This window comes from Bombus fervidus, chromosome 15 (genome assembly GCF_041682495.2).
Source record: "Bombus fervidus isolate BK054 chromosome 15, iyBomFerv1, whole genome shotgun sequence".
In the NCBI taxonomy this organism is placed as follows: domain Eukaryota; kingdom Metazoa; phylum Arthropoda; class Insecta; order Hymenoptera; family Apidae; genus Bombus; species Bombus fervidus.
In genome coordinates, this window is record NC_091531.1 from 1,493,303 (window position 1) to 1,565,391 (window position 72,089).

The 72,089-nt window shown below is 39.4% G+C and overlaps 1 protein-coding gene and 1 long non-coding RNA gene across 2 annotated transcripts; one reads left to right on the plus strand and one right to left on the minus strand.

Moving 5' to 3' along the window:
* Positions 1-7,702: 7,702 nt before the first annotated feature.
* LOC139995164 (very long chain fatty acid elongase 6-like) lies at positions 7,703-13,200 on the minus strand. The gene is made up of 3 exons (XM_072018402.1): positions 13,085-13,200; positions 8,877-9,282; positions 7,703-8,392 (listed from the first exon to the last, which is right to left on the minus strand). The coding sequence occupies exons 2-3, from the start codon at positions 9,200-9,202 to the stop codon at positions 7,843-7,845; spliced, it is 876 nt and encodes a 291-aa protein (XP_071874503.1). The 5' UTR covers positions 9,203-9,282; positions 13,085-13,200; the 3' UTR covers positions 7,703-7,842.
* Positions 13,201-43,005: 29,805 nt separating this feature from the next.
* On the plus strand, positions 43,006-53,946 carry LOC139995191 (uncharacterized). The gene is made up of 4 exons (XR_011801906.1): positions 43,006-43,303; positions 43,397-43,447; positions 44,977-45,094; positions 53,732-53,946. It is a non-coding gene; the product is annotated as an uncharacterized lncRNA (long non-coding RNA).
* Positions 53,947-72,089: the final 18,143 nt, after the last annotated feature.

Genomic DNA, 72,089 nt, shown 5'->3' on the forward strand with positions numbered 1-72,089 from the left:
TTCATTAACATTGGGAATAACCAATGGGCATCGCGGATCGTTACCTTCACTTTTCTACCGAAAAGTGTGAACTACGAATCCGCGTTCTTAGTTCAACAAGAATACACCCACAATGAGCTTTCTTCCTAAATAGTACGAGACGGGTCAATCACTGCTCTAAGATCCCTTGGACAGTCAAGTCGACTGTTCTACTAGCCCTCAGACAGTCAAGTCCACTGCTCTAAGATCCCTTGGACAGTCAAGTCGACTGTTCTACTAGCCCTCAGACAGTCAAGTCCACTGCTCCAAGATCCCTTGGACAGTCAAGTCCACTGTTCTACTAGTCCTCGGACAGTCAACTTCAAGTTCTAACATGTCAGTCAAGTTCTTGCCTCTCTAACTACCACGTCTAGCAACCTTCGGGTTCATCAACACGCTTTCCAAACACGGTCTGTTCACATCTAGTAGTGTAATCCAGTATAAATAAATATATATATAATATAACTGTGAAGTCCAGTTATATTCCAACCCAATCACCCCTTATTCTTCCATAAGAAATAAGGGGATCGTCCTGTTCGTGGTGTCGATTCGTACAATCGTAGCGGGAATTTACGACTCCCGTAGACGCGCTCTAACGCGAACGTCTCCCCGCGACTGGACGAAAGTACATACAGTATAGTCACATTTTATAATAAATGTGATTAGTAAAAACGCACACCACGCAGTGCGCATACTGTATACGCAAAATACACCCAAGTAACACTTTAACTTAATATTTCCAGTTCTCTGAAAGTTCTTCTTCGACTATTGAAATGATTCTGTTACTCAAAAACTGTTCTAGCCTCTTGCTCGAAAACAGTTAAAATACGGCAATGTGATGATCGAGAGTTCATTTAAAAAGAAAAACTTACGATACTCATTACCAATGCTTTCACCTTCTTTGTATAACTCGAAATTATCTAGCAACAGTCGTAATATTTGAGAAGTTCCTTTGGAAAGCAAGTGTATGGTATTGAAAAAGCGAATAGGCAAGCAATCAGGTGTGTTTAGAAAAAGCGCAAACCTATTTGATATTATCTTCAAACTTTACATAGTTAGAGATTTATTCATATTTCATATTTACCAGATGATCATTGGAAAAGTGGACTTTCTACTTACCAGATGGGTTTCCGAAATATATCATTTTTTCGAGCCTCAAATAATATCCAATAAAACAATAAAAATATTGGAACATGGTTTTTAGTTTTTATGATGTTAACATGAATGCTCTAAGAAAACTCTAACATAGATTAGAAGCACAAATATCGCATTCATTATTTATTTTGAAGCAAACATTTAGACTATATATATTTTTGGAATAATATAAAATATTAATTTGACATTTTATGAATGAATGATGAAAAGTGAATATTTATGGAAAAATTTATAGTCGATTTTTCAACAGTTTCTATAAAATGTCAAATTAATATTTTATATTATTTCACAAATATAATCACAGTGTATATCAAATACGAAACACCAGTCTATGCGTTGAAGCGCTATTAACCCTTTCGCTTCGGCAGTCCAGTCCACCGACGTACCGTCACTGAATGGAAACGTTGCTGTTGTCACGTCGGTTCCAGATTATTTCACGTTCCGCACGTAAGGTGAGAGATTCGTACTCCAATCAATATCAATTGATAGTTGTTTCACAATTTATTATAAAACTGGCAGAGTAACGGTACAAAATGTCACATTAACAGAACAGAAAATAGGAATGGAATGGAATGAAATGTCGAGTGCTGACTTGAGAGGATTTTTATATCAAGGTTTTGGCTCCTGTGGAGGGGTTATCGCTGGATGCCGGCACGCGGATATGCTGTTACTGCTTAATTGTAGTTTTGATGGCTATGGTATGCGAACTGGTATGTAAAATATGATTATTCCAAGATCACCGTGACATCCGCGACCTTTGCTACGCACGCCTTCTTCTCGAACATTCTGCGAAAGGACCGTTGGGATATTGATGGTGCATTAGGCACCTCGCTTCGGCGACATATATTGTCGCCGAGTGCCGCCACATCTTTATTTCTGTCATCAGCTCATCGGTTCCGAAGCGCGACCTGGTCTCTGATGTGGATTGAAATGTAGTTGGCGTCACGGGCTTGATCGAGAAGCGGGTTTGGCTGACGTGCCGGGCCTGGGCGAGCTGAACGGGACGCGGCGTATTTCTCTCGGGGAATCGTCGCGCACCCCGGATCCGAGCTCGGTCTCGTGCCGTGGCCTCCAGCGGATCTTCCTTGGTGCGAGGCTTCCACCGGCGGCGGTTCCACCGTCACGGTTTTCTTCTTCTCTTCGATCGCCATTCAACATTCAACTCAGAACTGGCACGGACTAGGGGAATCCAACTATCTAATTAAAACAAAGCATTGCTAAGGGCCCCAAGGGTGTTGACGCAATCCAAGTGCAATCCGCAAGTCCAGTGCTCTGAATGCCAACGTGAAGAAATTAAAAAAAAAAGAAAAGAAACGCGAGTAAACGGCGGGAGTAATTATGACTCTCTTAGTCTACACTAGAGTGGAGACTTAACTTAAAAGAAGCTATTGAGACGCCAACCGACGTGCCTCCTGTTTTAAGAGAGGTTAACGATCGGTTGAAGGAAATTTGGATGTTAAAGCAAGGGAACGAGGAAGCCCTTACAACCGATTTAGATAATTTCATTTGTACACATCAGTATGGAGTTATTAAGGAAATAAATAATTTTACTGAAAGTAAGGAAAAGGATAATAATAAGAAGCCTCCAAATAAGGGAAACAAAAACAATCGGAACACAAGAAAACGTTTTTCCTATGAACGTTGCCAAGACATTTTTAAAGAATGTCCAAAGAGGTTGGCTGACGTTGTCACTAACAACGATCGTGCATACCTCGAACCAGCCAGGCAACCACCAGCGGCAGCTGATATCAAGAGACTCTACGAGGATTTGTGGAGACAAACAGGACCATCTAACAATTCTAGATAGTAGAGTCTCTGAGCTGCCTTTAAATGAAATTATCACGCCGATAACTGCTGAGGATGTGGCGGAGAAAATTAAGAAGATGAGGAAAAAGGCTGCGGCAGGGCCCGATGGTTTACTAAAAGAACACCTTACGATACCAGGGCTTGCCCGCAATTTTGGCAAAAATTTATAATATCTGTTGTTACAGATCCTATTATCCTTCCGTATGGAAGAAGAATAGGACTACTTTAATACCGAAAGCAAACAAGCCTAGCAGCCATGTCGAGAATTGGAGACCTATCACTATAGGTCCCATTCTCGGCCGGATTTTCTCCTCCATCCTTGACAGGAGAATAAGAAAAGGAATCGTGTTGAGTTTAAGGCAGAAAGGTTTTACATCCGAAAGTGGATGTAAAATCAATGTAGACTTGCTTAATACTGCCTTAAACAATAGCAAAAGGGATAACGGCGAGATATTCACTATAGTGGATATCTCGAAAGCATTCGACACGATCCCTCATTCAGCTTTAACACCTCGCCTGGCTAGGAAGGGTGTGCCGGCCCCCATAATTAAACTTGTTAACGATATGTATCAAGATAATAAAACTACAATAAGAGCTAATGGTAAAATGGGGGTCGAGATCAAGATCCTAAGAGGAGTTAAGCAGGGCGACCCCTTGTCGCCTCTGCTATTTAATTTATGTCTAGAGCCACTGCTGGAAGCGATCGAAGAATCAACCAGTGGCATAAATATAAGCCAGAATCAAAAAATTCCTGTCCTGGCTGTCGCAGACGATTTAGTATTGCTTGGCGCAAATGAGAGGGAGGCGCAACACCAGGTGGACACTCTCCACAAATACCTGAATGGCTTAAAAATGAAGATCTCCAGGGAAAAGAGCCAAGCGTTCCAGGTAGTCTCTAAAAAAGACACCTGGTTCGTTAAAGATCCAAAATTAAGGCTCGATGGCAAAAACATCCCTGCTATAGACCCTGACGAAGCCTTCAGGTATTTAGGTGCCAAAATGGAGCCTTGGAAGGGTGTTTACTGTGGCGTCGTGGTACCCGAGATTCTGAGCGTGGTTAGAAGAGTCAGAAAGCTCCCTTTCAAACCATGTCAGAAGATCGAGTTAATCACAAAATACGTCTTCCCTCGATATATTTACCACCTGCTTATTAGCCCGCCAAGCGATAGTGTTTTGAAACTACTAGATAGCAACGTCAGACAGGAAATAAAGGCCATCCTCCATCTTGTGCTTTCAACTGCCACTGTTTCTTTTATGCCCCTAAGAATGCGGAGGGCTAGGGATACCGAGATTTGAACATATCATCAAACTCGGTACCCTTAAAAGTGCACTAAAAATGAAAAACTCGATCGATCCAGCAGTCTCTAGTCTATTTAACGAAGAAATTTATATAAAATTAAAGAAGTTGGCTAACTCCCTAAGGATCAATTGGCCGGCCACTTTGGAAGATATCGAAAGAGCGAGAAAGAGACTGAGAGGCTCTCACATTCAACAATGGGCTTAGTTGAGAAGTCAAGGGCAAGGGGTACTTGACTTCTCAAAGAACAAGTCTGGCAACGTGTGGCTCGATGAGTACAATCTGCTCAAGCCATCGAGATTCATCGATGCCCTAAGACTCAGGACTAATACCTTTGTACCTTGTACCTCAATACAAAAACCGTATTGGCAATGGCCGACAAGAAAATTGATGTCACCTGTAGAAGATGTCATGCCCAGCCCGAAACCCATGGTCACATATTAGGGCTGTGCCAATACACCAAAGGCCTGAGGATTAAGAGGCACGATGAGGCGAACCTTACCCTCGCCAACACTTTGAGAGAGAGTAATGAGGTGTTTGTTGAACCGACTCTAAAAGTGGGAGGTAATCTGTATAGATAACCGGACCTCGTAATTAAAAACGAGGAACGGATTCTCGTGGTCGACGTAACGGTCCGCTACGAAAATAAAGATTACCTGTCCAAAGCTGAAAAAGAGAAGGTCGACAAATACCTCCCGTGCGTAGAATATCTAAAAAGGAAATTCAAAGTTGGTGGCGGTCAAGTTTTGCCCGTGATCTTGGGCAGTAGAGGGGCAATAACACCCAATACAGAAACAAATCTAAAATTAATGGGCGTACCTAAAAAAAATATAAAGACAATTATAATGAACACTCTAAGAAATTCCATAGAGATATGTAACATATTTTTAGACGGGTGATAGCGACCCATATTTTATTTTATTTTAAAACAATTTAATTTATTTATTTATTTTATTTTACTATTTGACTTCTATCTATTTATTTTATTTAATTGACACGATTAACAATTTACTATTTATTATTTTATATAATGAACATTCGCCTCATCAATTGGAGATCAATTCCTGAGGTGAATCTAAATTTTAAAATCCTTACGAAGACGCTACCTCGGAAGTATGAGCCTCTATTGAAGCTCATAGTTAATGTAAGCAATACGCCGCTATATAACGTTCGTGTTGTGGGTCCCTTGGAGAGTTGGTTGCTCGGGAGCAGGCGAGACCAAAATCTGCCCTGCTCAAGTCGCGCTCCTACCTCCCAGTCGTACCGCCGGGCGCGGCGTCCATGGCCAAACAGAGTGCGGCGCCGAAGGAGCGGAAGACTAAAGATAATTAATTTAATAGTCGGCTTGCCGAATAACGATAATAATCGTAAAAAATGGAACAATAACAACAAGTTGTGAAGCGGAGTGCGGCAGCTGTAGCGTGATAGGTAAATTTGCTGCACTAAAAAAAATATTCAATATCCTTTTCATACTTCCGTATATGGTCTTCATATAGCTTCAACTGCGCTTAAAATTATAATCAAAAATTGTTTGCGAGAAACCGTGACGCCAGAAAAATGTTTGATCGCATCTCTGCAAATTCGTCTCTATAGAACTACGTAGTTAGTTAATTAAAAAAAAATTAAAAACCTTTCTTACAAATATTCAACAAAATCGGAAGATTCATATGATAAAAAATTTTTATACTGATTTGTGCAAAGCCATAGTGACTGCCAATGTTCCACAGTGGTGTTTACATATTGTGGTATTAGTAAATTTTTTGAAGAAAATATACGAATCAAAATATTCCCAACGAATCAATTTTGAGAAAAAATTACTTAGAAGATTCGTATAAAATAATTATTTAAAGTATACGAAATGATATTGGTGACAAAAATATGTATTTCAATTCATAAAACGACAGATAAAATTGACCGCTATGTAGCAAACATGGCACATTATGTGCGAGGACCTTTAATGCTTCAGTTACTCGCCTGTAAAGAGTAGGAAAAGATAGATTACGCTATTGTTGCGTGACTAGTGGATACATTATCGAAAATAATATCGCAGGGCAATCGCAGCTCTGTGTCATTGCTCAGATAAATGTTTTAAAATAAAGGTATTTCTGCCTCCGTTTCATAGTATTGAACAAATGCAGGCGGAAGATGTTCTACATTCATAACAGCTTGCTTAGTCGAAATGCATCCTAACTCAAAACCAAAGTTGCTTTGAGTCTACACAGCAAATAGTGATCAAAAATATTGAAACTTAATCGCACGATTAATCTTATTTAATTTTCCGCCATAAGTAGTGACGCTTATATGTAAATATGTAAATTTTCGTCAATATTGTACCTGAATCCTTGAATATTGGCGTTTAGTATCATCGTCAGTGAGGATGAAAAATGAAATAAGTATATCGGGTACATAAACAAGGATCTGTATCCAAATTATTTGTTTCTCATAGCCCGATGCAACAACGCCTGTTATCTATTATGCGTGGATAATCTTAAAGATGAAAGATATATCAAATAATACACATACAAACATATATGTTTAAAAGGTATATCAGGTAGGGTAGGACAACCGAGTAGGGGATGATTCTATAAGTAAATATAACTTTGTTCTATGAAGTTTTTTTATATAACAATAACGAAGAAGTTTAGGTGATTCCACTTACTTATATTCATTGCTAGTATGTAAGAATAGACAAAAAAAAAATTGTCCAGCAACAAATTATACGAAAAAATTGTTCAAAAATGAACAAAATATATAAATAATTTTGTAAGATTGTTTGCATTTTGGAAATTTGTACGCATCGTGAAAGCAATAATAAAGAGAAGTCGCAAATATAAACCTCCGTTTTCCTTTTATTAATTTTTTTTTTCCTTGCATGGACATGAATCAGGATCACATCACATACATATACACCGTCAGTTCGTTCTTTAGTTAACGAAAGCTTTTTTTACAATGAATATTTCCATTCACCATCATATATTTTCGTAACTAGACATTTCCATGTCCTACATATTGCTGAACAATACAATCAGGATATCTCAAGTGAAATCTTCCATAAAGTCATCTATTATCGATTATCTATTATCATGTTACTGAATATTAAATTGTTTGTCATTAAAATATCTTGAATGATAAACATAAATTTATTACACAATTGAATTCGGCAAACAAGAATACAACTAAAATCACAAATCGAAACGTACATTACAAAAAGTTCTTTTTAGAATTTTTTGTAAATCCTTTTCTCTTATTAACATATTCCTTAAAAATATTTCAAAGATATGCGTAACGAAATTTCACTCTTGATTTTTCATTTATTCTAACTTTTTCACGAGTAACTTTTTTGAAAACCTTCATATCCCATATCTTAACATCAAAAACACTATTATTGTTTTACAATATATTAATTATATATTGTTTTACAATATATAAATATCTTATCACTGGCATTATGTTACAACCAATTTCTATCGTTTTGAACTAATACAGACTTCTGAAACACGTTGTGTTTTCACGAAATGTTATCAGAAAGCGTTTATAGAAAAAGATTTCACAAACTTCGATATACTTTAGCTAGTCTTTGGTTTATAACATTCCTTTCTGCCATTGACGTAAACGTTCTTTCCGACTTTGTTTTTCCCTTTGTCGGAAAGATAAGCCTTAAAGAAGAATTTTCCAAATAGGATTAAATAACTGAAATAGATGGCGAAACCAAATATAAAATTTTTATGCGTAGTGTAGCATTCAAGTTCATAAATTTCTCGATAATGGTAAGCCGCGATAGTTACAATGCAACCAATCGCCATTTGTACCAGCTGCATCGTAGTAATTATTATGGCAAAGCCTTTTGGTAATTTGTATTGCATTGCTTTCAAAGTATAATAAGAATACATCCAGGAATGAACAAAGTAGTTCATTACGACATACCACCTTATGGCTGCTGTAGTCTCCGCATATGTGAGCCAAGAGTAGAGAACAACAGTTAAATGATGGTAAAAATGTAGAAATATCAATGGTTGCTTTCGTAACACAATGAAAATCGTATCGCCAAATTCTGGGATCTTTGATAAGATAAATATCCATGTCCAGAAGCCGGAAACATGATCTTGCAAAAGGTTGCTGAAAAGAAAATAATTCCATTCTTATTGTATATCACAAATTAACATATTTGAAATATCGATTCATTTTGTGAATATGACATGTAAATCAAAGCCATGTATTATGTTCCATACAATGAAACAATAAGAACTTTGTTATTTTGATTTGGAAATATAATCATCCAATGTGTATAGTATAGGTCGATATTTTGCGAATTGGTAGACATAACTGATTATATCAATCGATGGAACTCATTTCAGAAAGAAATTTATACGTGAAATCTTTTTAGAGAATTATTATATGAATAATATCGTAAACAACTATTAAAAATATATTTCCTATTTCACTAACTCTTTCCACATATCAATGTTCTCTAAATACCAAGCATAAGAAATTACTTCATATAACAATTCATTTCATTAATAGTGTTTCATTAATAATTATTTTTTAAAATCGCCATTCACCTGAAAATATATTCAAAGGTAAAATATGAAAGTAGCATTACCTAGGTATGCAAATACTATGGTAAAAGCCATGGTGTCTCAATGTAGAGAACATTTCTGGTCCTGTTCTACAAAATCCAATAATGGAGAACACTGCAAGCAATCCACTCCATAATGCAAGCGGACCCTTCAAATCAAACTTTGGTCTGCTCGACATGTAATACTTCCCGCCAAAAATTAGGATCACGTAAATAATACAGCAGTAGTAGCAGTACTGAAAATTTTTCTGCAGCCATTTTTGAGTGTCTGGATAGAAGTATGTTTTTTCGAAGTTGAAGACATGCGAGTAGGTAGGTTCAATGATCTGCAGAGAATCCTCGTTATTCATCGTAAAATATTTTTTTCACATCCACTGATCGCAAAACAATTAAAGAAAATACACAGTCTTTCGTCCACGTTGTCGATTGACTAAAATGTAAGAAGAAGAACTGTTAACATTTTCTTTTAAAACTATGGAAATTGAAATATTTAATAAATAATGAATTAAAAACAGTGTAAAATGTTCAGAACAAAGTAATAAGACAATACAAACTAATAAATTAATCATTTTTATCTATCGTATTTAATTACAATGTAGTACTAAATATTATTGTAAATTATTCGTATCATTTCAAATTTATGGTGACCAAAACTTATAATTTGAACCATATTAGAAAATAATATTCGAAATATATGTTCTACTGTTTATGAAATAAAAGTTAAAAGTTTTTGTGAAGAGAAGTGACGTAAAACATTTATCTATTTCCTTACAAAATGTTAGAAATATTTAAACACAGCATTAAATGTTTTCTTACAATTATACGATATAGACGTTTATTCTGCTTTCGCAAAGTTGCTTTACTTTTATGAGCATCGTTTTTGATCAGAATTCATTACGTTGTTAATGTTTAATGTTTGTTACATTATTTACACTTATACAACATTATTTATACTTATACACAAATATTTACACTTTTGTTTCATATTCATATATTATGTTGTATTATGTATTTATATGTCGCGTTATCATTGGAGTTAGGGGCGAATAATGAATCTTCACGTGAATTGGCCATCGCTGTTATGTACTATCGATGATAGTTATTGATACAAACGTGATTATTACAGAATTTAACAAGTAATGGCGGCGATTGAATAATCTAGAAGTCGATGACAATGAATTTAAGTTCGATAACGAATCCACGGACAACGGGATGACGAATGCGATGTGATACACGATTCTGGTGTGACTCAACGTACTTGTTCACTGTACAAGTAGAACTTATCGCACTGAATCTTAGTCCAAGTGTAACTGCCCCTATATACCCCTGTCCGTACCTCTCTGTAACCCTCGGGTCAATCTTTATTTTTAAGGAGAGCTATTTGATTAATCTATACCGCTGTTAGGTACACGCCCCTCCCGTGACCGTGGCTACGTTCAGCAACCCATTATGTCACTTAGAGCCTAAGTTCACTGTCATTAATTTCGGAATTAAATCATAAACAACTATTTCTCAGTTTTATTATTTAAATACAGCTATAATAAAATGTCTGGACTAGAGTATTGGGAACCTTCCCAAACATTACAAAAGAAGGGCCCCGATGTCCTTTCATTTCAGACATGTATATACAGGATGCTTAAAAAAGTTGGTACCAAACTTGAGAAGCGCGTACGAGTACTCGCTAAAACCAGCAAAAACGTCTTAATGTACATGGGTCTAAAGAATATTACTTATTAGGGGTGTTTAATGCATAAAAGCACAGTTCATAGTGTACCAGTTGGTTCGTTGAGTGAGCTGATACAATGACTTCCTCTAACATTGAAACTAAAGGTTTTGGATCTATATTTATTAAGAACTTTTTGGTTCTTTTGATAAGTACTATATGCTCGTGAAGTGCGGCATCAACTTTTATTGACATCCTATATATATACGCAAAGACCTCACTCCAGGAGCAAAATGTCGAGCACATACATACTTCGGGCACAATTCTATATATATTTTTTGCGGACAAGACTCAAAGTAGTTATATATTAATAGCACGGATTTCAGTACAGTTTCAAACATATGTATATATATCAAGGCAATAATTTGGACCCATTGCAGGTCTAACACGAAACTAACAGGTGGCGACATTGGTACTAATTTTTGAGTTGTTGAAGTAAATGCGAGAGACGTTCTATTCTGGTTTACTATCTAAACTCGTCAGTAGGGATTACCTAGCACAGAATCAGATTTAGACACCAAACAACGACAAAGGAGCATCGTTTTGGAAGTTGTATGTATAGGAAGTGTTTGGAGGTGTCGTAAACCACTGGTGACAGAGTGGAGAAATTTCGTTTAGATTCTGTAACAATACGAATAACAATATTATTCATGCAAGATAGAAAATCATCAGTACATAAAAAATTTGGACGTTTTTGATTATTGAAATAGAAAAAGATGGAAGCAGATATCTTTTGTATATAAGGTGAGGTATTTAAATGGAAACACCTAAAAATCTCTGTAATTAATGGTCGTATGATAGCGCTCTACAGGATAAAGTTATATTATTTTTCCAAATAATAATAATTTAAAACATAATAATATCCAAGTTCCGTGACACATGCAATATAAAATGTCATATAAAGTTTTCTCTGAGAATCATTTTTTTTGTAAGATTTCAAGATCATCGTAAATTTTTTTTAATGGGTCCATATATTTCTTTGTATATTGAGCGATCCATCTCGGTATTCCCTAAAAAAGTCTTGTTCTATGTATGTCGAAAAACCACTAGTTTATCAAATATCTTAACATCAATTTTTTCAAATTTAATGTATGAAACACTTATTTTACGAACCGTCTCAACCTATACATGAAAACAGACGCACAAGGATTTAAAGCTGAAGTATAAAATATATACGCATATACGTCGCAGAAGAAATGTTTCAACAGTTACTTAAACAGCTCCTTTTTGACCAAATTTTATTTATACTTTTTATTATTCCTACAGTTCAGAGAAACTTATAATGCAACAATATTTTGAAAAATTACAAAACATAAAAACGAAGCGTGTGAAATATCTCTCATATCATTCCGTATAAATAAACGATATAATAACATATAAATAACGTATAAATAACATATTCAACATTTTCAACTAGATATTGATGACTTTGAACCAATTTTTCGACCGCAGCATTGTTTCAATCATACAAGCAATTGCTATAGTAGCTCATTAGGATTCAGAAATGTGATATGGGACACCAGTCGATATTACTTTACTGCATGATATAATGCGCTAAAAGTCAGGATGAACACACTAAAAAAGTCATTAAAACTTTTGTAGCGTTGCTCAAGGAGTTAACTGTTACAAAAACATTGTATAATTTTGAAACGATTTCGAATAAATGAATTCGATTTCTCAGCTTGGACACGTTTGTACGGGGTTTAATTTTTGTACAAATATTTAATTATCAAAGAGCAGGAAAAGTTGAAAGATTAACTATGACAAATTATGAAAATGAGGAGACGTTGGATAAAAATGTCAATCCGGATCTTTTCTAGCATTTGTCCAAAAAATCCAAAGTGTGTCTAAGAATAATAATAAGGACTTCATTCCTGTAACTATTCATGCCAAGTTGGAGAAAACAGAACTCGTCTTACTTGATTCTTTTATGTCTGAATGCATAAAAACAATACTAATATATCGTACGCAATTTGGAGACAAACTTAATGATGAACATGTTTTTAGCACCGTGATTACATATGCACTTAAAAGGCAGGATTTCAGAACCCGTCCGTTAATGCGAAAGTTTGCAGAAGAATACGGAGCAACTATGCCATAATCTCTACGTAAAACTATATCTAACCATATAAAGATTTGTACCGCGGTATTGGAAATTGAAGCAACCGATGTTAGCAAGCAAGCAAATGAGATTCCAACAAAAAGGTAACAAAATCAAAAAGAAAAGGTTTTTGCTTAAAAATGTGCTAGAAACATGTATATACAATACACTTGTGTATATAATGAACAAAATAAAACAAATTGTTTTTCATATGAAACTTGCTTTTCAATCGGTTGAATATTCGAAACATTAAATTAACTATTACAACAAGTTGTTCGTCATCATCATATTTTGCTATGGAAAATTTTGCTTTTCGATTTTAGAGGTTACACTGAACTTTTGAAAATGAAGTATCAATTTTTTTAACAAGGAGAAAAATATTTGCGTGATAGTGTTTATAGTACATACCAAATTTCTTTTTCAAGACGATGATCGACACCGTACTTGTAGATATTATTTCTACACTAGTAACCAAACGATTATGACTATCGGTTAGTGGATAAACATCACCATAAGCAGCTGAGCGTTGAATGTCTAACTGTTTCACTTCTGAACCGAAGTAAAATATACACATGCCGGATATGTAATCACAGCCTGCGTACGCAATTTGCAAGTACAATACGGTCTCGCATACTACTGACACTAATATTGCACTTCGATTAGATCTTGTTTTTACTTTCCTCGTTCGTATCTTTTTGCCGAGAATAAATAAGGTTATAGAACCTGAGGAGAAATTTGTTCCGTCACTAGAAAATTCTACATTATATATTATCTTTATGCATGGATCTTTTATATATTTAACGGACAGCATGCTAACAATGCGAGACGTGTGTTGCAGCAAAACTGTTCGTATCATTAACAATTTATTTTGCTGTTACGATTAATGTGCTGTTCCGGAATCGAAATGACAAGCCGGGTACATTCATGATTTCGTACGCTCCTGTTAATGTACCGCGCATGCGTTGCGTCGCGAGGATCAGAATTATCTATCGATACAGCTGATAATAAATGAACTGACGCGTTGCAGGGAGTATTATGCAGAAGAATATTTAGCATACTTGGACCGTGCAGAAGGACTCGACAACTTGGAAAATTGAGATCGGCGTAACGAGAAAGCACGGCATGTATTTGTGTTTTGTGTGGACAGCATCACTGCTGAGAAAAGATGGAAACAGCCATTAGCATATTTCCTACCGAGAACAGGAGGAATGAGAAGTAATGAAATAATCACATTACTGGAAATATGCTTAACGAAATTAAAAGAAAGCGCAGCGCGCGTATAATTTTTGACGTGCGACCGACGTACAAATAATCAGAAAGTATATAGACATTTAGGTGTGACAGAGAAGGTGTCACATAAAATAAAAAAAAAAGAAATCGAATATGAAAATAAAAGATAAAAATAAAAAAAATAAAAAAGAGAATTTATTTCCTAACACTTATTTTACACTAACTACAATTTATTTCTGAACTCTAGCCGCGACTTTTCAAGATTGAAGCTCTTACAACTTGACTCTCGATGGGATCCGATTCCCTTTTCTTTGTTACTCTTCAATATCCTCACTATCCACGCGTTTGTTAGGCGTCCACGACCTTTGCCACGCACGCCTTCCTCTCGAACATTCGGAGAAAGGACCGTTGGGATATTGATGGCTCATCAGACACTTCGCTTCGGCGATATACATTGTCGCCGAGTGTAGCCACTTCTTTATCTTCGTTATCAGTCCATCGGTTTTGAAGTGTACCAGTCGTGACAAAGGCTAGGGCGCGGTTTCCTACTGACCTCAGGAACTCTCTTATTTGTAAGGTAATGCTATCTCTCACTATGAAGTCAGCCAACAAAACAATCGTGATCGGAATTCCACGGTTTCTAAAGAATCAATTTCTTCGATGCTTCCAAAGGAGAGCTTTCCGTTAAAGCTGGGGAAGATCTACTACGCCCAAGAAGACATCAATAAAGAAGGCCGCAAGTCTCAAGAGCCAAGAGGAAGGGCGAAAAGCAGTTGGGATTTCCTCAACGACAGAAATTTATTTATTTTCTTTGGTTTTTTTTAAATAAATTATTATATTTTGATATTTTGTACTATTTCTAACATTGCTTTATATGTGTCATCGCCCAAAAATGTAGTAAAAAATTAATTCCTCTTTCCTAGTCAACCAACAATTAGTTTCATTATTGCACAATGTTGCCGTTTTTATACTTGTCAATCTCGACTAGAATAGGAAATATGAACTTTTCCGTAGAACCGTACAATGAAATAAGTTCGTGTAGCGTGGAACTCAATATGTTTTTATCTATACTAGTGTGCAAACAAACAAGGCAGATCCCTGACTGGAAGCTTAAATACATAGGTTCCTGTATATGCTAAGTTCCAACCAAACAGCACAAATCCTTAATATTATAAGTTCCTGTAAAAGCTAACTTTAGTTGACCTGAACACTTGACCGCATATTACATATTACAGCATCTGTACCGCGAAACAACTAGAACTACGGGCGTGAACACTCTTATTTCCTCTCTGCTATTAATTAAATCAGTGGAAATTGCTTCAGTAAAAGAGGAATAGCTCCAAACGGTACATTTTAATATTATTAATTTTTTGGTAAGTGGGCGCAAAAAGGCTATGTGATCAACTTCCGGAACATTCAAAGGAATCAATGGAAGAAGAGCGCTCGGTTCCACGTTATTATTAATCAATTGGTTTATCTGAAAATTCAGAAGAGTACCAAGTACGTACCTCGCCTTCATTTACGTGTAGTCGACTCAATTTTAACAATCGATAGCATGAGGCATGAGCACTCAAATCACCGCTGCTTTTCGTTTCACGTTCCGCGTTTGGTTCGTGCGCGGCTCCTGTCGCGATCTGGCGTCACGATTTAACCCTTGTTAAGTACATGCTGATGAGCCGAACTCATAACTGCACTTGGCATATTGTAATCTTACGACTAGATCAAGTTTCGTGCCGTGTATTGTCCATTTGTTGAGTTTTTATTTAAATAAAGTTTAAAATTGTTACGATACGGGTCGCGACTATTGCTACTATGGTTTAAATTCTTTGTTTGGCCTATTGGTGGTGACCCGACAATACGCTTCGAACATTTAATTGAAATTAAACTTAAATAGTTAAGATTGCGGTCTGAAAACGTTGTAGTAATAATTTTGCAAACTATTTTGTTAGTGATAATAGAAAAGTGTCTTGACAGAACCAACACATCGAGCATAGTGCTAACGAAGAATTGTATTAATATAATAATAATTGATATTGTGTCTAAAATGAACAAAATATACATATAGAATGTATGGATGTGTTCGTATATATCGCAGCAAACTATGTCTTTTATAAAAATAGTAAAATATACGTAGCTTTATTTATTTTCCTAATGAACGCGTACAATAAACAAAATTAAAAGGAAAAGGGGCTATTAAAATTTTACCACTTTCGCTGCATGTAAACATTTTCACGTTGTTCTACAATTCTTGCGACTGACTTCCTCGTTCGCACCTGTTCCTTGCTGGCATTTGCGTCACGCCTCCCGCTTTTATTCCCCGACTGGCCAGAATTTGTTTTCCCTAATCTACAATATACTAACACGATCTCTTTCTATGGCGTCGTTCAAATCGCTCGAAATTTAAATGCCAGATACGAAAATAATAATTTGTATACAGTGTACTTCCTAGTATACTAACGATTGTATCCTAAATTAGTTACAAATGTGATATATGAATATATTATTCCATTAATCTGTACACTGTACAGTATTAATACATTCAGCGTAATTTGTTTCAATACGGATACAAGCGACGTTTTTCAATTTGGCCACTAATAAAACGTGGTTTTGATGATTTTGTATTATAGTATGTTGCAATTTAATGCAATTAAGTACATATTTGTTGGAATTTCAATAAGATAAGTATAAACGAGTTGAAATTTTATGGTTTAAGCGCTTAAGTATTACTATAAAATATTTTACAGTACTTTGCGCCGCCTTTGGAAAGATTTCATATATTTAATATGTTGTTTAGTAACTAGTCAGTATATAAATAAGTAATGTTAACCGTTGTTGCATATTTGTGTAAGTAAAGCATAAATAAAATAGAAATTATTTCATATGTTTTAGTGGACCTAATTTCTATAAATACAATGAAAATTATTTTTCACTTCTCAGCACATTTCAAAGTTGGTAATATTTGTTGGAGAAAAATTGTTTATTCTAAATCGAACTATATACGCATGTACATACTTCCTTCAGATTGTTTGATAGTGCTTCTCAAAACGAATTCATTAACATTCTATCTATACGACCAATTTCAATGAGTTATTAAGGTATCCAGTTTACAAGTTTACTGATTTTTACGAAAGGAACTACGCTGGAATAGTATGGGTCGTGTTCGCACGGTATGTGAAATTTATTTTTTAACAAATAAATTGAAATAAATTAAATATTAATGTAAGTAACTGTATATTATAGAGCTTTAATTGCAATGTTTTATGATGTGATCGTTTGGGACAGAGGCTTTTGAATAGCGGTACAGACCGAGAATGACTCAATAAGTAAATTAATTGTAAGTTGTCTAAGAAAGAAAAATTAATTTTCTGCCATATTCTTGTTAGATAGGAAAAGAGAATATTCCTTTTCAAACGATTATGGATTTGTTAATACATTTTCTATACACCATTTAGATTTAACATTAACCCTTGGCATTTGGCATGTTAGTTGTATTGGCATGAATATTTTTTTTATTGTAGCTAGGAACTACATATTTTTTTTCCTTAGCACGTACTATGGCATTTGTTAAGACGAATTCAACGACCTTGCATATGAAGACATTTACTGTTGTAAAATGTTTGTAATTCGTCACTTCCTAAGGAATCAAGCGAGCCAAAGTCTCTAACTATCGACTATTAAGTTACTGTCAACGCTGGAAACAAATATCGAATTTCTTATCTCCAATAATGCTTCTCAAATTCCCAAACATTATTAAATCGTGAGAATTCACTTTAGCCAACATACTTTAGTTGAATCGAAGAAATTATAGATGTTAAAAATGTTTTTTTTTTTATTGACTATTTGTTTAAATTTTTACAATTTGCCCAGAAGGACATTTGGTAAAATATTATAGCTTAAAGAATACAAATATAGCATGTGGATGGTTACCCCCAGCGGGGTTCCATCTTCTAGGTTGCCTATTGCATCTCTATTGCGAGGTCTGCGGGATGCTTCCTCTTCAGTCTTCTTTCTATTTTGGTTTTATTTGTTTCAGCAACCAGCTGGTTGGGGTGTGCTGCAAGTCTTTCTTTGTACCATTTTGCGTATCTAGCGATTTCCTCTTTGACTGTTGGAATTTTTAGATCTTTTCGTAGGTCTTCATTTCTGACGTACCATGGAGCGTTAACTATTGTCCTTAAAATTTTTGCTTGCTCTATTTCTATTTTGCTTATGTGACTCATTGCTGCAGTCCCCCATAATGGGACTCCGTATGTCCAGATTGGTTTGATTATTGTTTTGTATATATTTAGTTTATTCATTGTGCTTAATTTCAATTTTCTATTGATTAACCAGTACATCTGCTTCCTTTTTGCACTTATTCTGTTTATTATTGATTTTATATGGTGCTTCCATGTAAGGCGTGTGTCTAAATTTATTCCTAGATATTTGACTTGCTTTGTTTGTGCTATGTGGGCGCCGTTCAGTTGAATATCTGGCGTTTTTCCTTTTCTAAGTGTAAATGTTATGTGGTTGCACTTGCTGGTGTTCGCTTTTATTTGTTTGTTTTGCAGCCATTTTTCTATTTTTGTAGTGTGTTCTTGTAGTAGTGCGGCGGCCGTTTCTAGATTTGCATGCCTCACTAGTATGGCCGTATCGTCCGCAAACGTCACTGTTTTGCTGTTAACAGTTGTTGGTATGTCTGCCGTGTATAGTGTGTATAATATTGGTCCTAAGACTCTTCCTTGCGGTACTCCTGCCCTGATATCCTTAATTTCAGAGTATGCATCATTTATTTCTACTACAAAGGTTCTGTTGTTTAAGTAAGATTTGAGAAGTTTGTAGATTTGTTCTGGAAATTGCTTTTTGATTGTTTGAAGAAGTTTTTCATGGTTAACTTTGTCGAATGCTTTTTCGATATCCATAAAGAGTGCTGTGCAGTATTGTTTTGTTTCAAGCGACTGTAAGATTTCATTGACGAGTCTATGCATTTGTTCTATTGTGGAGTGTTTATTCCTGAATCTAAATTGATGGTTCGGTATTAGTTTTTCTTTTTCTATTGTTGGTTTTAAGCGGTTATATATTATTTTCTCTAATAATTTGGAATACGCAGGTAGTAATGATATCGGCCTGTAGGATGCAGTTAGATGTGGGTTTTTGTTTGGTTTGGGTAACATCACTATCTGTGCTATTTTTCATAGTGTAGGAAAGTACTGTATTCTCAGAATTGCGTTAAATATTATCGTTGTTAGTCTTATTGCCTTTGGGGGAAGGTTTTTTAAGATTTTCCCATTGATCAAGTTAAATCCTGGTGCTTTACTTGTCTTTGTTGCCTCAATTAAGTTTGTAACTTCTTGCGCTGTTGTGCAGGGTATGGTGCAGCGTTTATCAGTTGTGTTGCTGGCATTTTCCACTTCTTCATTTGTTTGCCATCCAGGGATGCTGTTATTAATTTCGTAGGGCGAAAATATATTTTGTAGGTGCTTTGAGAATTCTTCTGCCTGCTCTTCGTTGGTTCTGGCCCATGTTTTGTCCATTTTTCTGATTGCTGGGATTGTTTTTATTGTTTTCTTAATTTTGTTAGTGACTCTCCATAGGGAGTAGTTGGTATTCTCATGCGCGGATAGTGATTCGATGAATTTTGAGAATTCGTTATTATGATGTTCCCTTATTTTATTCTTTAGTTCCTTTGCAAGTTTATTTAGGTTTTTCTTGTTTTCTCGTGTTCTCTGTTTTTGCCATTTTGTTTTCTCTTATCTTTTTTCCCTGATTTTGTCTAGGATGTCCTGCGGAATAATTTTTGATTGCCTGCTATTTGTTTCATAGGTGGTGGTTGCTCACGCTGCTTCCTGTATTATTTCTGTCAAAGTTGCTACTGCCTGCTCAATGTGTTCAGTTGTTTTCAACGGGATATTGCAGTTGATTTTGTTTTCGATTAGCTCTTTGAAAGTTTGCCAATTGGTGGTTTTATTGCAAAGCAACTCTGACTTGTTATAAAGTAGTGGTTTGCTTGTATATTCTATTATAATTGGTGTATGGTCGGGGTGAAGCTCGAGGCTGGTTGTTATTTTTAATTTGCTTACATTTAGCCCTTTTGTTACTGCAAAATCCAACAGGTCAGGTATTTTATTGGGGTCTGTCGGCCAGTACGTTGGTTTTCCTGTAGATAGTACGTTGAGGTTGCTGCTTCTAATGTATTTTTCTAATGTTCTACCTCTCGGCGTGTTAATTCTCGAACCCCATAATGTGTGCTTTGCATTAAAGTCTCCTGCCGCTATATATTTGTCGCCTAAGGATTGGAAGTACTCTTCCCATTTTTTTAGTGTCATTTTGTGTCTCGGAGGTACATATACTGATGACATCTGGAAGTAATTGTCATTGGTTTGTATTGTGACAGTGGTTGCTTGTAGGTGTTCTTGATTTGTTTGACTAATGATTTGTTTGCGGATCTATTATTTGGGTCTCAACAAATATTGGCGGTGGTTTTGATATGTAAGTTGATTCAGTTGTGGTTTTGCTTGTCGGGTCATTGTCTATTTCTTCCGTTAATGAGCTGAAGGAGTTTCTTAAAGGTAATTCTTGCAGCCATCGCTGCTTTTCTGTATCTGGGTTTCCTGCAGCATTTGTGCCTGGAATTATTTTACGTTTTTTTCTTTTTTTTTTTTTTTTGCTAGTCTTTGCTAGCTTCCAGTTTTCGTCCTGGTAACTTTTTTCGTTATCGTGTCTGCACTCCTCCTGTCTCCACTGCTCTTCCATTTCTTCTGTTTCCATATCATTTTGGTTGTTATTATTTTGCTGTTGTTGCTGTAAGCCTGGTAAATCTGACGACCCTTTTATATAATATTTTTCTCCTTTGGTTGCAATCCTGATTGTTGATATCTGCTGCTGCATTGTATGTCACTATCACTTTTCGTAGCACTTCTCTGAATCACTTGACTGATGTAAAAAATGTGTATCAGGTGTCTTTGCAAAAAGCTTCCTAACATCTTAGGTACGATGCGCCACTATAGTGGCTACCGCGAATGTCATCTTATATTATGACGCGACATTGTAGTGGCTCATTCTACTGACTCATTCGCTCACGGTTTGAACTAAATGATCTTAATTTCTAAATAATAAAATAGATTCTAAATAATATAGTCTTTGTTTTTGATAAGCCAGTGTCAGGTATCAATTGCTGCTTTTCGTTAAAATAAATATATCATTATTAGATATCCTTTTTAACATGTCGATCCATATCCTTATAATTTTTTAGAATCTTCAACTTCAAAATGTCGCTTCAAAATAGAAAACTAAGAGCAATTTGACAGTCACAATCGCGCTATGAATGTGAAAATTGTGACGTGGGTTTATGTATCGTACCCTGCTTTAAAATATATCACACTCAATTGCATTATTAATTATTAAAGTTAAAGTATATGCATCATATTTTTAAGAAAAATTATATTTCAGTTATCGAAAACTTCATTTCAATGTGCTTGCATAGAGATCAGCATTATTCGTCGCACATTACAGTGGTGTATCGTTTACGCGTAATTCGCATAACTCTGCTGTACAGAGCAACAACCCCGTGCAAGATTCATGCGCTCCTTCTTTTTTTTTTCCGTGGAGGAAATCCGCAAGGACACCCTCCGCTTCTAGGGTGTCAGACTCCAACCGACCAACACCTCCACGATGACCGTTCCTCTTGCGATCGAGGGGTGCTCGGAAACCGCATAGGCGACACAAAGCCCCCCCCCCCCCGTTCACAACACTCTGTCCGTTAATGGAGCGGTGTGCTGCCATGTCACGTCGCGTCCCCACCCCAGGGGCTGTCCGGATCACCAACCAGACTGCTTGGTGGCTCCCGGGTGCTGGAGAGTCCAGCACATAATTTCAACCCCCATCGGAGGTCGCTCGGGGCCAAGACTAAGGCGACCTCCTTCCACAAGCGGATCCGAACTCCGTCGGGATCCGGGGCCTCCCGCGCTCCGATCCTCTCGACAGCCCCGGCCAACTCCTCCTCCGTGACCGGCGATTCCGGGCTTCAGTTTCCCGCGGTGTCCCGTGGCTCCTCCGTCGGTAGCTGCAGCTCCCGCTCTTCGTTTGTCCCGCCTTCCTCCTCATTCACCGCTCCAGGAAACAGGGCCCCGACGACTTCCTCCAGGAGCTGAGGGTCCATGCTCTTTGTCGTGGGGGGCGCCCAAGGACGGAGTTTGTTCAACACTAATCTGTAAGGGCGTCCCCAGGGATCGGAGTCGAGTGTGGCCAGAAGCTCATCCCAGGCTCGTCTCTTCGCCTCTTTGATAGCTTGCTGCAGAGGACTCCGCGCTTCGCGGTAGGCGTTGTACAAATAAGCCACCGTGGCTTCATCCCCCCGTCGCCCACGCCGGGATCTGGTGTTCGGTATCGGGCCCGGATGCACACCTCACGGAGATGAGCGATCTCCTCAGACCAACAGTACACCGCACCGGCGCGGAGTGGAGCTCCAGACGTATCGTGCCGTTCCACCGTCTCCTGGAGACGACTAACCTTACTCTCCAGAGAACGCACCCTCTCCCGTAGATACGAGCCGTCCGCGTGTTCTTGGCCGTTATTCGGTTTTACGTCCTTATCGATAGTTTCGGTTCTCACGGATTCAACCATCCGCATGTCGTCGTCGCCAACGCCATCGTCACGGATACGGAGGGGGCAGAGATCGGCCACTGTCGAGGCGACAGCGGAGGTGGCTACTGTACGCTGTTGGGGCTCAGCGCTTGACGCTCTCACCCTCCCTGAGGCCAACCTCAACCGCCTCTCGAGTGCGCCCTTCATGTTACTGCAGACGGAGGCGATCCTTGCGACCTCTTCCATCTCCCTCATAATCTCCGCCCCGAGATCAGCGATCGTGAAGCCCATCCTCGTCCGCAACAGCTCAGCCACCGTCTCCAGCGGCCGAAGATCGGCAGCGCAGGCGGCGGCGGCCGCCGTGGCCCCTGTGCCGGTGTTAATATCTGTGTCCGTCCCGCATCCCTCGTCTTCCTCTTATCGGGAGCAGGCAACAACGCAGAGTCCGAATCCCCCGCGGTCGCGCTACCCTGTGGCTTTTTACGTCCGGCGCCCCCGAGGCGGTGTGGTTTGTTTGCCCGGCAATCTTCCTGTATGTCCGCTTACCGAGCGCGCTCGCAACTGCCGAAGAGGAAGAACACGACGACATTTCGTCGTCGGACTTCACCCCCCGGCCGCCGCGGCGCCGCAACGGCAGCCCATCACAAGAAGATCCCGGGTTGTTAATGGTTGCCTTGTGACCCTCTGGCCTTCCCCGTGACCTCGCCCGTTGCACCTCTTCTTCACCAACGCCTGAACGCGTCCGGGGGTCTGGTGGTCCACCCCCGGACGACCACGATTGCTCGATGACGACGCAACGGGGCCCGCTTTACAACCCGCGGCTGCGCCGGTACTGGGGTATCCCTCCCCTGCACCGTAAACGTTATTTGTTACTTTCTTTAACATGACCATCTTATTGTTATGTATGTTTGCCTAGTCGTCAACGGAAGTTCCATTCCCGGCGCCACTCACTCTTTCACACACCACGTCGGACCAAGTCGGCGCGGGGTGACAGGGAGCCCCACAAAAATGTGAGGTGAGTGGTATTGACAGGTATGGGCTCACCAACTTCTCCGAAACTCTCCGCGCCGGATCGGCAAACTGATGGGCGCCAAGGCACCAACCAGCCACCGCGTAGCTATAGGAGAATGTCAGAGCCATCGGGGTTTCCCAGGGCGTGGTCCTACACCCTGATAACCCACACCTGCCTCGTGCTCCCCAGATTCATGCGCTCCTAAGAGGTTAATAACTAAAAAGGAGTCTTCGTTACACACTCGTGGTCCGCACCAAGGAAGGAAGAGTTCCTATTATCCTTTTCTTTGTTCGACGCATTTAAAATCTCAGTTTCGTGAAATAGGATTTATTTGCATAAGGCGATTTAAGGATATGGGTCTTTGATTTTAGCATAGTTTTGAAAGATATTTTATATAAAAGCAATTTTAGTGTTTCAACGTTTTCCTAATCAGGCTCTGATTTTCGAGATAACAGTTATTTTAGAATAAGGCTGATGTAAAACATAAACACTTTGTTAATATCGATATGGGTATATCGATAAGAACTAATATCTGGAATATATCTCAATATCGCAAAAAGACTTTTTGATTAAAAAGTAAAGTACAATTTAGAAGTTTTTAATTGCAAGGTCAAACAAGTTTATATTTCAATTTATTCCGAAGTTTCTTTTTGTTATTTATTATATTTATTTTAATTGTACGATAGAAGGTAATGAAAAGAAACGTTCATAAATATGTAATATTGTTTGGATCTCACAAAGACAATCTTTAAGTTTGTATTTTTAATTTCTAATCTAAGAAATTCCCTGGCACATTTACTTTCCAAAGCATTAAATACTCATATCATTATTGTTTATCATCGAAACATCTATTTATCTGCATTATCTTTATCATAAAATAACTGTTATTTTGGGGCTTAGGTCCACTCAAACTTACATAAAACTGTAAATTATAAAATCATATCATGGTATCGTAACTGCCGAAAAGATGGAAGGACATGATATACAATACCAAACATAATAGTTATAAAACGATGTCTTTCTAAGCATGAAAACCGCAACTGCACTGTATGTGTGTCAATGCAAGATAGCGGTATCGCGATGAATGCGCCGCGCCGATTCGTGTATGTTTTAAATACCGGAAAAGGAAGGTACCGCGAAATGGAGACTATTCCTTTAGATCGTCAATTGGCATCTAAACTATAAAACCAAAAGATCGTTGGAAATTAGCAGTTTATGGATCCGTTCAAGTTTGTATAATAAGATTGCGATATTAGTTGTGTCATTAAGCATGTTCAGTAATTACTTTTCTTAAAAAAATGCAAATAGATACGAATTTGTACAGTATGCAGCAATAAAAGAAATTTCCACTTTTCCCTTCTGCTTCTCGATTCACTTAATACATGCAACTTTATGCAATAAGATTCCGTTACTAGTTTTTATTGCATATTTTATAATTCTACGATGTGTTAACGTTTTGCTATCTATGTCGTTACGCAACGTGTCAAAGTCTTTTAAGAGCGATCGAGCTGTTTATATTCGCAGATTTGAAGACAAGTTCTAAATATAGTGGATGTATAATTTAATACGCATTATAGTTTCGAAGTACGCAGAATGCACGTGTAGCCGATGATTTGACGTAATGGTGCTCCTCGGCGCGTGTAGAGTGATAAAGTTAGGTAACTTAGGTGACTTGAGAGTAAAACTATTGTGCATTGCTCTTGAGAGTATTTTTCGCAAGTGTAAGATTCTCATGGCGTTCAGATTATCTGTCTGAGAAATACGAGCGAGTAATATAAACTTCGTATACGAATACGAGTTTCGTACGTGAGGGTAGCTTTTGCGAGGGAAAGTCCAGAATATGGTCAGGAAAGGAAAGGTCAAAGATTAAGACGTTTAATTTAATGCAAGTTTATGAGAAACAATCAGTATGGGATACGAAGAACGTCAATTACCAAATTCTGGAGAAAAAAATGAGAATATTGAAAAATGGTGAATATTAAATAACATTACTACAAATGCTACCTCATCTCCAATTTCGTTAGTTTTGAAATATGTTGTAGAAATCGATATTTTGAACAACTCCTTTAATATAACCGGCGGTGTGAGAAAATATTAAAAGCGAATTCAAGGCAGTCATATTTACAGTACATTCTGTAGATCATTTTTTAATGTTTTTATTTATATTGTTTATTTTTAATAACTGATATCTTGAGTTCTGCTTACCTGATATTTAATTACAATGTATTTTTTTTGCTTCAAATTGCATTAAATTGCCAGAGTTATTAGCGAATTACAATGAAATGTATATATTCTTACAAAAATCGAAGCCCCCTTTCTATTTCATTCGCTACTTTTCGTTTTTAACGTATTAATTAATTTTTTATTGCTTTGCTGTGAATACGTCGGCTATCAGAATAAGGAACAAGGAAAGCAATTGAGATACAGCCAGACATTTCGCAGAATTCGTACTTAGACAGATCAGTTTAAAAAGATAGAAATTAATTTAACCTTCGTACTGTAATGGCAGGATCTGTTCAGATCAGCCGACAGACGGCGAAAGTTGTTTATGTTAGAACGATCAGAAGCTGAAAGTATTTCTAAACATCAGTATTCCACAACTTATAGACGACTTGCAACATTTAATTACAATACTAACCATACATATTACGCTGTTGGCATTTTCTACGTACTCGTGAGTGTGGGTTCCGAGTTACGTAGATAACCCTGTATATATGTCTATAGAGGATGCTTATAAAAATTGGTGCCAAATTTGAAAAGCCCGTATGAGTACTCAATAAAACCAGCAAAAACGTCTTAGTATACATGGGTCTAAAGAATAATAGTTATTAGAGTTATTAGTATTTAATGTATAAAAACACAAATCATAGTAAACCAGTTGGTTCTTTAAGTGAGTTGATATAATGACTTCTTGTGGCATTGGCATTTTAGAAAGGCATCGTTTTATAACTATTATGTTTGGTATTGTATTTCATGTCCTTCCATCTTTTCGGCAGTTAAGATACTATGATATGATTTTATAATTTACAGTTTTATGTAACTTTGAATGGGCCTAAGCCCAAAAATAACAGCTACTTTAGGATAAAGATAACGCAGATACATAGATGTTTCGATGATAAACGATAGCAATATGAGTATTTAATGCTTTGGAAAGTAAATGCGAATTTCTTAGATTAGGAATTAAAAGTACAATCTTAAAGATTGTCTTTGTGAGATTCAAACAGTATTACATGTTTAGGGACATTTCTTTTCATTACCTTCTATCGTACAATTAAAATAAATATAATAAATAATAAAAAGAAACTTCGGAATAAACTGAAATATAAACTTGTTTGACCTTGCAATTCAAAGCTTCTAAATTGTACTTTACTTGTTAATCTAGAAGGCTTTTTGGGATATTCAAATATATCCCAGATATTAGTTCTTATCAATATACCCATATCGCAATTAACAACAAAGTGTTTATGTTTTACATCATCCTTGTTCTAAAATAACTGTTATCTCGAAAATTAGAGCCTGCTCAGAAAAACGTTGGAACACTTTAAAATTGCTTTTATATAAAATATCTTTCAAAGCTATGCTAAAATCAAAGACCCATATCCTTAAATCGCCTTATGCAAATCAACATTAATCATTGACAGATTAAGTAGCGATTTCTATTATTTATTTCATACTTATATTCCAATATTCCAATATTTTATATTATACAAATATGTTGTATTTATTAAGTAGTTTATTAATGTAATACTTAAAGCTTATAAAACAAAATCTCGTTGCAAATGTTTTTCTCGTTACATTTTTATATGTATGTTCGTACTTAAAAAACCTTTTTTAGTAGTTTGAAATATGATAAGCCGTATAAAATCTTAGTCCCTCCTTAATGTCTTGTCTTATCTCAACTGCTTCCCTTGTCTCTTATTCTTACGTTCGATATATTCACAACACAGAGATACAAAATCGAATAATACCGGTACAATTTTTGGAAAGTGACCAGTAACAAATTTTAAAGTACGTCGTAGAAGAAAATGTTTAATATAAAAATGAAAATTACCTAATGATAGGAAAAAGGCCCCGATGTTTGTAAGAATATATACATTTCATCGTAATTCGCTAATAACTGTGGTAGTTTAATGCAATTTTAAACAAAAAAAAAAACAAAAAACAAAAAAAAAGAAAATACATTGTAGTTAAATGTCAGGTAGGTAGAATTCAAGATATGAATTATTAAAAAAAACAATTACGTGTGAGAACAAAACTGGATGCGTTTGTTTGTATCACGCTCAAGAAGACCACCCGCATAGTAATCAGGTAAACGAAACATTCTGCATACCACAACTATCGAAACAATAACCAGACAGTAACGAAATAGCTGCCTCTGATACACACCCGACGATAACCCCACCAAAGGCACTAAAACCTCAATATAAAAACCCTCCTAAATTAGCGCTTGACACATTATTCTGTTGTAACACTTTGAACCGTCACTCTGTTGGATTTATATAATAAAATCCATTATCATATACGAAGTTCAATTTCTTATTCGTGAAACGTTCGAACTGTGACGCGAGGAGATTATCGGCGATCTATCGATTTCGTGATTTCTTGTGTCTCCGACGTGACACTTGCTTCGAAGATTCAGAAACGCGCACAGACATGAAATCGTCGGGCGAAAACGCGTGGCTCGCTTTTTCAAAGGTCGTCTTCTCCTTATTGTGTTATACTTTTAGCAACATTTCATAAATGACACGCTACATATAGTCGTATTAGTAAGTGTACATATTATGCTATTGTCATTCGAATATGTCCTCACGAGCACAATAACCCTACATATGCATATTGTAGTACGTGATTTAGATTTTCCGCAAACCTGTAACTAATTTTACTCACTCGTTTAATAGTATCATGTTTGTTTGCGATTTTGTATCTGGCCAGAGTGTGGGAGTTAGTTGCAATAAATTTTAAGTTATCAGCAGGATCTTAATGCTTCAACATTTCTTGGTTTGATCTAATACACACTATGTTCTGTTCCTTAAGAGATTCGCGAATATAGAAATAAATCAGACATTCGCTGTGTTGTACGGATTTAATGATTCAATTAATCTAAATAAAATCATTTAATAAACATTTAATAAAAAAGAATAAAGTCATATACATACCTCTTGGATAGAATATGGTATTAATACGATACTACTCAGTTGTCAAGGTCATATTCTGAACGCCAATCAGTTAAATATGCATATGAAAAATGAATGCATATGTAATATCAAATATGTAAAAAGGAGAGTAATAAAAATGCTATGAATTTCCATTATATAACAAATTTTATGTTTCATTAAAAAGATCTTGAAGCTGAATATTTATAGTAGAGACTTTATTATGTTTCATACGTATTAACAAAACATCTGCGAATGCAATAACATTCTTATTTGCGACCGTGTTGAGGTCAAATGAACGCAGCACGTCGCTGCAGTAAACATTAAATGACTAAGAAAAGATTATTTTTGAATGATGTTATGCTACGAGGCTTGCCATAGGCCGTATTTCTAGGGGAGCATGAGGCGGGCATGGGTTTTCGGGCCGCAGGACCACGTTCCGGGAAACCCCGATGGATCTGATGCTCTCTTACAGTCGGGTGGCAGCTGGTCGGTGCCTCTGGCGCCCGTCAATTTTGCCGATCCGATGCGGAGAGTTTCGGAGAAGTTGGTGGGCCCATGCCTGTCAAGACCACTCACCTCACCTTCTTGTGGGGCTCCCCGACACCCTGCACCGGCTTTGACCGGGGCAGGGTGCGAAAGAGTGAGTCGCACCAGGACGGACTTTGTTGATAACCGCGGCGACAACAAAATATATATTACTATGGATTGCGACCACAAAAGAAAAATGGTTTACGGTGCAGGGGAGGGATACCCCAGTACCGGCGCAACGGTGGGTAGTCAAGTGGGCTCACCTGCGTCGTCATCTCACGACCACGGCCGTTCGGGGGTGGACCGCCAAGCCCCCGGATGTGTTTTCACGTCTGGCGAGGCGGGATGCAGTAGTACGGAGATTCGCAAGGAACCTCCGAGAAGAGTGACAAGAGCATCGCGGAGAACCGCGGGCGGAACGGACGGCGTCTTCCTCGCACCGGCCGCGGTAACGGGCCTCGTGCCGGTAAGGGCGCTATGAACGCGGATGAGGTCCGATGACGAGGATTCGGTCGCCTCTTTCGCGTCGCGATCATCCCTGGGATCGACTGTCTCCGGGGGGAACAGAAGGCGCATTATGACGCTGACCCCGGAAATCTCTGTGGATTTGGCACTGGATATACGGATGAGCTCGGCGGCCGACGTGAGTGTCGAGTTCACCAGGCAGGTGTCAAAGAACTTGCGGGTGGCGGCGGTATCGTCGAACCTGAAGGGAGCAAGCATTAAGGACCTAAAGGACGCGGCGACCTACGTCGCCGCCGCATGGAGGTAGCTGAACCTGCAGAGGACCGAGGTGGTCCACAGCGGTAGCTCCACGGCCGCCAGACTCGCGGAAGCAAGGCTGACCGCGTTGGAGGAGGAAAACGCGGCCTTGCGTAAAGAAATAACGAGGCTGGCCGCTCGCATCCACGAGTGCCCGCGGTGCAACGGTTGGGCTATTGAGTCCGGCCACCCTCCGCGGGAGGGGAAACAAGAAGGCGCGCGTCTGGACGCCCTAGAGAAAAAGATGGACGAACTCGGTCCCTCCATCATGAGGGCCATCGAGGAACGGTTCGGGGGCCGAAGACCGCGCAGCCCCGAACCCCGGCGCAAGGCGGACCAACCCGCTGCCCCACGCGTCACCCAAGACACAATGCTCCCCAGGGAGCAGGAGGGTGGCGAATGGAGGATGGTGGAAAGAAGACCGCGGAAGAAAAGGGCCGCAAGGAAGGAGGAGAAAAAAGAGGACGGCGGAGTTGAGGGTGGCCGGGAAAGACATCTCGGTCGCTAAGGAGGAGCTGCGGCAGGCGCTGGCCTCAGCGGCAGGATGCGGCAGCGCAGAGGTGCGAGTCGGAGAGATCCGTACCACCAGATACGGCCTCGGGACTGCATGAGTAAGGTGCCCGGTGGCCGGAGCCCGGAAATTAGCCCGGGGCGGGAAAGTAGCTCTGAGCTGGTCCACGGCGAGGGTCACGGCTATTCCGAAGAGACCCTTGCAGTGTTTTAAGTGCCTGGAGCTGCGGCACGTGCGGGTAACCTGCACGTCCAACGTGGATCGCGGGCATCTGTTCTACAGGTGTGGCGGTTGCGGGCATCGTGCCAGGGGGTGTCCCGCCTCCGCGCCCAAGTGCCCGTTGTGCGAGTCGCTGGGGGCGCCAGCCAACCACAGGATGTGCGGGGAGGCATGTGCTCCGCCGAGAGCTAAGAGGAAGCCACCGATCCGCGAACCGACCGCGGAGGTAATGCAAGAGGGGAGCACCGTCGAACATCCAGCGGTGGAAGGCCGGGAGGAGGCCATGGAGGTGATTGAGTGATTTTAACCGTCTCCTCCAATGCAACTTGGGCAGATCGAGAAGGGCGCATGACCTGCTTCTCCAGACCATCCGGGAGAGAGAGGTCGCCCTCGCGACAGTGGCCGAGCCGTATCGCGTCCCTGACGCTCCCAACTGGATCGGGGATTTGGACAGATTGACGGCCGTAACTTGGACGCCGACCCTGGGCGCCTTTGGCGCCCTGCTTGACCGTGGCAGCGGCTACGTCGCGGTCGAATGGGCATGAATAGCGGTGGTGGCGGTCTACGTCTCCCCCAACAGCGGTCTGGCCGCATTTGGGGACTTTCTGGACGATGTCGATGAATGTGTCGAAAGGTGCTTTCCCCGCCAGGTGCTGGTCCTCGGGGACTTCAATGCCCACTTAACGCAGTGGGGTAACTCCGCGACGAACACCAGAGGAAGATGGCTGACAGACTGGGCTGCGGGAATCGGACTCCTGCTGGTAATCAAGGGTACGGCGAGCACCTGCGTGGCGTGGAGGGGGTCCTCCGTGGTCGCCATCACGTGGGCCACCTCGGAGCTGTACCCGAAGATCCGTGACTGGAGAGTGGCCGAGGGAGTCGAGACCCTGTCCGATCACCTCTACATATTTATGGAGGTGGTCTCGGAGGACGTGGACGGAAATAACAACCAAGTCGCCCGAGGTGGTGCGAGCCGCTCCGGCCCATCACAACCACTCAGATGGCGCCTGAAGGAGCGGGACAGGGAGATGTTGCGGGCGGCAGCCATCGTCTCGGCGTGGAGCTGGGACGCCCAAGGGACGACCAGTCTGGGAAGCGTCGACGAGGAGGCGGAGATCCTCCAAGGATACATGAGCGCGGCGTGCGACGCCTCGATGCCGCGCTCCGTCCCGGGCGGTGGACGCAACCGCTGCGTTCACTGGTGGACGCCGGAGATCGCGGAGTTGCGAGCGAGCTGCGTGCGGGCACGCAGAAGATTTCTGAGGGCCCGTCGCCGTAGAAGGACGCGCGACAAGGAGGAGATCTCCCGCTGCTACGGGGTCTACAGGGAGGCGAGACGGACTCTGCAGCGGGAGATCAAGATCGCGAAGGCTCGGTCTTGGAAGGAACTGATCGAGGCGGTTGAGTCAGACCCGTGGGGGCGGCCGTACAAGGTGGTAACGAGGAAGTTACGACCCGCCCTCCCCCCGCTGACCGACAACGTGGATCCGGTACTGCTGGCCAAGGTCATCGGGACGCTGTTTCCGCGTCAGGACAGCGACGCGGGGCGGTCGGGATCGTCCCTCTCCTTCGGCAGGGGCGAGACGTCGTCAACAGCAACGGCGGCGACGACGTCGACGGAGCGGAGCGAGGAGCTGCAGGTCACTCAGGAGGAGTTTCTCGCGGCGACTAAGAAGATGGCGTCCCGTGATGTGGCACCGGGTCCGGACGGAGTTCCGGGCCGAGTCTGGGCGGAGACGATGGAGGTGGTGGCCCCCCGCGTGCGGCATCTGTTTACCCGATTCCTGAGGGAGGGCATCTACCCACGGATGTGGCGGACGGCGAGATTCGTCCTGCTGCGAAAGGAGGGTCGTCCGCCGGACTCGCCGTCGGCGTACAGGCCGATATGCCTGCTGGACGAGATCGGGAAACTCTTCGAGAGGGTGATCGCCGCCCGTCTGGAGGCCCATATATCGGGGCGGGTTCCCGGATGGCACGACAGTCAGTACGGCTTTCGTCGGGGTCGCTCCACGGTGGATGCTGTGAAGCGGGTGAGGAGCATGGCGGAGGACATGGTTTCCCGCTACGGAACGGCGGTAGCTGTCTCCCTGGACGTCAGCAACGCCTTCAACTCTATCCCCTGGGCGAGGATAATGGAGGCTCTGCGACACATCGAGGTGCCGGCGTACCTGGTTGAGGTCATCGGAGCCTACCTGAACGATAGATGGATCACCTTCACTGGGAGGAACGGGGAAGAGAGAAGACGTGTGGAGCGCGGCGTCCTGCAGGGTTCGGTGCTAGGACAGATCTTGTGGATCACGGCCTACGACTCCGTCCTTCGATGCCCGATGCCCCCGGGCACGGGCTTGGTTTGTTACGCCGACGATACCTTGGTGCTAGCCGGGGGACGGTGGTGGAGCGAGACCGTGATTCTCACAGAAGACGCTGTGGCATGCGCGGTGCACGCTATTCAGCGACTGGGATGGAGCGTGTCGCCGGCCAAGTCGGAGGCCCTGTGGTTCTTCGACCGCCGCCGCAGGGAGTCCCCTCCCGATGGTTTGTCCGTGGCCATAAATGGCGAAGCGGTGCCGGTGAAGTGTCGTATGAGGTACCTGGGCCTCACCATCGACAGTCGGTGGACGTTCGGACCACATTTCGAGCTCCTGGTCCCGAGGGTGACGGCCGCAGCCACCGCCTTGTGCGGCCTTCTTCCGAATATTGGCGGAGCAGGGTTGGGAGCCCGCCGACTCTACGAGGGAGTGATCCGGTCCCGGGTCCTCTATGGGGCACCGGTGTGGGCCCAAGACCTGATGGCCAACCGTCGCAGTCGTTCCCTGGTGAGGAGACTGCAGAGGACGACCGCTATCCGAATAGCCAGAGGAGATAGCAAAGCTGGAGATCTGGGAGCGATGGCGCTCCCAGCTGATGGAGGAGGACGCCAGGTGGCCACACCGAGCAGTCCGCGCCGTGCTTCCCAATTGGGAGGCTTGGAGAGATCAAGGCGGGGTTCCGCTCACCTTCAGGACGACACAGATGCTCACCGGACACGGGGTCTTCGGTGAGTACCTGCTGAAGATCTGGCGGGAGGTGACGTCCACCTGTCACCACTGCGGGGAAGAGGAGGACACGGCGCAGCACACGCTGGAGTTCTGTCCAGCGTGGGCGGAACCGCGGCGCGTCCTGCAGCTCGACATCGGCGAGAGGTTGGCTCCGGAAGCGGTCGTTGAGGCCATGCTACGAGGGCCCCAGGAGTTTAACGCTGTCCGCACCTACTGCGAGGAGGTTATGCAGAGAAAGAGACCGGGAGAGAAGAGCCGATCCCAGTAGATCGTCGCATCAACGTCGCAGGGGCTCCGTACGACGCAGGGGCGCGGCGCCACCGTCGCTGCCCCGGGTGCGTCTGACTAGGGGACGTGGCGCTAGGGGGAGTGGTTCCCCCTAGCTTTCCAACTCAAGCCGGGACGCCTCCCTAGACAACTACAACGGCAGGGAGATAGACGACGAGGTTGCACTCGGTAGTGATTCGCAAGAGACCCCGGGTGTACCTCTGAACGTCGGGATGACCACCGTGGGGTTTTAGTCGGTAAGAGTCCGACACTACACGGTCGTTGCTACGCAGCGCCGAGTGTCCATGAAGATTTCCCCACGTTAAAAAAAAAAAAAATAAAAAAAAAAAGGCCGTATTTCTTACCGTCGCTCGCGGTACTACAACGTCGCAGACAGATCGCCTTATAGGACCGACGAGATGTATACAATGTAGCGACAAGCACATATTTATCATCAAGCGTCGAGTTCTAGAAACGTCGATTTCGATCCGCTATTTTATCCACACAAAGAAGGTGGCATACGTGGTCATAGGCGCGAATGGTGGCGTGACCTCGAAGATCGAAGGGCAATCAGTTTCATTTGAAGATTCAAACAACATGCATCGAGAGGTTTTGACGAATAAAATTAAAGTCGCTTAGTCTAACGAATTCGTCGAGAGATATCGTAAAGTCGGGTCGAATTTCTGTAACACATTAGTTGTATTCATCGCTAAATAATTCGTGACGTTTTTATTATTATATTAATTATTGTTAAATATACAAGTTTATATTAACCCTGTTAATTCAGTGTTAAACTAATTTCAACTACCTCTGTTATATTGACCGAAACAGGGGAACGACTAAATCGCGGCGTCGATTTTCCGAATCGTAGCGAGAATTTACGCCTCGCTGACGTGTTTCCCTCGCGAACGCGTCTCTCCACGAACGGTCGTAACAAGTCAAATGAGAAATTTTTTCTCATATGTTATATTTCGTGAGAGATGATTTAGGCGTATACGAAAATTCTTGTTGTAAAGTTAGTGAAAACATTCTTCTAACTGTATTGGATTGGAAACTTTTTCGATATCGATTAATAGCGCTCCAACGCATAGACTCGCCTTTCGTAGTAGATTTACATTGTGATTATATTCGTGAAATAATATAAAATATTAATTTGATATTTTATAGAAACTGTTGAAGAAACGTCTATAAATTTTTTGATAATTATTCACTTTTCATCACAAAATGTCAAATTAATATTTTATATTGTTACGTCGCGTGAGTCAGTACCTGCGACGCCCCTCATGGTCAGGCCTCCGAGGCCCGCACATCGTCACACTGACCTGCAATAAACCCAAGGAACCACCATAGCCCACATCCGTCTGCAATAATATTGTATTCTTTATACATATTCGGTTTATGAGTGGTCCCTAAAAAGGATCCTTAGGTTTATTGCATGCTCACACTCATTACGGAGAAAGCGGAGGTTTGCCCAGCGAGATAGTGGGTTTTTCCCAAGGACAGAAACACCCGTGAGTCACATTTGCGGAGTACTGTCCCCTCGTATTTAATTTATTAACATTGGTAATATCCAATGGGCATCGCGGATCGTTACCCTCACTTTTCTACCGAAAAGTGTAAACAACGAATCCGCGTTCGTAGTTCAGAAGGGCATACCCTCACCGAGCTTTCCTCCGTAAGTGACATGCGAGACAAACCAGTCAAGTTCTTGCCTCTCTAACTACCACGTCTAGCAACCTTCGGGTTCATCACCACGCTTTCCAAACACGGTCTGTAATCCAGTGTAAATAAATACATATATAATATAACTGTGAAGTCCAGTTATATTCCAACCCAATCGCCCTTTATTCTCCCACAAGAAATAAGGGGATCGTCCTGTTCGTGGTGTCGATTCGTGCAATCGTAGCGAGAATTTACGACTCCCGTTGACGCGCTATAACGCGACCGTCTCCCCGCGACTGGACGAAAATACATATATTATTCCACAAATATATGTAGTCAAAATGTTTGCTACAAAATAAATAATGAATGCGATAATTGTGCTTCTAAACTATGTTAGAGCTATCTTTGAGTATCACGTTACCATTACAAAAACTAAAAAACATATCCCAATATTTTTATTGTTTTATTGGCTATTATTTAAGGCTCGAAGAAGTGATATATTTCGGAAACCCACCTGGTAAGTAGAAAGTCCACTTTTCCAATAATCATCTGGTAAATATGAAATATGAATAAATCTCTCACTATGTAAAGTTTGAAGATTATACCAAATAGGTTTGCGCTTTTTTTAAACACACCTGGTTGCTTGCCTATTCGCTTTCTCAATACCATACACTTGCTTTCCAAAGGAACTTCTCAAATATTACGACTGTTGCTAGATAATTTCGAGTTATACAAAGAAGGTGAAAGCATTGGTAACGAGTATCGTAAATTTTTCTTTTTAAATGAACTCTCGATCACCACATTGCCGTATTTTAACTGTTTTCAAGCAAGAGGCTGGAACAGTTTTTGAGTAACATCAGAATCATTCCAACAGTCGAAGAAGAACTTTCAGAGAACTGGAAATATTAAATTAAAATGTTACTTGGGTATATTTTGTGTGTACAGTACGTGTACTGCGTGTAATGTGCGCGGTTTTATTAGCTACATTTATTATAAAATGTATACATTTGCAGAACTTTCAGACATGTACTTTTGCTATGGTACAGTGGTCAACAATAGCGCAATAACGCAAAGTTTATGCACCGAAAAATATCCCGATAGGATTATACCCATCGCAAAGGTATTTTACAAAATAGACCAACGATTGCGGGATACCGATACGTTAAAATTTGCGAAACGCATGCAAGAAAATTTAAGAAGAAAAAATCTTTGCAAATGGACGAGTTGGAAAAATTCAACGCACCATCACGTTCTACCAATGTAATATAATGCACTTGACCTGTTGAGCTGTTTCGGAAACAGATGGACCGGTCGAAGAGAACCTGTGCTTTAGCCTGCTCGGTCCCCAGATTTAAATCCTCTCGACTTTTACTACCAGAGACAGATAAAGACACAATACAGCAAAATTTTAAAAGGAGACTCAGGCTCTGTTTACAAGAAAACAGGGACATATAGAACACCTTATTTTACTTTATTATCTCACGATTGGGACAATCGCGGTGCGTGTGTGATTTTGCTGTGGATACTCGCAGAGGAAAAGGATTACAGGAATACAGGAAACTTTAATCTTCTCTATTCCGACATTCCATAGGGCGGTTCTCGATATGCTCTTATTAGTTTATTTAGTATTATCAACTTGGTTTATCAACCAAGTACAACTATTACGCATTTTAAATGTATATATTATATTTTGCATAGACATATAGTGTCTCTCGAAAGTATTTGCAAGCTCGCCATTGAAACATTAAAGAATAAAAATATATGGGATAGATTCTATATTTCAAGGCAATATGATAACTGCATTAGGATATAGGTATCAGGTTTGCGTGTGTAGAATTTGAATTGGATAATATTTGTAGAAGTTAGAGGATGCTCGTTACAGAAACACGCAAAAAGAGAATCATAACATAAGGGGACGCTTAGAGGTAAGCTATATTTACATTGAATTTACGCAGTAAATATTAATACTAACGAACTTAATTTGTGCTAAGGCGTCATTTACTGAGTTTAATGTTATAATCAGTTACGATTAATAGAGTGTAGACATGAACTCGAAAAGATCTGAAACACAGAAGTCCGAGCGTGAAGTAATAATAAAATTGCATAAAGATGGAAATCTTACAGAGAGGTAGCCGATTTCTTTAAGAGAAGTAAATCGAATATAATACAATCCATTATATTATAAAAAAATGGAATAATGCTGAAAATGCTAAAAATACATAATCTTCACTTTCGACAAGATATAGATCCGAAACATTGAGCCTGAGTTGTGAAAGAATGGATACTGTATAATACACGTCATCACAGAGCCAATATATAAATCCAGTATGATATTTATGGGATGGAATAGATAGAAGATTAAATAATTGTAAAATAAATAAAGAAACGATATGAAAACAGACAATTACTTAAATATGGAATAATATTGACAGAAATGTCACACAAAAATTAGAACACAATATGAAAAACCATCCTAGAGATGTTATTCCAGGCAAAAGTGACCGAAATAAATAATAATATGAGGTAAGACATAGAAATAATGTGATAAGAAATAGAAATATAGAAACTTTTATAACTGATTTTGCGTGTTTCTGTAGTAAGTGTTCACTAACTTCTACAAATATTATCCAATTCAAATTTTACACGCATAATCTTGATATCTGTATCTTACTGTAGTTATTTTTTTTTTTTTTTTTTTTTTTTATTTGTTTTATTAAATTTTTACAATTTGTCCAGAAGGACATTTGGTAAAATGTTATAGCTTAGAGAATAAAAGAATAAAAAATAAAAATAAAAATAAATAGAAATAAATAAAATATAGCATGTGGATGGTTACCCCCAGCGGGGTTCCATCTTCTAGGTTTCCTATTGCATCTCTATTTCGAGGTCTGCGGGATGCTTCCTCTTCAGTCTTCTTTCTATTTTGGTTTTATTTGTTTCAGCAGCCAGCTGGTTTGGGTGTGCTGCAAGTCTTTCTTTGTACTTTTTTGCGTATCTAGCGATTTCCTCTTTGACTGTTGGAATTTTTAGATCTTTTCGTAGGTCTTCATTTCTGACGTACCATGGAGCGTTAACTATTGTCCTTAAGATTTTTGCTTGCTCTATTTCTATTTTGCTTATGTGACTCATTGCTGCCGTCCCCCATAATGGGACTCCGTATGTCCAGATTGGTTTGATTATTGTTTTGTATATATTTAGTTTATTCATTGTGCTTAATTTAGATTTTCTATTGATTAACCAGTACATCTGCTTCCTTTTTGCACTTATTCTGTTTATTATTGATTTTATATGGTGCTTCCATGTAAGGCGTGTGTCTAAATTTATTCCCAGATATTTGACTTGCTTTGATTGTGCTATGTGGGCGCCGTTCAGTTGAATGTCTGGTGTTTTTCCTTTTCTAAGTGTGAATGTTATGTGGTTGCACTTGCTGGTGTTCACTTTTATTTGTTTGTTTTGCAGCCATTTTTCTATTTTTGTAGTGTGTTCTTGTAGTAGTGCGGCGGCCGTTTCTAGATTTGCATGCCTCACTAGTATGGCCGTATCGTCCGCAAACGTCAGTGTTTTACTGTTGACAGTTGTTGGTATATCTGCCGTGTATAGTGTGTATAATATTGGTCCTAAGACACTTCCTTGCGGTACTCCTGCCTTGATGTCCTTAATTTCAGAGTATGCATCATTTATTTTTACTACAAAGGTTCTGTTGTTTAAGTAGGATTTGAGTAGTTTGTAGATTTGTTCTGGAAATTGCTTTTTGATTGTTTGAAGAAGTTTTTCATGGTTAACTTTGTCGAATGCTTTTTCGATATCCATAAAGAGTGCTGTGCAGTATTGTTTTGTTTCAAGCGACTGTAAGATTTCATTGACGAGTCTATGCATTTGTTCTATTGTGGAGTGTTTATTTCTGAATCCAAATTGATGGTTCGGTATTAGTTTTTCTTTTTCTATTGTTGGTTTTAAGCGGTTATATATTATTTTCTCTAGTATTTTGGAAAACGCAGGTAGTAATGATATCGGCCTGTAGGATGCAGTTAAATGTGGGTTTTTGTTTGGTTTGGGTAACATCACTATCTGTGCTATTTTCCATAGTGTAGGAAAGTACTGTATTCTTAGAATTGCGTTAAATATTATCGTTGTTAGTCTTATTGCCTTTGGGGGAAGGTTTTTTAAGATTTTCCCATTGATCAAGTCAAATCCTGGTGCTTTACTTGTCTTTGTTGCCTCAATTAAGTTTGTAACTTCTTGCGCTGTTGTGCTGAGTATGGTGCAGCGTTTATCAGTTGTGTTGCTGGCATTTTCCACTTCTTCATTTGTTTGCCATCCAGGGATGCTGTTATCAATTTCATACGGCGAAAATATATTTTGTAGGTGCTTTGAGAATTCTTCTGCCTGTTCTTCGTTGGTTCTAGCCCATGTGTTGTCCATTTTTCTGATTGCTGGGATTGTTTTTACTGTTTTCTTAATTTTGTTAGTGACTTTCCATAGGGAGTAGTCGGTATTCTCATGCGCGGATAGTGATTCGATGAATTTTGAGAATTCGTTATTATGATGTTCCCTTATTTTATTCTTTAGTTCCTTTGCAAGTTTATTTAGGTTTTTCTTGTTTTCTCGTGTTCTCTGTTTTTGCCATTTTGCTTTCGCTTTTCTTTTTTCCCTGATTTTGTCTAGGATGTCCTGCGGAATAATTTTTGATTGCCTGCTATTTGTTTCATAGGTGGTGGTTGCCCACGCTGCTTCCTGTATTATTTCTGTCAAAGTTGCTACTGCCTGCTCAATGTGTTCAGGTGTTTTCAACGGGATATTGCAGTTGATTTTGTTTTCGATCAGTTCTTTGAAAGTTTGCCAGTTGGTGGTTTTATTGCAAAGCGACTCTGACTTGTTATAAAGTAGTGGTTTGCTTGTATATTCTATTATAATTGGTGTATGGTCGGAGTTAAGCTCGAGGCTGGTTGTTATTTTTAATTTGCTTACATTTAGCCCTTTTGTTACTGCAAAATCCAACAGGTCAGGTATTTTATTGGGGTCTGTCGGCCAGTACGTTGGTTTTCCTGTAGATAGTACGTTGAGGTTGCTGCTTCTAATGTATTTTTCCAATGTTCTACCTCTCGGTGTGCTAATTCTCGAACCCCATAATGTGTGCTTTGCATTAAAGTCTCCTGCCGCTATATATTTGTCGCCTAAGGATTGGAAGTACTCTTCCCATTTTTTAAGTGTCATTTTGTGTCTCGGAGGTGCATATACTGCTGACATCTGGAAGTAATTGTCATTGGTTTGTATTGTGACAGTGGTTGCTTGTAGGTGTTCTTGATTTGTTTGACTATGTAAGTGATGCTTGATGTCATTTTTTATTATTACTGCAGTTCCTCCATGTGCTTTACCTGAGGGATGTTTGGTATCGTATATGGTGTAGTACGGTATTTTCATGTAGTTTTTTAGGGTGAAATGTGTTTCTGAGACAAGTAGTATATCAATATTATTTTTATACAAAAATATTTTAGTTTCGTGGGCTCGCTGTTGCAAGCCATTGGAGTTCCAGACTGCTATTTTCAAAATGTCCATCTCTATTTTTTACTTAGCAAGTTAGTGAGTAGTTGTAACATGATTGTTGTTTGTTGTGCTTGTTGTCTTAGTATTGTGTTTAGATCACTTACCATTTTTCCTAACATTTCCATACCTTTAATGGATTGTTTGAGCATTTCTTTGATGTCTGTAACGTCTTCGATGTTATTGTTTTCATTCTGATTGATTGCAAGCGTTGGTTTGCTAATGTTTTTAGTTACTTGTGCGTAGCTTCGTTTACCTTGGGGATCTATGTTTCTGCTTATAGCGTTTAGTTCCTGTTGTGCTTTCAATGTTGTTTCGTTATCCGTTATACTTTGTTGCGGTTGGTGGTTATTGTATGATCTGTTGCGAAGTGGAGGAAACAGTTTACGTTGTATTTGTTTCCTTATTTCACATCCTTTGTAGCTGGCTGGGTGGTTTCCGTTACAGTTATAGCATTTAACTTCTTCTATTTTTCCTGTGTATGGGCAGTGTATTGTTAGGTGATTTTTTGCACATTTAACACATGCCGGGCTTCTGTTGCAATAATTTTTTGTGTGTCCGTATTGTTGACACCGCATGCATTGTGGTATATCTTTTTTGTAGCGTGGTGGTTCCACTGTTACAATTGTATTTAGTATTTTTTTGATTTCATAGATTTCCTTGTTATTGGTTCTGGGTTCCAGTTCTATTAAGAATAGTGGCAATGGTTGCTTCGTATCGTATCTTATCATATCTTGTAATGTTTATTGCTCTTGTTTCATGGCCAATTTTTCCTAATTCTTCACTTAATTTTTTTGTGTTAGTTTTTGGATGTAAACCTCTTATAACTATTTTATAGCTCCTTTCTGTTTTGAGTTGGTACGTGTGGTATATAGCATTTTTTTCCTTTAGTTCATTTATCACTTTCCTATAAACTTCTGGGGTGTTTGTTTGAATTTTTACTTGTTCTAATTTTGTTTGTTTTATTGTGTAGTTATCCTTCCCGACTACATTGTTTAGTCGATCAATAAGCGGGTCTATTATTTGGGCCTCAACAAATATTGGTGGTGGTTTTGATATGTAAGGTGTTTTAGTTGTGGTTTTGCTTGTCGGGTCATTGTCTATTTCTTCCGTTAGTGAGCTGAAGGAGTTTCTTAAAGGTAATTCTTGCAGCCATCGCTGCTTTTCTGTATCTGGGTTTCCTGCAGCATTTGTGCCTGGAATTATTTTACGTTTTTTGCTAGTCTTTGCTAGCTTCCAGTTTTCGTCCTGGTAACTTATTTCGTTGTCGTGTCTGCACTCCTCCTGTCTCCGCTGCTCTTCCATTTCTTCTATTTCCATATCATTTTGGTTGTTATTATTTTGCTGTTGTTGCTGTAAGCCTGGTAAATCTGATGACCCTTTTATGTAATATTTTTCTCCATTGGTTGCAATCTTGATCGTTGATATCTGCTGTTGCATTGTTTGTCACTAACACTATTCGTAGCACTTCTCTGAATCACTTGACTGGAGCACACGTTTGCCTACGCACATCTGTTCGCCTCGGTTGCCCGAGCGAGACTGAGACTGTAGTTATGAGAATACTTTGAAATATCAAGAGCATCAGACACACACACAAATATATATCTTTAATGTTTCAGCGAGCATTCGAATACTTTCGTGAGCCTTGTACATAACACATACATGTATTTCATATATTTTACTATACTATAACCATATACAAAATTCGGAGTATAATAATCGTTATTTCCGGTGTTAAAGTCGTTATTAAACATTTATTTAATTAATCTTCAAATTGAAGTACAACTATGGAAAATTATTATTATTGAAGTACAACAAAAGAATCACATCTAGAATTTACAAGTATGCCACAAGGTAACTTCTGCGCAATGATCGTGTACATGTTCCACCTGTAGTTCTAAAGCGTGGCCAATCAGCAAGCAGCACCACTCCTTTGTCTTCACTGTTATTATAGAAATCGGTGCTGTTCAATCATCTTTCGTATTCGAGTCAAGGTAGAGTGTACATCGTATAAAAATTTACTGAACGTTATAATTATTTAATTTACCAAGCATTGCTTGGTAATGAGTATTAAGTGGAGAATTAAATTTGATTAGAAACTTGATGTGCAAAGTTTCTATATAAAGAGATTTAGCGAAGGTAAATATTTTATACATACAATTTTATAAAATGAAAAGATTCGTATACATTTTGGTTTTGTACAAATAATTTTAACTTAAAAATTTGTACTAGAATGGATGGGGTAGTACAGTAATCGGAATGGAAATTATTCTACATGTAAAAGTAAGTCGTAATAACAAATACAATTTTCTTCTTTTATGTTTTTTGTGTTTTCATTACATTTTTGATTTTCATATACATAACCGTTTTTCATTTAAAGAAGAATTTACTTTCTCAAGGACTTTTCGTACAAATTTGAATAATAACTGCTATTTTTGATGTCTTATTTTGACCTTTGTCCCTGTTTGTTTGGGCTAGTGTATCGCTTATTTCCTTTTATTGTTTTCGCGCTGTACTAATTTTGTGTGAATAATCTAGAAATATATGAGGTTTGGCAAATGAAATGATTTGATGTAGAAAACTCTAAATTTTCATGAAATAATTCTGAACTGCCATGACTGAGTGGAAACAAAGAAGCTCGGAAATGAAATATAAAATAAACCGCTTCGCAAATGTACGTTGAGGGACTAAATTACACGTTTCATCCAATATTAGTTGCTTTTTGTATTGCATTGTATTTGTAAATAATTTAACGTCATAACGATTTAGGTGGTACACATTTTTGTTTATTTCATTGCATACAGTGTTTAGCGTATCATAATATTGCTTTAAGAGGGTTATATTAGTATACTGAAGACGGTTATATTAGTAATGTTTATATAGGCAAAGTTCAATGTACACTATCAGAAGTATTTTTATTAATATCTCGGAAATTACTTTCAAAGACTTCCACTTCACCGATTTCGATGATTTTTGAATATGCTATTGAAATTAACTTGTTTTATAACTTTTGCTTATATATATAATTGCCGTTCGGCCATAGTTTCCCAAATATTCGCAAAAAGTTGTCGATACCACTACAGTGTATTTTGCCTATAATTGTACGTCTGTGACAACGTATGCGTCAGTATTAGTTGCCGGCAGCCTTATAGTGACAGGTATAATGACCCAAATGAAATCTAACTCTCATCTTTTGTTTATAGTATAATTCTCTACACACACACATGCACGACACACGCACACACACACAAAAGTAGTTCATACATACCAAACCGTTTAAGAGAAATAATTAAAAATAAAGAGTATCTAACGAAATATTAAAGCGTTATACTGTAGGTATTACTTTCACTTTATAACAAAGTAATAAAATACCTCAATATTTTGTGATATAAAATCAATTGTTTTGGGATTCATAGATTTTCTGTATTATACTCTAACATACTTCAATACATTTTTCTATATAATTGCACTCTTACTCAAAATATAGAGCTTAAAAGACAAAATTATGCTGGTGCCCAAACATTTTTGTAATCGACTGAATAGATATCATCTTCACATAAAATTAAGAGGAAAGAGAGACATTTAATAGACACCACAGTTCAAACAGAAAAAATTGGATGAAAATCCTCATATTTTTGTGCTCCTGACATAAAGGGGACGATATTTTTTTTCTCATTTTTAATTATATTATCAACTAATTTGATTTTTGTACATGAACACTACCGCATCCCCGCGCATACAAACCTTCCCTTATTCCTGTTTCTTTTAATATTATACTTCAACAATTACTTCATTTTTCTATAATGTTTTAGGAAATTATTTGAGGAGTCTACATTGCCAGAAATATATGGTAAACGCATTTTGCGATATATAAGGAAACTGATTTCTGAGCAAGTCAACACTTCATAAATTCTTTGCTATGCTGCCACGGTAAGTCCGTTTCTTTTATCCGCCCTTAATTGTAGGATACGCTATTCCATTTAAAAAAGATGAATTCCATTTATTCATTATCTTTCCTAATCATTATTTATAAATTACAAATGAAAAAGACAAGTTTCATTCTTGTTTAGTTTCATATATAAATACTTTAGTATTTATGTTAATTAACTAGATTCTATTGCGTTCAGTATTGGGCATGATGTTAATACAATACCAAGTCTCATAAGAACAAAATTATCTAAAATCTCTCAATTTTTTTATATTGCTATATATTTCTATACGTCAACGTGATATGGAGCAAGGTATACTATGTTTGAAATCATATTAAGAAACAGTTTATCCTTTCTTCTTCAAAAAGAATAAATGATATTCATTATAGGAAAGAAAAGCAGTAGAAATCCAGTTTATTTTTAATTCCTATAGTAGCGTAACAATATTTTATTATACACACAAAAATTTAACTCAGGATGGAATAAAGAGAAATTGTAACGCCAACTTTTAAGATAATAATTATAACAAATTAAATAGACTGCGGAAGTTTATGCAGTAAATATGGTGCATGTGAGGTTGCGCCGAACGGGGTCTAACAAGCATTTAGGGATATCTTTGCGTCGGAGAGCGCTCAAAGAATTGTTGCAAGTTGTTACCACGATGATTTTACAATAAACATCTCTTTGAGATGTGTAATGTTGTATTATTAAGTGTATATATTGGCATAAGTCATTCCTCTCTTACAGCGAGTACTACAGTTTCCCAACGTAATCTAATTAACGTTTAGTTCTCTTCTTTTTCTTCTTATTTTTGCTTATATATACATATAAATATATACCTATATATACATATAAATGTAATATATATGATATTCGACTACAGGTATAACAAAATGTGAGGATCGACTGTTAAGGGGAACAAATTAAAAATAGAAATATTGTATTTTCAGCTTTGCTTTCTTTGGAAGTAGTTATTGACAACTAAAAATCGGATGAGATCACTGTACACGAGCACGTCTCCTTAGATTGATTTACACAAAGTAAAGTTAGGGTAAAGAAGCTATGACATTCGGAAACGTAAACGATTCCAACGTCTTTCGAACTTTTATTCGTTCTTCTAACTAGTATTAGTCGACTTTCGTCAAACTTTTTGTTCTAATACATTTCCAGTTCCCCTGAACTTTTGTAAGATTTCTTTTACTCGATTTACGAAATACTTCCTTGAAGAGGAGCTAATAGTTGCTACTTGACATTAAAAATGCTTCCATCAGGAAAGTTCTCTCTTTAATCGGAAACGCGACGATGCTTAAAGTGTAGAAGCATAGAAAGGTGATTTGATGTATGAATTTCAAAAAAGCCTCATTGAAGTCTGGGGTACATGCAACGAATTCTAACTAAGAATTTAACTAGAAACTCAATTGTTACTTTTTTATTGTTGCATAACTATAGCACCATTACAAATAACGAAAATAATAATAACACATTTGGAATATAGCAAAAGATCCTAATAATCTGTATGACCACATTTTTTTCTAATTATTTTAACAATGCAGATTTACCATACGCTCGATTAGTTCTTGGAGAATTTCTGTTATTCCAAGCAGAAATTATTGCATCATTTTAATTATGAAGTAATTTCCCATATTTTAGATCAGAATTATTGATTTTCAACATAACTGTTACGGCCGTTCGCGGAGAGACGCGATCGCGAGAAGGCACGTCAACGGAAGTCGTAAATTCCAGTTACGATTAAACAATCGACGCCACGAACTGATCGATCCCCTTATTTCTGTTACGATAATAAGGGTGATTAGGTTGAGTTTACACGGTGTTAATGTCAAACAGCAATCCAAGACTTTGCCAACATAATTCGAACTCTCCCGAACATTCCCCACGGATAAGCATTCACCATTTCAAAACACACCTCCTGCACAGCATTGAGTCTCGCCCCCCTACGGATTAATTCAATTAATGGTATACTTTGTGTTTATATATTCTCCAATAGTAATTTAATGATATAAATGGTAATTACTTTGAATTACATACAACGGCGAATGGCGCTTAAGTTATGCACCCCATTGTACTAGTTAGATATGTTGAATGTCATAAAGCAACGTATCATGTGTTCGGTTAAACCAGATTCATACAACGGTCAAGCACAGTCGCTATCCTTTAGAATCAGGTGTTTAACGCCCTGATCATCTGTGTGCCACTCAGATGGCACTGAAATAGTTTAACAAATCTGCAGTAGCACATACTTTTAACTTCTACCCAGGGCATTTCCCTACGTCAACAACCGATGGTGGTAAATCCTGTCATAAACCTAGGAGACAATCAAACGGTCATGCCGGCAGTAATCCAATTCTTTCGTAACATAGTTGGGTCTCTCTCGAACATTCCCCATGAGTATGCGTTTCACCATCTCAAAGCACACCTCTCGCACAGCATTGAGTCTCTATCCCTCTTTGAATTGCTTCAGTTACAGGTGTATTTTATGTTTACGTATTCGTTTATGATAATTTAATAATACTAATAATAAAAATATTTTGGGGTCAGAAGTTTGGTCCGCTCGACAGATTTAAGCAGTTGCTCCTGAGCTTGATTATTGTACAATGTGTGTCGTCTAACGTCTGAAGAACCGCCCAGTTTTGGCGTATTAGACAATGTTATTTTGTGGAATATTCTAAGTGTTCCTCCTGAATGAGACAGCCTGAATTAAACTTAGTGAGACAGAAATATTTGGTGAACTATTGATAAATTGCCTGAACTGAGTGAGTTTGGTGTTTGGTTTTTTGCTTTTGGCTCTAATTTTTAAAATTGAATCTGTCTTCCTGGTCTCACCTACCTCTTCCAAGAATCCCCCTCCGATATCCTTTGGAATCATAAATTTGTGGGACTCTTACGTATGGTCAGAACTCAAGTGACCTTCTAGGCGTTGAGTGTGTCTTCGTGCAGTTATCCAGATACTCTAAACAAGACCACAGCCGTGACAAAAACTGCATTAGCGGTGATTGTTAATGACATAATACATTAACGTAATATATGTTACTAAAGAGTTATTCTTAATATTAAAAGATACCAACTTATTTTATTCTAAATTACTACTTGAATCACTATCAGTGGGAATGCTCGTTTCATTTGATGTTTGATTGGAAGTATTTATCAGGAGACAAGAAATATCGTTCGATATTGTAGATGTTAGGTTAAGTTTGTGTTTGAAAATGTTCTAAAACTTGAAACAGATGAGATAATTGCGAAGAATGTAAATTTTTGTATATATTCTAGATATTTTGAGAAAGAGTTCTTTCCGAATCTCTTGAATTCTTTATGACGAGATTCTTGGATATCTTTGAATAACCGATCGATCGCAATTGGAAATTTAACTTATGAACAAAATTAAACCTATTATTATAATTAAAAAATTAAACTTATAATTCTGTAGTTTCGCCAGCATATGTTTCAAATGTTAAAGAGTTAAGCTGCAGTCCGACTGATAATGTCCTAAATATTATAGAAAATCTTTCTACAATATTTACATCAATACCAGTTAGATCTGATGTTAGGGTGGCATTGTGGAAAAACTTACGGACAATACTTTCTCATCGTTCATGTTTCTGCCATATATATCACTTGCTTAGGTACATCAGTCAACAATCCAATTTCCGATCGAAACCTCCTAATAATGATTTCCTTCTTCTTGGTTACAATCTTCTTTTCCTCGATATTTCGGGCTTGCCACTTTTTAATATCTAACTTGTAAGAAATATGTAGGAGACATTTCAAAAATTTGATACACCCCGGTAAGCGCACTATAAGTGTAACCCCTTTTTTAACTTTTGAAACAATTTTGCGTAGCTTTTGTCGTCTATAGTGTTTAATAAGACCAGCAAATTATTTCAATGCGCTGAAATACATTTATTATGCAAAGAAGAAGTTTTATTATACAATATATACGGAAAAACGAAAGATTTAGAAAATAAAATATCTTAAAAATAAGAATATGTTTATAAAAATATTATTTCAATATTTTATAACTCCGCCTTTTGCTTCTATAACTGCCAGTAAACGTTTTCGTATAGATTTCGTATAGATCTAAATAATTTTTTATCAAATTTCCGACTTAATGATGTCCAGTTTCGTTCGATGTATCATTTTAATTCCTGAATGATGTGGAATTGTTTTCCGCTTACATATGATTTACGCATACACTGGTCTGGTTAACTGTGCTCAGAAAGGTTCGATGATGGCATCAACGAACGCCTCTACCTTGCCCCACACCTGCTCCAAATGAGGAGAATATCTCTTAGCGTTGTCCAATAATACACCCAAATATTTTACTGTACTTTTAGTTTATATTTCTGTGCCTCCAATATCAATATTAAATATTTTCGATACGCTCTTCCCCGTCAACAATATAATTTCTATCTTTTCTTGGGCCAGATGAAGTCCCGTGTCCGCACACCATTCCGTGACGACCTTCATGGTTTCCCGAACCCTATCGCCGATGTTTCGTAGCTTTCTCATCGCGATGCCCAGGTACTATAACTAACCTAACGCCACGGTGTTTATATCGTCGTAATTTAACCCGGCAGTGTAATAACAAATGTCCTGCTTTTCGAGCTGTTATCAAAAAAACTGCACAATTGATTTCAATGTATACTGTCGTCAGTTGAATTGGATGCTGAAATTAAACAGAAGCGGCCAAAATTAGAATATTGGAAAGAATTATTTAAATAATTGGAATGCTGTCATCCTAATTAATTTCTAATCTAAAAACCACGAATAAAAATATTTTTGTGTATTTCACATGCAATTTAATTTGACAGAGCTTTGCTGTTTTCTTAGAGGAAAGAAAATTAAACTTCTGTATGGGACGGAATTCTTTTAGATCTAGGTGTAACCGCTGCGTAAGTGGCTTATTTCTGTTTACGAAAGTATATAACATATTTTCCTTTATTCACCTTTTTTTTACGAGGAGTGAAAAATGCACTTATGCATACCCGATAACCAAAGCTGTTGGATTATGTAGGGTTCGGCAAGATGTTGAGCGTTTCCACTTACTAAAAACCCCTTCTCTATCCTCTTAATAGACAGGCACATGAGGCCTAACACCACAACCGGGGGATTTTGATTATACGTGACTGTTAAATCAGAGTGCATTACGTTTTAAATAAGTGTACTGACTTGTTGATGGTGCATATCCTCATAAGCAGAAATCTAACCTCAATCTTACAATTGTCTCAGTATTTGAAGTACTCCATGCAGCCACATATTCACCTGTTTTATCCCCACTCGCATTGCAGAGAAAAACTATGATGGGGTGTGCCTAAGGGCACGAAATCATCGGATTCGTCGAGGAAAGCCTCCGCTCGGTGGGTGAGGGAATTGGACGTTGCTATTAATTGGTTAATTTCTATGTTGACGGTTAGAAAAGAATGCTAGCCGTCCTTAAGAGAGAGTTCCTAGCGGGAAGCGTCGTACGTGAGGAAAGCAGATCTCCCGTATCTTGCCGCAATAGGTGACAGATATACGGGCTGATAGAATAAAGACTGTTTGTCAATCTGAAGGACTTTAGTTAACTAAATCCTAAGATTTGTAGCGGGTCCTCAGGCTAGCTGAACATATACTGTGAATGATGCATCGATATCTGGCGATCATCTTGCCCGAAGAATGGGGTCTGTGTTTGGTGAGCCATGAGGCCGTTGGAATATTTACTGTTAAGTGTCGGTACGGCTAACTCTTTAAAGAAGAACTATGGAATTTTATACTTCTGTTAAGTGAAACGTTCATCCCGTGACCGCGAATACGTTAGGCGACTAGTTGTCGCCTCGAGCCTAAGCTCATTATCTCAAGTCTGGAACAATTGTGTTTGAGCTATTTTGCAAAGGCTACAGTATTTGGGGTTCTCCAAGGAATTCAAACGGCGGAGGAGAGGGGCGGTGTCCTTTCATCTCCGACATATATATATGTCGGATCATCTTTGGAAAACGGGGCGTGTGATGAGTTTTGCTATGAGTTTTCCATAATTGTCTTATACCAAATGATGTTTGTTTATGGGAATATATTACAAAAATTAACAAATGACATCAATGATAGAGTGCTCGAGATGCCTATGACGATGAATTTAGGTTCGATAACGAATACACGGTCAACGGGATGACGATTGCGATTAGGAACTCGATGTTCGTGTTCACTGGGCTAGTCGAACTTATCGGCTAGCACCTCAGTGCAAGTGGAACTGCGCTTGTATACTCCTCTCCGTATTCCTTGGGTCAGTCCCTGTTTTTAAGGAAAATTATTTAATTACTTTATACCTCTGTTAGATACACGTCCCTCCCGTGATCGTGGCTACGTTCAGTGACCCATTATGTCACTTCGAGCCCAAGCCCACTGTCATAAATCTCGGATAATCATAATTGACTTAACTTATAAACAGCTATTTCTCAGTTTTATTGTTTATGTACGACTATAATAAAAAGTCTGGACTAAAGTATGGGGAACTATCCCAAACATTCCAAAAGAAAGGCCCCAATGTCCTTTCATCTCCGACGCGGCCATCCTGACAATCACACGTCCTTGGGTGTATCTAAAATATTGTGTTTTCTTAATATTAGGCTCGATGCAACTTTCATTATTTACCATTCAACTAAATGTTCCAATAATCCAAGGGTCCTGTTCAACAAGCAAAATTTGGATCAGTTGTCTTAATAACAAATAAAAGAAAACAAAAATCAGTAAAATTGTGATGAGTATTCAAAGTGCTAGTTACATCGTGTTGATTACCAGTCCGATCGTAACGAAATAATGGGCCATTCTCGAGTTCGTACCCAAATGAATCTCGTTTTTTCGAGATCGCACGACCACGCAGAGCTTCGTTCCACGGTTTCACCGAGCTTGGGTACATTTTCGTCCCGAAGTGTATGTGAACATATTACACGACCTCACTTAGCTTGGTTACATTTTCGCCCCGAAGTGCATGTGAACACATCACACGGTCTCACTGATCTTTGTTACCTTTTCGCTCACAGACGCATCTGAACTCACTCCGCCAATCGTGCTAATGATTTTCCGATATCAGGGCACTCATATCGTCATGCTCAGTGTCCTGTTTATCACTACAGACATCCAATTCAGCATGAATACAGCTATGTGGCATTTTTCTCAATCTATCATGACTGTATTAGTATGATCGTTTACCAGCTAATGTTTTTAAAGTATACCTATCTCCCTCCAGAACCTCTGCTATTACAAATGGACCCTTGAATTTTGGATCTAATTTAGTTTGATTCTTTTCCTCATATTTTTCGTAATCCAAAGTCACCCGGATTGTATCTAACTACTTTGGCTTTTGTTTTATCGAATCTTTGTTTATCATACTTAGCGCTATTCTCTATATCTTGTAATTCCTGGCGTCTTACGTTGGAGATATCTATTTCTTTTTCTTGAGTATTTTTAGGTAACACTAATCCGTAGGGTCTTGCTATTCTGCCTATTAGTAATTCCAACGTACTCGCTTTAGTCACGCGATTGACGGTATAATTCAAAGTCAATTGTATTTCGCCAATTGCATCTTGCTATGACCGCCTGGTCGTTTCCATTGTTGTAAACATATTTTTTAATGTGCCCATAATACGCTCTACCTGTCCATTAGCTCTATTAGCACCGGTTGCTATTAAGGGGAATTTAATATGTTTACCTTGACAGAATTCTTGGAACCCTTTACCCGTAAAACATCTTCCTTGATCCGCTATTATACAGTAAGGACTGCCGAACAATAATATAGCAAACTTAAGCGCTTTGATGGTACTAAGAGCATCTATTTTACGAGTATGACGCAGTTATACAAATTTAGTGAAAGCATCGAACTAAACAATAACGTATTCTTTCAAATGACATTTACCGCCTAACTTGCCTGTTATGACTATGTGAACTGTATGCCAAGGTATGCTGGTCCTAGGTATAGGATGTAATTCGGCTTGTATTTTACCTGAATTTGCCTTAGAAACTTGACAAGCATGACAGTTCTCTACGAATTTACGAACATATTTCGCCATTCCTTCGAACCAGTAATACTCGTATAGTTTCTCAAGCGTTTTATCCCAACCTAAGTGCATAATTGACTGGTGCACATGATTAATAACGGACCACCTAAAACCTCTTGGCACAATGTGCAAGCAGAGAGTTCTGCCTCTTCTTTGTATTTTACGATAGAAGGTACCAGATCTTAATTTATCTTCCACGAGCTCATCGTTTTGTAATTTATTGGCGATTTCTGTAATTTGGGGATCGCGACGTTGTTCAGCTAATAGCCAATCTTCTGAGATTTCGGCCAGTTTAATTTCTTTCTCGATAATCTTGTTAATTATACGGTGATCCATGTAAAGAAAAAGAAATCTACGAGAGCCACTCGTTTGCCTTCTCGATACATAATATCCAAGTTGAAAGTTTGCAAGTAGGCTCACCACCTCTAAACTCTGTCATTTAAATTTACTTTATTACTAGATGTTTTCAAAGAATTACAATCAGTTACAACAAGGAATTCTAGTCCATGTAAATAGTGGCAAAAATGTCTAACGGCGTTTCCAACTGCCAAAGTCTAATTTTCAAAAGTAAGAAGCTAAACCTTCTTTTTTTGCAGGTGGAGAAATCTTCATGGATATTCCGCCGCTGCGGGCAGCAGCAGAGCAGTGTTGAACTTTTACCGACTAAAACTCCACGTTGGCCTGCCTACGCGTATGATAAGACTGCTCCGTGGTCTCCGTCTTTGCGAATTACTATCGGTGCATTCTTCGCGTCCCTTAATCGAGCCGATCCTAATGTATTGGCACCAGTGGAGGCCATTGCCCCTGGCGCCATCCCCCTGCTAGTTGCGTCCCGTTGGGGGCGGTGGTGGAGCGGCCCTGGATCGCCTGACCGCCATCCCCCCTCCTCCCATCGCGTTATCCCACAAGGGTGAGAGTTTCTCTTTCTTTTTCGTATTTCTGCTGCTCGCGCAGCATCGCTTTTATAATCGCCGAGAGGTCAATCTCTCGCCTATGACGAGACCCATAACGTGTACTGCCCGCGCCCGGAGGCAGCAGCCTTATCGTACGTGATGATCCACAAGATCGGTCCCAACACCGAGCTTTGCGGAACGCCGCTCTCGACGGGCCGCCTTTCCTCCTCCTCCCTGCTGGCGTAATATACTCACCTGTCGTCGAGATAGGCGCGGATCAGCCGAGCGAGGTAGCTGGGAACCACAAAGTATTCCAGAGCCTCCACTATCCTGCCCCACGGCATTGTGTTGAACGCGTTGAACGGCCAGCAGCGCCGTTTCCATCTCCCCCGTTGCCAGGGGGCCCTTCGTGCGAAGTTCTCGGGTCACCGTTCTATATGGCCTTCCCCATGGATCGGATTCGACTGCTTCTAACAGGTCAGACCAGGCACGGTCATTGGGTCGAGTTTTGATTGCTGATTTGACAGTTCAAATTCGAATCTAGCTAGGGCTGGGAAACCGAGTATGCCGTCCTCTATAATTGGAAAGTTATCGTCTACTACAAAGAATTCTACAACCTTACCAAATAATTTTATCAAGGCGTGTTCATTAGTCTTAAATCTAGAGTGTCCCATGGAGAAATTTTGTTCTTTTACTGTTGTTGGTCATAATACACATCTTCGTTTGAGTATGCTAATTTCTGCTCCGCTATCAACGAGGAATTTATGTCGTCGTCCGTCGGATCGTAGAACCACTGTGGGTAGTCTTCCTCTTATGGCGTTAATTCGTAGGCCTGGTTTATTGTTTGTTGATCGTCGATTTCGATCTTCCCTGAAGTATCGCTCGACGTCGGCGGCTCTCTCTTCGGCTTCGATGATATTGTATGGTGGATTGGTGAGTAATATTTGTCCTATTTCGGTTTTTAAGCCTCGGATGAAATCGGTTACGGAGTCTCTTAGGATTCTATCGTTTATTGCTCTTTTAGTGATTTCATCACAGTATTCGTTTTTTTCTTCCGTTCGAGGCATTGTTGTTTTGATTGTTCTTTACAAATTATTTAATGTGTTATCTATACAATTAATCCAATCATTCCATCTCATAGCTCAAATTCTTGCCGAGTCATCAACTTTCGTGGTTTACTTTATCGAAAGCTTTTTCTATGTCCATGAAGAGGGCTGTGCAATATTGTCTGCTTTCGAGTGTTGTTATTATTTCATTGACGAGCCTGTGCATTTGCTCTATAGTGGAGTGTTTGTTTCTGAATCCGAATTGGTGGTCTTGTATTAATTTTTCCTTCTCTATTATTGGTTTTAATCGGGCGTATATTATTTTTTCTAGTATTTTGAAAAGCACGGGAAGTAGTGATATTGGTTTGTAAGATGCTGTTGGGTGTGGGTCTTTGCCTGGTTTAGGTAACATTATGGTCTGTGCTAGTTTCCATAGTTTAGGATAGTATCGGATTCTTAATATTGCATTGTAAATTATAGTCATTAGTTGTATCGCTTTTGGAGGAAACGGGGCACCTTGGTTGATATCCCTATTGCTTGTTCAATTTCGAGTCTCCACTGATGGATGGACTCTCTGTTATTCCCGCTTATTTCAGACTCTACGATCCACGCATTGCCTGAATTAACGGGATCGCACCCTCTGTCTCCTAGGCAACATCCGGAAGACTCGCGTCCTCACTAGCTAATTTTAGCTTTCTCCTTTTATTTTTGATTTGCTCAATTTCTTTGCAATGGCAGATTTTATTTATTTCTATATTCGGATATCTATAGTCTTTATAGATCTCCTCGAGATCCTTCAGGAGAATTACCTCTTCTAGAGTCCATCTTTTTGCAATTTGAGGGTCCGCTCCCCTTCTTTTTTCATTTCTGATGGCAGGGTGCGCATGTCGTTCGTGGATAGATAGCCCTCTCTGAGTCCCGAAGCTCATGGGGCAAGCTACATTTGTATGCACCTTCTTTTCTTTGACTTTTTCCACTACACTTTGGTATGTGGCACTTTGCCCCATGAAGTTTCCGGAAACTTCTTTCGCAATATATGCATCCCCATTGGATGCGGGCATCCGTATGGTGTTGATCAATGTGCTTGTCCAGGTCTGTTAATGTCATGAAGAAAAGGTGGATTTCCCTTTTCTCACAGACCGGTCAAACAACCTGATTACCCACTAGCGGCACTATAACTTTACAGCTCAAATCCAGGGACATGACCGGTTCGTCAACTGTGGTCCCCTCCGAGGTTTCATTATAATTACTAATCTTTGCAATTTTAAAGTTTTTGTATCTAAATCAACTATGCCATCCACACCCTTCTCATTATCCATTACATACCAAATCATCATCGTAGCAAACGAAGGAACGGGTTCCTTTATTAATTTGGTATAAATCCTTATCTTCACACGGTTGTAACACCGTTAGATCGGCAAGCCGATTATATAAATTTTGTTGTTTTCCGCACCTTCGTCGCCGCACTCCGTTTGGCCATGGTCGCCGCGTCCGGGGGACAATTCCCCACGCCGACGCGACGTACATGTTACCAGCGGTACCATGGGGAGGTAGGAGTGCGACTTGGGCAGACGAGACCGAATTCTCCCCTGCCCCCGAGCAACTATGACACTCCCAGGACCCACAACACAACCGTTTAATAGCGGCATGCTGTTTACGGCCATTCCTGTGAGACTTCCAAAATGTACCCCTTCGTAGGGATTTTAAAACTTAGGTTTACCTTGAAATTGACATAGTCAATAGCAAGGCAAACATATCAATCGATAAAATAAATAAATAAATAAATTATAAATCGATAATTTAGAAACCAGTCATACTTATTGTTTTTTCGTCCAGTCGTGGAGAGACGCGATCGCGTTGAAGCGTGTCAACGGGAGTCGTAAATTCCCGTTACGATTATAACAATCGACACCACGAACAAGGTCCCCTTATTTCTTGTGGGATAATAGGGGTGTTTGTTGTGTAATAAAAGTGTAGTCTACAGTTCTATAATATATATAGTTTCAATAACAAAAACAGTAGATGACTGTTATAAGGTTAAGACTTGACGACACAAAGATTGGAAGAACAGTAGTTGACTTGACTGCCAGAAGATTTGTAGAACAGTAATTGAGCCGTCCCGTACTATTAAGGAGAAAAGCTCGGTGTGAGTGTGCCTTTTTGAACTAAGACCGCGGATTCGTTGTTCACACTTTTCGGTAGGAAAGTGAGGGTAACGATCCGCGATGCCCATTGGTTATAGCCAATGTTAATAAATATACTATAAGGAGAAAGTCTCCTACAGATGTGGCTCATGGGTGTCCTTGTTCATGGGAAAAACCTGCTATTTCGCTAGGCAAACATCCGCTTTCTCCATAATTAGTAAGAGCGTACAATAAACCTAAGGACTGTTTTAAGGACAATCCATAAAACGAAAATACTTATATGAATGGAGATTAAGCTAAGAAGATTCGATTTATGGTGGTTCCATCGGTATTGCCGGTCAGTGTAACGATGTATAGGCCTTGGCGGCCAGACAATGAGGGACGTCGCACGGACCATCTCGCGCGACGTAACACTTACTAAATATAAATATATTCAGTCAATAGTTAAAATATGACTAGTTCAAAATTAATAAATAGTTACATAATAAATAAATAAATAAATAAATAGTTTGTTTTATTTTATTCTTCTAAAAATATGTTGCACGTCTCTATTGAGCTACGCAACACGTTCATCACGATAGTTTTCATTTCTCCTTTAGTAACGCTCAGATAGCAACGGTCAATTAATCCTCAAGCAGTTGGCAATTTTCTTTAATTTCAACTCTGTGCTATCTATCGTCTATGAGACTAGATGCTGCTGGATCAAGTGAATTTTTCATATTAATCCCATTCAGTAAGGTGTCAAGCTTAACTAGTTGTTCGAATCTTGGCAGCCCTAATCCTCTGTTGTGTTTGGGCGTGTAGAAGAACCCAACTGCAGTAGAAGGTGTTAAATGTAATATTCCTTCGACCTCTTGCCTGATTTCATTGTCCAATAATTTCAACACTCCCTCGCTAGGTGGGTTTATAAGTAAGTTATAGATATAGCGATGGAATATATACTTCTGGAGAAGCTCTACCTTTTGGCCTGGTTTAAGCGATAACTTCTTTGTCCTCTTTTTCGTGTTCAATATTTTTGGCACGATAATTCCACATCGTAGGCCTTCCCATGGTCCGATTTTTGCGCCAAGGTACCTGAAGGCCTCTTCAGGAGCAATATTACGATATTCTTTCATTTTCGATTATTATGTCTGGGTCCCTCACGTACCAGGTGTCTTCCTTTGAGACCACCTGGAACGTTTGGCTTTTATCCCAAGAGATACTCATTCCTAGACCCTTCAGGTAATCCTGGACCATGGTTAGCTGGTGTTGCGCTTCCCTCTTGTCACTGTCCAGTAGGACAATGTCATCGACAAAGGCCAATATGGGGATCTCATTATTTTCATTCATTTTAATCCCCTCAGTCCCCCCTTCCAAGCACAGGTTGCATAATAATGGTGACAAAGTGTCACCTTGTTTAACTCCTCTGAGGATTTCAATCTCGACCCCACTTCAATTTTTGGCTTTACTTTTTGTTTTACTATTCTTGTACATATTGCTAATCAGATCGATTAGTGGGGCCGAGATTCCTTTCCTGGCCAGACACGGCTTTATCGATGAGTGGGGCACCATATCGGATGCTTTGGAGATGTCTACTATTGTGTAGACACCTCCTTTGTCCCTTTTACTATGTTCCAGGTCTGCGTTCAAAAGATCTGTGTTTATTTTACATCCGTTTTCGAATGTAAAGCCCTTCTGTCTTATATTCTGTACAATGCCTCGTCTTATTCTCCTGTCGAGAGTTGAAAAGAAAATTCTCACAAGAATAGGACCTATCGTGATTGGCCGCCAGTTCTCGGCCTTGTTTGGATCTTTATTAGACTTTGGTATTAATGTGGTCCTATTCTCTCTCCAACCTTCCGGATAGTAAGAGGTATAACATATAATATTAAAAAGTAAAACCAGTACTTTGGGCAGGTCCGGAATTAATAAATGTTTCTTTTCCAAACCATTCGGGCCTGTGGCTGTTCTATTCCTTATTTTCTTTATCCTCTCGCTAATTTCTTCAGCGATTATCGGTGGGAAATATTCATGAATAAGACCTCCTGAAGCACATCCTTGCGGTATTGCGGGGTCTGATGAACCCATCTTTCCCCATAAATCCTTATATAATTTCTCTACTTCTTTAGCTTCAGGAGGTCGTCTGCCAGGTACTAAGTAAGCCAAATCATCATTTACTACTACGTCGACTAACTTCCTCGGACATTCTGTGAAAATATCATTATAACATTCTTTATTATTCGCCTTTCCTCTATTGTTCCATCTCTTATTCTGATCTGTTTGATTCTGGGGCCTGTCTCCCTCATTTGTGTTGCTTCTCATTAGCGCTTTATTAAGAGACGTGCCGACAAATTTGTCTACTTTAGCCGCTAAAATTAACTCGGTACCGTTAGACTTATCCCACACACTTTTTAATTCGTTATATATCTTTTGTGTGGGAGGGGGGACTTCGGAAGTTTTCTCGATTTCGTTTTTCAGATTGCGCCGCCATTCGCTAATCGAATCCCTGTTTAGCTCTTCGTTCTCACGCCTCAGTTAACGGGATCGCACCCTCCCTCTGTTCCCTCGGCAACCTCCTGGGAGCTCGCTTCCTCACTACTTGTTTTAATCTTTTTCGTTTTATTCTTAATCTGTTCGACGGTTTTAGCAGTGAGGATTTTACTGATTTCTATGTTAGGATAATGATCTCTCTATAATCCTTATATAATTCGTCGAGCTCCTTCAGGAGGTTAACCTCTTCTACTGTCCAATTCCTAGTATTTGAGGGGTCCGCTTCCCTTCTTTTATCGTTTCTATCGACAGGGTGCGCATGCCGTGCATGAGCGGATAGCCCTCTTTGAGTTCCAAAACTCATGGGACAAGCTTCACACTGATATGTTCCTTCTTTCTTTACACTAGTGCCACTACATTTTGGTAAGTGGCACGTCGCCTCATGAAACTTTGGAAAACTCTTTTCGTAGTGCAAACAACTCCATTGAATGCGGGCATCCACATGATGAAGACCGAGGTACTTGTCCAGGTCTGCCAGTGTCATAAAGAAAAGGTGAACTTCTCTTTCCTCGCAAACCGGACAAGCAACCTTGTCCCCTTTAACGACACCATTATTTTAAAATCCATGTCCATGTAGAAAGCCGTGTCGTCAACCATGGTCCCCTCCAGAGCGGATAAATCCGGCACAGCGCTTCCGGGACCGAGAGGCACTGCGTCCGAGGCTTTATTTTGATTACTTATCTTTGCAATAAAACAAAAATTTGCTGATCGAATCTATCAATCCATCCACATCTATCTTATGTCTATTTCGATCCAAATCGTCATCGTAGCAAGCAAAGGAACGGGGTCCTTTATTAAGTTTTGGTGATAATCCAACTCTTCACGGTTGTAAAGTTAAGAGAGTCACAATTACTCCCGCCGTTTACCTGCGCTTTTTTCTACGTAGTTTACGTAGTTCAGTTTGATATTTAAGACACTGGGCAGACACATCACATGGCGTTAATACCGCTGCGGATCATCGCAATTTGGTTAGAGACAAGTAATGTGTGCGATTGAGGGCCCAACCTTTTGGTCGACCGCGTCAAACCTGGAGTAAAGAACTCATACTGGCTTCGCATTCAGATGTTCATATTCGACTCTCATCTACTTTCCAGCACCCTCCCGCCCTGGGAACGGCACGCATAGATGATCGACGCGCAACTTGGAAAAACCCTGCCCTCTCCTTGTGCGTCATTGGACAAATTGAACCTATCCTTTCAGGCGGCAGCTCGCTTATGCTTGCATCGCGCCGCGCCGTTACCAGCGGGGGTCACGAGGAGGCAGAGCTGCCAGCATATAGCTCGATGTCAGCAAATTGGCTCTTCAACCAATTATACCTGCACTGTCTCGGCACCCACTTTGTATGGGTACCGCCTCCACCGACGGTCGCAAATTACCTCTCCAGCTCGCACGCTTCGTGTTTTTTCTGTGCCCAGGTTTTTTGTTATTGTTGTTTTCCCAGTTCTATTTTGTCTATTGTCCTATCTTCAATCCATTGTGTTGTTTGTTATATCCGTTTATTTCTTCGCTGCGATTCTTCATTTAGTTGTTGTTGCTGTTGTCTCTGTTTTTCGATGAAGTCGGTTCCCCTTTGCTCCGCTCAGGTGCCCGTTGCGCCAGTCTTACACTTCGCCTTAGGGACTGGCTTATTTGCTCACCGGGTTGTGTCGATCTTCTTTCTGGTGGCCTTCCCTGTTGCGGTGGACCCCCTATATCTTGCAAAACTGTCCTTCTCTTCTGCTCCTTTCCCTGCAGAACGCTCCTTGTGAACTGACGGAAGTGAGGGTATACGTCTTTGCTGATGAACTTTTCCTCCGGCCAGTCCATTTCAAATTCTTTTATAGCGTTCTGCAGCTTCTGTCGTTCCTCATTGTAGATCTGACATTCTTACAATATATGTTGAGGGATTTCTTCCATACAGCAGTAGCACGTGTCCACCTCGCTCAGATGGAATGTCTTAAGTTTGCTGTTGAAATTCACGTGGCCGCGAATGAACTGTGTCATGTAGTGGTCGGATCTTACTCAGCGGTTCTCAAGCCTATTTTTGATCCTATGGAAGTAATCGAAGGCCGTCCTACCCTTGGGCTTGCGTTCCAATAGCCAACGTAAAGGGTGTAGCCTTTACCTAACTATGGTTCTAGGAGGGACATTACAATACTTCATTACAATACTGTGATTTAGCACAGTCTTTATATTCAAACCCTGTAATAGTACCAGCCGCCGTATAAATAATAAAGTCTGGAATGTAACCCGTCTTGAAGTCACAAAGAACGAACGATTTTATCGCGTCACATCGTACATGCCGGATATATCCGGCGTTAGAACCAAAAGGGTTAATATAACCTATTAACAAAGGTGATCGGTAGTTTCGTTTGTACCTTTTTTGTACATAATTTGTAAACTAACGATCACCAGGTTATATGTATAGGAAAAAAAATTGTCCACAATATTGAGCCTTGCAACATGTTTCAATATCATCCAAATCGCAGGGAAATTAGCTTTCAGACAAGTTGCCCAAAATAGTGATTATTCTTAAAATTTCCAGCAATTCCCGCAATAAACCACTAGTATCGTTACACTTCTATATTGATACAACAAATAACAAACAACCGACAAATGCCATCTCTCTCGCGAGGATCCATCATATAACGAAGTTCTCAGTAGCATATAAAAATGCATTATAGTTGCAGTCGTAAATTATTTATCATGGTTTATGCATGTGGGCGGTTTTATTGAAACATTAATCCTGAAGACGAAAATAAATAGTGCAAACTCTATATAGGAGCTATTGCCGGTGATAACAGATCAGTGGGAATGTCCTGTCACATCACGGTTGAAATTAAAATGTCTAGACATGCACAACCCGAAACGGATAGACTCAAACTTTCTAGTATTTATACGGAACATTCAGTTACCACAGTAAACTATAGTTCGATCGAAAACTTCCTGTAGCCTGAAATTAATTTTTGACGAATACATTCCCGTCGCATAAAACAGGAGATCATCAGCAAATACCAACGCGCATAGATAAATATCGCTATTGAGATGGAAGAGGCTCAAAGCATGACTAAAATACAAAGTAAACAGGATGGAGGTGTTGAACGTTCCCTGTTGCAGCCCGTCATTCACCGTAAAGACGATATTCGAGCTTACGCCATTCAATGGGACAACTTTCGGAGATTATGGACCAAGTCATCTGAACTAGATGTTTAGGGAAACCGTATCGTATAAGCTTTTATAGCAAACCCTTCGATCGAAACATGTCAAAAAACCCTTTCCAAGTCTATGAGTAAAGTTTTTCTACCAGCGGACGTCTGACACGAATTTTATTATTCCGTGGACCTTACTGTATTTGACGCGGAAGCCAAATTGCTGATCGGGAGGAATGGAAGCCTCTTTATAATGAAAGAGTATGAGTATCTGTATCACCCACTCAAAGACCCTACTAATGGATACTGTGCAAACAGCAAACTCATTGATCTGTACCTGACTGGATTTGGTTTGTTCTTATCCTTTCCCAGCAAGAGAACTACTTTCCCCATCTTCCATATCTAAGGAAAGTATGCAGGTTCAAGAGCTCATTGAAGATCAAGGAGAAGAATGTGTACCTTTGCGGGAGCTATATTCGTACTACGTTGAAGATATCGAAGCCTGATAACCTTTTCCCATTGAGGAACTTAAATTGAATCGTTAACGAATTTACCTATGTGAAATAATTTTCTGAGATATCGGATCTGGAGCGGTTACTAGCCCTGTTTCCTCGGGTGAAGGTACAGACCCTGTTCCAGCGGCTCAACGAAAATCTGCATTTCAAGGTTATGAAATTTGGGAATCTCAGAAGATCATCATATACATTGTGGCCCACACTTCCAAATTTGTCCCCAGTAGTCTTGTGGGATTCACGAAGCTTACCGCGCGGTAGAAAGGAGATCGGACGAAAAATGTGTCGCGTAATTTTTAAAGTGAATATAAAAGGTTCGGTATAAAATCAAGTTTATTTGTCACAGTTAGGTTTTCTATTACAAAAGATAGCGAGAAGAACTGTTCGGACCTGTCTCGTACCATCAAGGATGAAAGCTCGGTGTGGGTGTGCCCTTTTGAACTCAGAACGCGGATTCGTCGTCCACACTTTTCGGTAGAAAAGTGAGGGTAATGATCCGCGATGCCCATTGCTTAATAAATCAAGTTGTAAAGACAAAGAAAACCAGATATGGACATCCTTGTTCATGGGAAAAGTCTGTTATCTCGCCAGACACCCGCTTTCTCCGTAATAGTTAAGAGCGTGCAACAAACATGAGGACCATCTGTAAACCGAAAATGTTTATGTGAAGAGAAATGAAACTGAACAGATTCGGTTTACGGTATCTCCTTAGGCCTGTTGCGGGTCAGTGTAACAATGGATAGGTTTTGACGCCCAGACTATGGGGAATCTCGCAAGGACCATCGCATCTGGCGTAGCACGTGCTAAACAGAAATTTGATCCGTGACAAATGCTTCGTTACATACAAATAACAAGAGCTGTTGGAACGAGTGATAAAATTTTAACAAGTTTGAAGTGATGAAATACCACGCAAGCACAATAGTAATTAAAGAGCTGTACAAAGAACAGTTTATAAGTCACGACACAAGATCGTGAATAACAGAAGCACGTTTTGAGTACACGTTTATTAATGGCATGTAATCGCGTTACTAGTAAGTTCTGGGGAGCCGGCGGTATCGGCGACGTCACGATCTCTATTTATCTGTCATCTTGGTACCAATAACGATGCATCTTCTGCTTTATCACACTAGGCGAGGAGGTTGTTCAACTGTGGAAGGCGGTGAGAATAGTCTGAGGAAAATTTGAAAGCGTCGATCAAGAGATTAGTACTGTTGCCTAGCACTCGTCTAACTTGCGGAAACATGCTTTTGAAATCTTTAATTCTCTAGATCCAGAGAATTCGGGGATCTATCAGGGGCCTTCCTGATACGCCTATTTATGGCTCTATAGCATTTGCTGTGTTCGATGAACGATGGGATAGAGTAACATAGTGTACCGAAGCGCTGCTTCAGAGATTCGGTGTTTGTCTTGTAGCAAACTTCCGAAGTGGGAATCCAGATATCTCTCAACGTAATTAAAATCCCATGTGAGAGCTAAAATGGAGCCTTTTAGGGCCGCAAGAATATTATTATTTATAGTCTAGAGGACGTTCTCTTCTTCGTGATTGTTGTTCGAGTGTTCTTATCCTCGAAGACAAAGATATCAAATTCTGACAGCTCGGTGCAGAAAAACATCCAGATTTCCCGCGAGTACCAAATCCAACGACGACTGTGTCACGGATCAAATTTCTGTTTAGCACGTGCTACGCCAGATGCGATGGTCCTTGCGAGATTCCTCATAGTCTGGGCGCTAAGACCTATCCATTGTTACACTGACCCGCAACAGGCCTAAGGAGATACCGTAAACCGAATCTGTTCAGTTTCATTTCTCTTCACATAAACATTTTCGGTTTACAGATGGTTCTCATGTTTGTTGCACGCTCTTAACTATTACGGAGAAAGCGGGTGTCTAGCGAGATAACAGACTTTTCCCATGAACAAGGATGTCCATACCTGGTTTTCTTTGTCTTTACAACTTGATTTGTTAAGCAATGGGCATCGCGGATCATTACCCTCACTTTTCTACCGAAAAGTGTGGACGACGAATCCGCGTTCTGAGTTCAAAAGGGCACACCCACACCGAGCTTTCTTCCTTGATGGTACGAGACAGGTCCGAACAGTTCTTCTTCCGATCTTTTTGTAACAAAAAACCTAACTGTGAAAAATAAACTTGATTTCATACTGAATCTTGTGCTTTCACTTTAAAAATTACGTGACACAAGAGACAGCAAGAGAAACTGTGTGGACATCCTTGCTGTTAAGGGAGTTGGGTTAATTATCATATCATCTTCTGTGATAATATTGGAGCCATTTCATGGTCCAAGGACGATATAGTCGCTGAAAGCTCTAAACACGTTCAAGTCCGTTATTTTTACGTTTAGAATTGCGTGTCAAAGGGAATACTAGATTCTGTCTACGTGCCGAGTTCTGAGAACATTGCAGATATTCTCACCAATGGTTTAAATAGGATTAAGACTCAGCGTTTTACCAAAGCTATGGGGCTTATAGAAACTATGATCTAAGGGGAGTGTTGAGGAAATAGCGGGTTGGTATGATCACTAGTTCCTACAGGCTAAGTTGGCACGACTTCTAACGACGCTCTTTTGTCTTAGACGTCGTCCACGCATTAATTATCTCAGTGTATTTGGTGTGTTCGCGTGTTTGATGGTGAAATATAGAATATACAAATCTAATCTGCGTGAATCGATAAATACCAACTCTAAAGACTTATTGATTTGAAACAATTTCTTTATTTACCTCCAAAGCATCCATCGTCTGATATCGTCTGATCCTTTTCTGTGATAGTATGCAACTTCGTTTTGCGTTTCTCTCGCCCCTTAACATCCTCCAGAGAAAGAATTGTCAGCGAGATGTCAAATCGGATAATCTTACGTGATATCTTGTTGAAATCCAGTTAAAACATTTCATCTCGAAAAACTACCTCCAGCGCCCTCCTGTTGTCCGCGCTGCATGAGCCGGGGATCTGCCTTCTTGTATTCACTAGCATCGCTACGAACAACGAAATGAATTTCTAGATAACGCGCTGATGAACTTCCGCTATTGCGATATTTGTAAAAGAGATTGGTCCAGTTGTACTTTTTCGTAGCCGTACAATACATCTGAGCTGGATTAAATGTGTAGGTTGTCTGATAAGAAACGAGTGGTTAAATTTGTAATAGTCAATTGTAATAAAATCCGTATAAATACAAGAGATAGTGTACGCCAATTATAATCGTCGCTCAATGCTATTATGCCGATCGCAGAAAGGATAACAATTATCCACCTTAATTTGATGACCTATACGTGATCAAATGTGAAAAGAGGTGAACGTGTTACATTCAAAATGACAAGTGCCGACATGGCGATAGCGCGACGGACGCCATGGATAGTGTAGAATCCGTGAGTCAGCTACTCTGCGCACCGCCATTCTGGCCCCAGAGAATCGAGCTGTGGTTCATCGCGTTAGAAGCGCAGTTCGAGGCAGCTCGCATCACTGACGACAAAACAAAATATACCATGACTACCGCGAATATCAAGCCATGATATCAAAATCAGATTGAGAACATATTGTGCTACCCGCCAGCGACAGAACGGTACGAAAGTTTAAAAAAAGAACTTACTACAAAACTCGCCGATTCAGATGGTGCAAGAGTGCGCAAGTTGCTGGAGAGCGAAGAAATGGGCGATAGAACCGTTCCAATTTTATCGATACCTGAAAAAGTTCATTATACTCTCAACACCAGACGACTTCGTCCTCACTCTCTGGAGGAACCGACTACCGGTACACGTCCAGGACGTCCCGACCGTCACGGAAAAAGCGAATGTCAAAGATTTAACTCTTATGGCTGATAGGGTACATGAAATTGTTAAGGTATAGAAAGGATTTGGAAAAAAGAAAAAGTTTAAAATTTATTTACAAATTATCTAAATTTAGCTCCACATGTAAATTTCTCTCTGAAGGATTCGACAACACACTTACTTGCTTGTTTGTTTTCTTCTAATTGCTTCTAATCGCTTCTAATCGTTTTTAATCGCTTTTGTCTCAACTGAGACCTGGACGTCCTTCGACGCTCACATACACTCTAGGGAGGGGATGTATACATTTTTTTTTTTTTTTTTTTTTTTATTTGTTTTATTAAATTTTTACAATTTGTCCAGAAGGACATTTGGTAAAATGTTATAGCTTAGAGAATAAAAGAATAAAAAATAAAAAATAAAAATAAATAGAAATAAATAAAATATAGCATGTGGATGGTTACCCCCAGCGGGGTTCCATCTTCTAGGTTTCCTATTGCATCTCTATTTCGAGGTCTGCGGGATGCTTCCTCTTCAGTCTTCTTTCTATTTTGGTTTTATTTGTTTCAGCAGCCAGCTGGTTTGGGTGTGCTGCAAGTCTTTCTTTGTACTTTTTTGCGTATCTAGCGATTTCCTCTTTGACTGTTGGAATTTTTAGATCTTTTCGTAGGTCTTCATTTCTGACGTACCATGGAGCGTTAACTATTGTCCTTAAGATTTTTGCTTGCTCTATTTCTATTTTGCTTATGTGACTCATTGCTGCCGTCCCCCATAATGGGACTCCGTATGTCCAGATTGGTTTGATTATTGTTTTGTATATATTTAGTTTATTCATTGTGCTTAATTTAGATTTTCTATTGATTAACCAGTACATCTGCTTCCTTTTTGCACTTATTCTGTTTATTATTGATTTTATATGGTGCTTCCATGTAAGGCGTGTGTCTAAATTTATTCCCAGATATTTGACTTGCTTTGATTGTGCTATGTGGGCGCCGTTCAGATGAATATCTGGTGTTTTTCCTTTTCTAAGTGTAAATGTTATGTGGTTGCACTTGCTGGTGTTCACTTTTATTTGTTTGTTTTGCAGCCATTTTTCTATTTTTGTAGTGTGTTCTTGTAGTAGTGCGGCGGCCGTTTCTAGATTTGCATGCCTCACTAGTATGGCCGTATCGTCCGCAAACGTCAGTGTTTTACTGTTGACAGTTGTTGGTATATCTGCCGTGTATAGTGTGTATAATATTGGTCCTAAGACACTTCCTTGCGGTACTCCTGCCTTGATGTCCTTAATTTCAGAGTATGCATCATTTATTTTTACTACAAAGGTTCTGTTGTTTAAGTAGGATTTGAGTAGTTTGTAGATTTGTTCTGGAAATTGCTTTTTGATTGTTTGAAGAAGTTTTTCATGGTTAACTTTGTCGAATGCTTTTTCGATATCCATAAAGAGTGCTGTGCAGTATTGTTTTGTTTCAAGCGACTGTAAGATTTCATTGACGAGTCTATGCATTTGTTCTATTGTGGAGTGTTTATTTCTGAATCCAAATTGATGGTTCGGTATTAGTTTTTCTTTTTCTATTGTTGGTTTTAAGCGGTTATATATTATTTTCTCTAGTATTTTGGAAAACGCAGGTAGTAATGATATCGGCCTGTAGGATGCAGTTAAATGTGGGTTTTTGTTTGGTTTGGGTAACATCACTATCTGTGCTATTTTCCATAGTGTAGGAAAGTACTGTATTCTTAGAATTGCGTTAAATATTATCGTTGTTAGTCTTATTGCCTTTGGGGGAAGGTTTTTTAAGATTTTCCCATTGATCAAGTCAAATCCTGGTGCTTTACTTGTCTTTGTTGCCTCAATTAAGTTTGTAACTTCTTGCGCTGTTGTGCTGAGTATGGTGCAGCGTTTATCAGTTGTGTTGCTGGCATTTTCCACTTCTTCATTTGTTTGCCATCCAGGGATGCTGTTATCAATTTCATACGGCGAAAATATATTTTGTAGGTGCTTTGAGAATTCTTCTGCCTGTTCTTCGTTGGTTCTAGCCCATGTGTTGTCCATTTTTCTGATTGCTGGGATTGTTTTTACTGTTTTCTTAATTTTGTTAGTGACTTTCCATAGGGAGTAGTCGGTATTCTCATGCGCGGATAGTGATTCGATGAATTTTGAGAATTCGTTATTATGATGTTCCCTTATTTTATTCTTTAGTTCCTTTGCAAGTTTATTTAGGTTTTTCTTGTTTTCTCGTGTTCTCTGTTTTTGCCATTTTGCTTTCGCTTTTCTTTTTTCCCTGATTTTGTCTAGGATGTCCTGCGGAATAATTTTTGATTGCCTGCTATTTGTTTCATAGGTGGTGGTTGCCCACGCTGCTTCCTGTATTATTTCTGTCAAAGTTGCTACTGCCTGCTCAATGTGTTCAGGTGTTTTCAACGGGATATTGCAGTTGATTTTGTTTTCGATCAGTTCTTTGAAAGTTTGCCAGTTGGTGGTTTTATTGCAAAGCGACTCTGACTTGTTATAAAGTAGTGGTTTGCTTGTATATTCTATTATAATTGGTGTATGGTCGGAGTTAAGCTCGAGGCTGGTTGTTATTTTTAATTTGCTTACATTTAGCCCTTTTGTTACTGCAAAATCCAACAGGTCAGGTATTTTATTGGGGTCTGTCGGCCAGTACGTTGGTTTTCCTGTAGATAGTACGTTGAGGTTGCTGCTTCTAATGTATTTTTCCAATGTTCTACCTCTCGGTGTGCTAATTCTCGAACCCCATAATGTGTGCTTTGCATTAAAGTCTCCTGCCGCTATATATTTGTCGCCTAAGGATTGGAAGTACTCTTCCCATTTTTTAAGTGTCATTTTGTGTCTCGGAGGTGCATATACTGCTGACATCTGGAAGTAATTGTCATTGGTTTGTATTGTGACAGTGGTTGCTTGTAGGTGTTCTTGATTTGTTTGACTATGTAAGTGATGCTTGATGTCATTTTTTATTATTACTGCAGTTCCTCCATGTGCTTTACCTGAGGGATGTTTGGTATCGTATATGGTGTAGTACGGTATTTTCATGTAGTTTTTTAGGGTGAAATGTGTTTCTGAGACAAGTAGTATATCAATATTATTTTTATACAAAAATATTTTAGTTTCGTGGGCTCGCTGTTGCAAGCCATTGGAGTTCCAGACTGCTATTTTCAAAATGTCCATCTCTATTTTTTACTTAGCAAGTTAGTAAGTAGTTGTAACATGATTGTTGTTTGTTGTGCTTGTTGTCTTAGTATTGTGTTTAGATCACTTACCATTTTTCCTAACATTTCCATACCTTTAATGGATTGTTTGAGCATTTCTTTGATGTCTGTAACGTCTTCGATGTTATTGTTTTCATTCTGATTGATTGCAAGCGTTGGTTTGCTAATGTTTTTAGTTACTTGTGCGTAGCTTCGTTTACCTTGGGGATCTATGTTTCTGCTTATAGCGTCTAGTTCCTGTTGTGCTTTCAATGTTGTTTCGTTATCCGTTATACTTTGTTGTGGTTGATGGTCATTGTGTGATCTGTTGCGAAGTGGAGGAAACAGTTTACGTTGTATTTGTTTCCTTATTTCACATCCTTTGTAGCTGGCTGGGTGGTTTCCGTTACAATTATAGCATTTAACTTGTTCTATTTTTCCTGTGTATGGGCAGTGTATTGTTAGGTGATTTTTTGCACATTTAACACATGCCGGGCTTCTGTTGCAATAATTTTTTGTGTGTCCGTATTGTTGACACCGCATGCATTGTGGTATATCTTTTTTGTAGCGTGGTGGTTCCACTGTTACAATTGTATTTAGTATTTTTTTGATTTCATAGATTTCCTTGTTATTGGTTCTGGGTTCCAGTTCTATTAAGAATAGTGGCAATGGTTGCTTCGTATCGTATCTTATCATATTGTTTATTGCTCTTGTTTCATGGCCAATTTTTCCTAATTCTTCACTTAATTTTTTTGTGTTAGTTTTTGGATGTAAACCTCTTATAACTATTTTATAGCTCCTTTCTGTTTTGAGTTGGTACGTGTGGTATATAGCATTTTTTTCCTTTAGTTCATTTATCACTTTCCTATAAACTTCTGGGGTGTTTGTTTGAATTTTTACTTGTTCTAATTTTGTTTGTTTTATTGTGTAGTTATCCTTCCCGACTACATTGTTTAGTCGATCAATAAGCGGGTCTATTATTTGGGCCTCAACAAATATTGGTGGTGGTTTTGATATGTAAGGTGTTTTAGTTGTGGTTTTGCTTGTCGGGTCATTGTCTATTTCTTCCGTTAGTGAGCTGAAGGAGTTTCTTAAAGGTAATTCTTGCAGCCATCGCTGCTTTCCTGTATCTGGGTTTCCTGCAGCATTTGTGTCTGGAATTATTTTACGTTTTTTGCTAGTCTTTGCTAGCTTCCAGTTTTCGTCCTGGTAACTTATTTTGTTATCGTGTCTGCACTCCTCCTGTCTCCGCTGCTCTTCCATTTCTTCTATTTCCATATCATTTTGGTTGTTATTATTTTGCTGTTGTTGCTGTAAGCCTGGTAAATCTGATGACCCTTTTATGTAATATTTTTCTCCATTGGTTGCAATCTTGATCGTTGATATCTGCTGTTGCATTGTTTGTCACTAACACTATTCGTAGCACTTCTCTGAATCACTTGACTGGAGCACACGTTTGCCTACGCACATCTGTTCGCCTCGGTTGCCCGAGCGAGACTGGGTTGATTGAATTTGATTGAATTTAACACTGGGTTAACAAGTTAATAAATAGCGTGTATATTCAACAACAAATCGTAATAACAATAAAAGCGTCACAAATTATTTGGCGATGGATACAATTAATGCGTTACAGAATTCGACTCGACTTTTCTTATTTCTCGATATTCAAAGCGGCTTTGTTCGTCAAGGCTCTCGAGGCGTGCCGTATGAATTTGTAAAGGAGAC

Bases quoted from the DNA above. Each gene is read 5' to 3' on its own strand.
- LOC139995164 (XM_072018402.1), bottom strand. From the start codon at position 9,202: ATGAATAACGAGGATTCTCTGCAGATCATTGAACCTACCTACTCGCAT. The intron at 8,393-8,876 runs GTAATGCTACTT...TTTTCTTTTCAG, and splicing joins CATAGTATTTGCATACCTAG to CAACCTTTTGCAAGATCATG.